The following is a 72,089-nucleotide window of genomic DNA, read 5'->3' as shown; positions in this document are numbered from 1 at the left end:
CCAGAACTAGCAAAAAACAAAACAAAACATGGCACCAGTACTGCACAACACACCAGATCTAGCCAAATACACTAAGATCAAAATACGCAGAATCATGAACTTCAGCATCCCCCTGTCTCATTACTTACTTTCAGCTGGATGATTAAATATACCAATATACTACATAAACCTAGAATATATATGTGTTAAGGTATATATATAGTTCTCAAATAGCTTGCATGTTTTTGCCCTTGATTATCACACGTCTTTTTAACACTTATAAATGACTCTTCCCGTAATTTTAAACAGATCCCTTTAAAATTCTTTGCCTGCCTTTTTTATTAATAATATAATTAAATAATTTGATGTCATCCACGTAGGCCCTGTACAGTACTGTACCTGAGAGTTTAGATAATTTATGGGCAATTTAAAAAGCATTGTCCCTAATATCAAGCCTTAAAAAATTAATTTCTCTCTATTAATCCCCCCCTTTGCCTCTTGTTAATTGAACTTGTATTTACTGTAAAAATATTGCTTTCAAAAGTCTAAATAAATATTTTCTAACAAGCAGCCTTATCATATCCTGTTTTCTATGTGGTCCCTGATGTGTTGATATCACTCATATGAACTGATTCAGGTAGAAGAAAAATAGCAGCAATAAAAACAGAGTAATAAATAGAATGAATGAACTGAACATTTGCATTATTGCAAAAAAAAAATGTTTACACTACCAAAACAACTATTTTTAACTAAAAACTGAAGCTGGAGAAAGAAACCATACATTAGTTGGAATTTTGTCTGGGTTTCTGCAGTTATTTTTAAACAATATGGATCCACTTCTGTTTCAAACAATGATCACCAGATTACATAAAAACATAATTAAAAAGGAAAAAGGTCAGTTTTGCAGCAGCTGTTGCCTCATTTTCATTATGGTGATAGATTATTTCATATCTAGGAGAAGGAAGTTCACATAACAACTCCAGTGCTCATCAAAACATCCATTAGCCAAACATTTTAAGATGCTAGATAAATGAAACTGAACTGTATACAGGTATGGAAACAAATCCTTCTTCCTTGCAATATGCCTTGTGATGTCAACAGCTTCCATGATTTACAGTAATTCACAATAACAGCAGCATGATAACATTAAAAATGCTTCTCTGATGTTGGTGAGAACACACGGTTTGGCAGCAATGCCTGGAAAAATAATTGAGACAATGAACTGAAAATTGCAAGGAAAACAGCTAGAAGCCGAGCTATCATTTTACCTACAGAAGAGTTAGGCATGGTGACTAAAACAAAGTGAGTCAATTAACTTCATAGCCAAGGTCTGAAGCAGCTTCTAAATGCAAAACAATATGATAAACGCTATGACCTATTTGACAAAATATGGGACTTAATTAAAGCAATCAATATGTTGTTAAATACCAAGAATTGTAGAACAGATAATGACAGCATAATCAGAATGAAGATAAATAAATAAGTAAAATGAAGGTAATGAAGATAAAGGCAAAATGAAGATAAATGGATAAATAAAAGTGAAGATCAACACAACTTCACATGCTCCTTTTCCCCCTACTAAAATATAGCAGAGCAGTCAGTATCCACCTCAAGAACTATTCCTTGACACTTATGGAGCCGGGGGGGGGGGAGGGAACTGTTCTATCTGCTAGCTGGTTGGTTGACATCATATTCCAAAGAATATGATGTTAAGAGATTCAGGAGTAATCTATTTTAAGATTACTTAAAATCAGAAGAGGAAACAACAGAATACCACTTACTGTACATCTATTTGTATATACAGTATGCCATTTTCATCATGTATCAATTGCTCTGGAAAACAAGTCGGAAGCTGCTTTTGATCATCAAGTTAACAGACTGCATTACAGCAAAGGCCTTTGATCTAATCCAGCACATTTCATTCTTTCGAATGCAGCATCTGCTTTGTATAATACTTTTCACAATTGCATCCATCTTTTATATTTAGTCACAATTAGATCCTTACACTAAATGGGCAGTTTCAGATATACTTTTTGAGGTAAGAAAGTAGCCATTTATAAGAAAAGGGCATGCTATTTAGGAAGAAATGCCCTTCTTCCCAACTCTAATTTTCTTTATCTGTCTTGACACATTTCTGTATCAAATGATGCTGATGTAATCCAAAACAGTAAAAACAAAACAAAAATAAAAGCTTTCTGCTATCTCGTTTGTCATTTCATAGGAATCAGAACAATATTCAGATGTAAATAGGAAACACTACAAACAGCCTTCCTTGAAACAGTATTTGCAGTGTATTTTCCTTTGCATATTTTCATATTAAATCCTTATAAAAGCACTGGTGTTTCTTCATTCTACCTTATTTCTGCATACTAGTTGCTGCTGAGTTGCAGTAATTTTTTTTCCAGTATGTCCTTGTGGGGAGAGAAAATGTCTAAACTGTAACCCAAAATTAATTAATACCAGCACAAAAGGATTGCAATTTAAAAAACAAAAAAGAGAAGGAGATGAAAATATATATAACAAGCAGAAGCAGCTTGCCTCTATATGGAAGGAATGTTTAATATGCCAGAATACATTTCTTCTTTCAGATTTAAAGCCAACATGTGAAGTGAAGTGAGGGAAGCAAGATCATAAAAGCAGATGGTCCTCTTTATACACACACACACACACACACACACACACACACACACACACACACAAACACATAATACCTTTGCAATTGTTTATTTGTTCATTCATTTTATATGCAGAAATAAATCACTCACAATAAAGTAATTCGAGAATAATAATCCTAATAAATCCACTCTAAATAGCTGGCTAACAGGGCAGCAATCAATAATAAGAACATATAACTAAGGACAAAAAATTAATTAATTTGGAAATAAAAATAGGGTAAGATGGCAACAAGCATGTAACTGTACTTCATTCATTATTGGGAATCTTGAAACAACTACCTGCAGATTATTAATAGATAACTTCTATATTGAGCTTCGGATCAGCATACAGCAATAAGATGATCCCTACTCTGTGGCTACAATCATGCATCATTCATACATGATCAAGGAGGTCTCAATATCATTTTCAGTATTAGTTTAGTTCAAAATGGCCAAATCGCTTTTTTAAAAATCTTCTACAGTATATGTGGACCACAGCGTCATCACCAAAAGATGTTAGGGAATACTACAGAAGCCACGAGTTATCAAATTGTGTGTTGTAGGCACCAAAACATATGTGTATTTCCATTCTAATAACATTCATAGGACTCCCAAATCAGATGAGAGAGGGAGATAAAGAGATAGATTTAAAACATTTTTTCCAATATCCAATATGTTGGAAGATTGCCGAAGCTTATAAAATTTTTGGTGGGACTGTGAAAATCTCATATTGTAAAAATATTATTAGATAACCGAGGCTGTGGATCCCCTTGCCCTAAACTAAGGGTTGAAAATTATAAAAATATTTGACTCAATCTAAGACACTCCCCTGCAGAATTTACCCATCCTATGTATGGAGGTGCTAAATATGGCGGAATAAATATGTCAGAAGGAATAAGCCAACCAAAACTGGGAACCCAGTTTTGAATGTGCACCATGAAAAAAAAAATCTGAGCAAACTGACACAAGATAAGCCATTGACCATTCCCATTCTGGATAATAAGCAACAATTAATACACAGTTTAAATCTGAACAGCTAACAGATGGAATAATTACAGACTGATTGTATGTCAGTATATATGTGTGTATGTGTATATCACTGCTAACAAGAGAATATGACAAAGTTATTTTAGGATGTGGATTCGATTTTGGGGGGAAAAATGGATATTTGCGAGGTTACTGAAAACTGTGTTTCTCAAATGAAAGTGTTAGCAAGCAGTGAATGATTTAGAGTGTGCCTAATTAAAAACAGATACCCATACATAAAGACACAATGAGGGTAAACAAGTGGCAGAGACCAGATTTGTTTCTAATAAATGTGGAGGCAATCACAAAACAATGCAAAGACTTTCCCTACAAGGGCCAAAGTATCAGACATGCAATAAAACAAACTATTTGAGAGAAATGTGTTTTCCTCAGCACAAATTGAGCAGGGAGACAAAGGGAAAATACACTAATGAACATGCAGCTGGAAGATAAAGGCCTAGTAATAGTGAAGGAGACAGCAGCAAACGTCTTGCCTGAGTCTTCCCACAAATGTACAAAGCAGGATTTTACAACAGACTGTTTTGTGACATGGAACCAAACGAGCAAAAATTGAATTTCAAAACAGATCCCAAGGCTGAATACAACATAATCACAGCAGCGGCAGAGACAAAAAGATTAGTGATTGCCTGCTGTTAGTACTGCAAATTAGACTGCTTTCACAAAATAAGCCCATGTTACAAAGCTATGCTGGCATGACTGCATAAGAAAGCTGCTCCTGCAATTCAGCAAGAGAAGAAATTTTATGCAAGTTTAGGTTAAATAGAAGTTTGTAAACACAGGTAACCCAATGGGTTTCCAACTTGTCTGGTAATGCAAGCAGAAGGGACACTGTTCCATACCATTTATTCTTTCCAGTCTTAGCAAATCAGTTTCATGATCTTGTATATTCTATGCAATGTCAGTGAAACTTGCCATTTATGGCATTATGCTCATGCTGTTACCAGTAGACTCCACTGAAAGCATTTGCAAATGCAGTCCCTGTCAGGATAAACTACAAGGATATAATTGGTAAAATTAATTTTGGGTTCCTTAAAGTTAATTTTGTATTCTTTTCAGAGTTGTCAAAAATATTTCACCATTAGTTCAAAAAATGCAAATGCTATGTTTAATCTATGTTTGTATTTTGATTGCAATCAACATATGCCAAGCATTTACCAATGATGAAAAACTCAAACAGCGGGAACCTTAAATCCCCGTTGAGGGGTTGATCATACCAAGAAAGAATGAAATATTATAGCATATGAATTAACTGGAAAGTTTGCAAGCTAACAAGGTGTTTTATAAGATACAAGGTTTCAGCCTTTTAACACTGAAATTAACTACATAGCTTAAGACTCATTTGTAATATTATGTATATCAATTATTTCTCTCTCTTTCTTGCCTTCCTCATTTCTATTAAAAGCAAAACAAAAGAAGTGTAAGCCATGAAAATAATCACTGTTGTGACTAATCGTTGCTGAAAATTTAGACAGCTAATATGGTTCTATAAAATAAAATTGTTTATCTACAGAGCTTCTCTTTTAATTTTTTGAATGGAAATCTCTTCAAAACAAAAGGCAAAAATCTAGTGTTTCAAGAAAGAAAAGGGAATCAGCAAATATATCCCTGGTCAGATTGTTTAGAATTCCGTTCAAATTATTAGTTTTCTTCTCCAGACACAAACAAGATCTCTGATAAATGCATTCAGAATTGAATAACATCATAATTAAAAATGAAAGAAAAATGTAAAATAAAACAGCATGAAAAAGAAGGCATAAAACCTAGAGCCATGGAAGAAACACAATTTAAATAAGAAGAAAACTTTTAGAAACCTGTTTGGAAAAGATTCAAACACCATCAGACATGGATAGAAATATTATGTGATTATAGACACCATCTCTTTTCAGAGTCAATGGGACAATATTCCAGTTGCAAAAGAACAATGAGATATGAGCTTATAGAAGGGCAGTGGAACTGATCTGAGGTGTTTTTCTCGACCACGTTCTACTGTAGATTTATAAATTAATTAAATACTGTATTGCAAATACATACAATGTTTCTCCCAAAGAAACCCAAAGCTAGGAGATTTGATGGTCCAAATATTTCTCACTGCTGCTTGGGAATGTTGAAACTAAATTTTTAAAAAAGTAATTTTTAAAAAAATTTGTTATTAGAAATGGCCATCAATGAACTGGAGTATACCGAAGAATAAATTACTTCATACTCAAGCACAATAGTCAATAAAACTCAAGCCAGAATTCTGTCAACATATTTAAACCATTGTAACATTTGGTCAAAAGTACTAAGATGGGGAAAAATATTTAAAATTGAACCAAACATTGCTGCTAATTTTATTTCTGTCAAGTAGTAATTATATGAAGCAAAGAGGTTTCAAGAAAAAGAATTTTAAACCTTCTTCTTTTTTGGTTTTTACTACCCCTGCAAGCAAAACATGTTCCATTTATTTTTAAATTAAGTGAAAATTAAGCCAGGTGTGCTAGATAAGCTTTCTATACACAGGTCTAAATATTGACAAAGGGAGATGTGTCACTGGAAAAATCACCAGTCTGGCAATTATCACGTTAACATGTTAAATAGAAAAAGATGTGAAGATTCCAAATGTGTCAATACAAATTATTTCATTTCCACCAGTTACCAGCTACACTGTGAAAATATATATATATAAGGGTCCTCAATGGAGGATGAGTAGGAGATCAGAATATCTCAACAGTCTGACCAAAACACCATTGACAAGTGAGAAGAATTGGCATCTCTTTCTAACTAATACATTTAATCACTACTGAGTCCTGGAAACAACAGTGAATGAAGGTGTAATGACAGAGAGTGAGTGTAGAAATGTTTTCTTGTTCCGGGACTCTTAGAGAATAAGTCTGCTCCAGAATAAGAACTTGAGTAACTCTTCAGGTTTTGTAGCTCACATTTGAAGCAGGAAATCACTCTTGAGGCAAAGGAAGAAAAACCCCTCCACTTAGAATAGACTGGTATTGAACAACATTTTCTAGTAACCTACCGTATTTTACGGTGTATAAGACGACTGGGCGTATAAGATGACCCCCCAACTTTTGAGATGATTTTCAAGATTTTTCATCTTATACGCCAGAAAATCAGCGAGCCCGGGAAGGCACACCGGCAGGAGCGGGCGGGAGCCGGGCGGGAGCCGGCAGGACCCGATGCTCTTCCCTCTTGAGGCAGCATCCCCGAGGACTCCTTAGGAGCTGGGGAGCGATGCTGCCTCAAGAGGGAAGAGCGTCGGGCGGGAGCCGGCAGGGCAGTCCTGCGCACGCGCGCGCTCCCCAGCTGCTAAGGAGTGCTCCTTAACAGCTGGGGATCATGTGCGTGCGCAGGACTGCCCTGCCGGCTCCCGCCAGACGCCAGACTGCCCTGCTTCCTCCACAGTGAGAGGGAAGGGCGTGCCTTCCCGGGCTCGCTGATTTTCTGGCGTATAAGACGACTGGGCGTATAAGACGACCCCCCAACTTTTGAGATGATTTTCATGGGTTAAAAAGTCGTCTTATACGCCGGAAAATACGGTAGGTATATTGTAGCTACACATTGTTAACGTAATGGTGGGTGTTTCAAGTACCAAATTTTCTGGATGACAGTGAGGAGGGGGTAAATCTTGTGCCTGACTTTCCACTGCAAATCTATTAATTTTCATAATCATGAAGAAAAACCCCATATACTTGCTAGGCAGTCGGAACAATATGTCTGATGGAATATATAACAGACTCTAGGAAAGAAGAAAAGGACCACTGCAAATGAGAAATCTCAGCCCAAGGATGGGAAGAAGCAAGAGAAATAAATTTAAAGCAACTCTGCCTTAATTACAGAAGATATATCTTGAATAGAATTTGCTTTGATAGGCTTTCTAGGGTCTATTATATTACCTTATTAGCAATAAAGACTTATTTCCTGAAATCCAAATGGTTCTTATTTCCCAAGTTTATCAGTCTTGCTGAGTTTGACTTTAAACTTAAAAGCTTCATTACTCACTTATCAAAGAGAGATTGGATCTTGCATTTGGGCTTAGACATGACCTCTGATCCTTGTGCTACCTTGTCAGCAGAACAAATGACAAAGACTTTATTTAGTATATGACATTGTTACATTAGCCAGGAGACTACAATGCTAATGCAGAGTAGTAGTTTGGCTGCCTGTTTACCAGCTCTGTTAGACACAAGCTTGCACGCTTCCCAAGGTACACCCCAGGAGGGTGAACTAGCTTCACACCAGAAAGAAGGAAGAGCAACTTTTTCCTGCAGCATCGTTCAAGGCCCTCTCCCTCTACCAAAGGGGGCCATAACCAGGAAGGCTCAGTGGTGGCATTAGTCTAACTGTCGCATGAAGTGCCAGCTTGTCTCCATGCCAAAGAGGTACCTATTTATCTACTCACATAGAACATGCTTTTGAACTGTTAGGTGGGTAGAAGCTGAGGCGAGTGAAGGGAGCTCACCCAACCATGCAATAATAGGACTCAAACCACCAGAGAGAGATCAACTCCAGCATCATTAAGCCACTGAGCCATCGCGCCCTGCAAAGACTTTATTGAGATATGGTCATCAAACAGACACACAAATTATGAGGTTGATAATTAACTCAATAGTTGGGCCAGAATTTCCCTCAATCAGAAGTGACCTACTGCTACTCCACAGCCAGTGATCCAAGTAGTTTTCATTTAACAATCGCAATTGGGACCAGCAACTTGGTTGTTAAGCAAAGTGGTCACTAAGTGAAAATCACATCACCACAGCTGTGCTTATAATTTTAGTTTGGTTTTCCTTTGCTTTTTGCTACTTATTTTAGCTGAACTATGTTTTTTTCCCCTCTTTCTCTTTATGGACAATTTGGTATGGGATAAATAAGCAAATGAAAATAAGAGCTGGGAGGCACCACAAAGATCATAAAAGTGAGGACATGTTGCTAAATTTTCTTTTTAGCACCACGCTAACTCTGAACAGCCACTAAGCAAAGCAACTGCTAAGCAAAGACTACCTGTACTCCATTCTTCTAGAAGTTGGGAGGGTTCAGGACCGGGGGGGGGGAAATTCCGTGCAAATTGGACCAAAATAATATTTATTCTTAGTTTTTTTTTAAAGAAGGTGTGGCCTGATGGGCAGTTCCATTCTTTGAAAGCAACAATGCTATATTAGACAGCTATTGAGACTTTATACAGAGCTTCTTTTGATGAATCTGTTAGGAGAGCAATTGCTAAATGGGAGACTTATAAATTGCAGTAAGAAAGACACCAAATATATGAATATACAGCAAATTTTAAGTTATATACCAGGGAAGAGGATGAAAGGATTCTGCCCTAATTAATCAGTTTCAGGAAGGCCTTTTCATGAACCAAAAGATGAAATAGTGAGAGAGGGCATACCACAGTCCTTGGAAGGACTGTTTCAGTACCATATGGTGATCAGTGATAAACTATAAAAGTTGAGGCATGGAATAAATAATCAGGCAAAATAGTTTCTTCGACTATTTCACACACACACACACAAAAACCCAGATGCCTATGCAAACAGAAGCAATGACCAAATAGTTGTCTTTACCAGAGAAACATTGAAGACATATTTTACTGTAGTGTCTTCAGGCATCTAATGGTAGCTTGCCTCACTATGTTTCTTTGCTCAGAGGTGGCTGAAAAGTGTCACATCTATGGAAATTTCAAAGGCTTTGCGAGTATGCCAAAATTGCCCCAAAACTTTTATTCCAGGAAACTTTCAGGCTTCTTCTCAAGAACTTTGCAGAAGGTTTCTCAGATGATTAAGGAGAGATCTGACTATGTGATAGTAGGCAGTTGTATTTTGTTATTCTTGCCAGTGTTTGCACCCTCACAGGCCCAGAAATACAACTCTCAGCTCTATGGGACTTTTGAACTTGGGGGCAGCTGCTAATTTCATTGATGAGGCTATTGTGAAATAATTTGGCTTGCTCATATGCAGCCAATTGGAAAAGCATATGAAAGTGAGATGATTGATTGCAGGCCCTTCCAGTCAGGTCACATCCTGCAACTTATGACCCTCTACAAACAAGAATAAATTAACACAAACAAGTCTTGGCCCTCTATTTGACTGCTCCTTTGCAAGACCCAATGGTTTTCTGAATAGACTTCTGCAGACACATAATATTGATATTCATTAGAAGCAAAGGATATTTCTTTCCATTCTTGATATCATAAACAATACAATTTGCAAATTTTGGACTGTTCTGTTCTTCTCTTTGCCTCATAGCAACCTGAACCTTCTTTCTTGATAAAGAAATATGCAGATTTTGCTGATGCTTTGAGGAAGCAGGAAGCTGTGACCTTGCTAGCCCATTAAATATGTTATTGTACCATTAACATGGTACCTGGTGCTCAGATCCCAGCTACATGGCAATACAGTATATCATGTCTACACAAGAAGAAGCTCTAAAGACATTTCTAGACAACAATCTAAAGAAAGGATTTATTTGCCTTTCTTCCTCTTCTGTATCTCCATGAACATTCTTTTGCAAAAGAAAGAAAATACTGAGTATTCTGTATGATTATAGAGTTATGAACTATTAGTGATTATTATACTGCCTTTTATTCAGACCTGCTGAAGGCACCTATTTTCATTAAACTGGATCAAAGAGGAGTTTAAAATCCCATTCATATAGGGAGGAGATGAGAACGTAACAGCTTCTTTTTTTATTGAAACGTTTTACAATACATTTTTAAATACAAAAAACCCCCCTCCTCCCCCTCCCCTCTCCCCAATCCCTCCCTCCCCTCCCCTCCCCCCTCCCCGACTTCCCAGAGCTGAATACAGGGTATAAAAATACAAACAAGCATAATCTAAAATATGCTAACAACAATAAAACATTAAATTTTGTCGCACTTTAACGCTCCATTGTCAAAATATTAATAAAATAACTAACTAGTTAGACATCATATAGATCCACTACTTATTCAAATACTAAATTAGTCCCATATTTATTCTGAATATATTCAATCCATCTCCTCCATTCCAAAATGTATCTCTGTTGCGATTGGTCTTTCAAATACGCTGAAATCTTTGCCATTTCCGCCAAGTTAGAAACTTTTAAAGTCCACTCTTCTATAGTCGGCAGCTCTTCCTTCTTCCAATATTGCGCTACTAAAAGTCTCACTGCCGTAATTAAATTCAACATCAACTTAGTATCTATAACAGAACGTAACAGCTTCTGATAAACATTATAGGGAGTTTAAATGCATGGTCATTCCTTTTGGCCTTTCTAATTATTCTACTGTTGGAAGTCAGCACCCACCCACGCTCCTAGAGAAGGAAATATTTTGGGGAATATTAAAAAGGCAAAATATTATATTTCCCCAAAGGAATAATGGAGAAGGTCTTAAAAATGCAGAAATGTCTCCCTCCCCCCAGCCAGAAACTCAGCAGAAACCAGGTCTGTAGAAATGCAGATGTGATAATCCTTTCAAAGGCTAGAGCCAGGAAGCTTAGAGCTGATGGGATTAGAAAGACAAGATCCCTAGAATCAACAACCCCACACACAAAAAAATCCATCACAGGACATAGTCATCAGCCACAGTTACAGGGAACCAGGATATAACATTTGGGACATAATAGGATTAACCAACCACCATTAGAATGCCAGAAAGGCACACTGAACCTCAGGTCAAAGTTCATGCCACACGAACAGGAAACTTCTCAAAAGCCCCAGAAGGTATAAAAACCCACCACCCCCAGCAACATGTGGTCAGCTGCTCCAGAGCCTCATGTCTTGTGATTCTGCTCTTCAATAAACTATAACCTTCTTTCTAAAGCAGTCTCCATTTTGTTTATTCCTTGCTTGGACTGGACCCTGATGAAGATTTTTCATTCAACACTACAGTGGACAAATATGTTGTAGTTTATTTGGATTGCATTTTGACTTTTCCAGAAGATTCTTCCCTGCATTCTACTCATGTCAAAAAATTGTTTAAGTTCCTACATGTCTCACTCCACTGCACTGCATGTACCACATCACTTAGTTTGTGTCTGGGTGTTTTGTCCCTGAGGCGGACAAACTTTGGCCTTAATGTATTCCTTGATTTAAAGTGTACAAATATATATTGTACACACCATTCCTCTCCAGTCAGTTACAGCAGAAGAAGCTTCTTGGATGAGAAGTGAAATGTTTTCAAAGGAAAAAGAAGGAAGTCCAGTTGCCTTTTGGAAAATAATAGGGCTTAAAATACAGCACGACACTGGCAAGAATAACAAAATACAACAGCCTACTATCACGTAGTCAGATCTCTCCTTAATCATCTGAGAAACCATTTATTAGGGAATAGTATGGCCCTCATTTTGTAATGTGCCAGTCACAAAAATAAGCAAGGTGATTGGTCTGCTCTGCTGGCAGCTCCTTTCCACATATCACCAGCCAATATTGAAAACATCCATCAAAAAGGCAGTAAAACCAAATGAGGAGAATCTGACTTTGACACTCTGCCTGGACTTCTCTAAGGTCGTTGGTTGTCTGCCCCTTTCCCCATACCCCACCTGGTATCTCCCGAGCTAAAATGATGAAATGTAAAGAAACATATGGAAAGTAACAAGGGCAGAAATTACCTAAGAGTGGAAACAACCTGAGAGTGGAATACACCAGTGTATCCACTATTCTTATTTTGCTTTCATACAGAGAGAGAGAGAGAGAGAGAGAGAGAGAGAGAGAGAGAGAGAGAGAGAGAGAGAGAGAGAGAGAGAGAGAGAGAGAGAGAGAATAAAAAACACAGTGAGATGGAAAGGAAATTCAGATTTCCCCATCCAGTTATATGGCAGGCCAAACCCAGATCAGGCTCTTTCAAGTGCTAGTTTATTTCTCATCTGCAAAAATCCAGATACCTACGAGATGGGAATAAAGAGTTAGCACTAACTTCTTCCTCTACTCCATTTAGAGTAACCCTCGCAACCTAAATCTGGCAGCCATCATTTAATTACTTATATGAATTATTTGCCTTGTTTGTGTCCATAGTATTCAAAAACTATTCACAGATGCATCCAGGATATTGGCTGAAGAGGCTGAGCACCCTGAATATTCACTGGAATATCGTATCCATGGTTATCGCTTAGCTATACAGATGATTTCATGAAATTTCCTTAGCCAGTTATTGAATTCTGTGTTTGCACAATATATTTTCTATGAATGAATCATGCTAATTCTGGAGAGAGAAAAGTTCCCCGGGAATGGGCTCCAGCACGAGTCCAAAAGCTTAGAAGAAGAATAAACCTCTGGTCCGGGTAACCAACTCAGATTGAATTCTGTAACATTATCCGATATTTGGATAATTGTATCATATATTTGTCTTCATTCTCAAATCAAGCTAACAAATGGCTAATGTCCATTAATCTATGTAGATACCCAAAACCAAATATGTAACAAGGATTTAAAACTAACCAGGCTAAGCATCTTCTGCACATGAAACCATTAGATCTTTTTCTGGCTGATTAAGATGCTTGTAAGAACACAGCATTAGTTTTGTGTGAAAACACTTCCATTATATGCCATGGTTAGAAATGCTGGAGGATGGTAGAGATAACCTACCACAAAGGCAATATACACAATACTAACATGGCAAAAATTGTTCAGAGAGGTCAGAATTCAAATGTTTCAGACAGTTTTAGGATGGCAGTTGCAATGTATAAACTAATTTTGTAAGAGAAGAACAGGACAACATAACACTGCTGTTTCCAATTAAGATGCTTTAGTTTAAACTACAAATATTTTAAACAAAGCGTGCAATCGGCCTTAAAGGTACTAATGAAACTCAGGATATTAACCAAACATACAGAATATGATGAAAGATATGGAGACTTTAGGCAACAGTTTTTCCTATGTTTAAATTTTAAGAGCTGTTACTATAGCAACAGCAAGATACAGCATATGGTATGTCTGCTACCTCTGAAATAACAGAACAATTTCTAAAGAATTTACTTTACAATATGGTGTGAACACTTGTACTTTTTACCAATTTTTCAGAGTGTTACGTAAGGTACTTTTGTTCCCTGACATACTTTTCATGTTGAATGCTCTTTTTTCCTTTGCTTTTTTCATGTTAAATAAACATTTTCCCTTTTTGTCTTTCCTAATCTTACAGATGAAAAGTTAGAAAAGAAGTATTTCAGTCCAGAAAAAAAAATCCTACAGAAATTCCTATGGTGGGAGAGAGGGAGGGAAGAAGGATAGAAGCCTCAGAAGTAAGAAGGAACAGAGTTGGCTACACTTTTTATAAAAAAAATCCTTTTATATCAATTTAGGTCAGCTCTCAAACTATTACATTTTCTCTGGGAATACAGATGGGGAGATTGGGATTGGAAGTTTAGCTCCAGCAAATCCTCAACCAATCTCCTTTTTTGAGGTTTGAGATTCTTAACTTTTTAAAGAGTTGGCCTCAAATGCTAGAGGGAAAATGCGAAGAGAATTGTTCTGTAAGGTAAGAGAAAGATATTTTTTTTTCTTGCACTGCATTCTTCCAGACGGTTTCTCAACTATCCAGTTAGGCTTAAATGTGATCTGATGTTACATATTCTGAAAGTCACAGGGCAGCTGCCCAAAATTACAAAACTATACAGATTTCTCTTGTCAGATTCATAATGTATATTATAAATTATTGCATGCTTTTCATCATTATACCCTGTTTTTTTCTGTTTCTGGGACATTATCAGCTGGATGGATAAAAACATTCACCTAAATGGTATCAGGGGACACAGACTTAATTACAGTAAGCATTCTTCCACAGGAAAAGCAAAAAAAAACCTTTGCCAAAAACAGGTCACAACTTAAAAGCTATGGTAAGCATACAGTGAAGGATTCATCTGATTAGCCGAGGAGAAAGCTTAATTCTCTGTAATGTTTTAACTGTTCTTTAATCTGGAATAGCCCTTACCTAAACTAGTCTGAAATATGGAGGAAGTCTCAGGGATGGGAGGAATGTGTTGATGAACTCAAAGCAAGGGGTGATCTAGTGATTTAGAGGCCTTTCAATCCAATCAGCTCCAGAGCAGAAATAAGGTACACCTGCCCATTAAGAAATTTCAGAGCAAGTGATAGCTATAGAATTTCGGATCCTATGGCTTGACCAATCAAAACGCATTAAAAGAAATATACGAAAACAGCATATCCAGGGAAAGTGTCATTATGTTGCAATAAAAATTCAAGACATCATCACTTCTTGTGCAACTGAAGATTTTCCATCTACAGTTATTTAGCAAATGCAACTTTCTTCTGGAGGGTTTGTATACTTATGAAATCAGAGATTCCCACAATATGTGCTTGTCAGCCCTTTGAGGTTATCCAGATCAAGAAACTAATTACACAAGGTTAAAAAGGTAAAGGTAAAGGTTCCCCCACACATGCATGCTAGTCGTTTCCGACTCTAGGGGCCGGTGCTCATCTCCATTTCAAAGCCGAAGAGCCAGCGTTTGTCCGAGGACGTCTCCGTGGTCATGTGGCCGGCATGACTAGATGCCAAAGGCGCACAGAACGCTGTTACCTTCCCACCGTAGTGGTCCCTATTTTTCTACTTGCATTTTTACGTGCTTTCGAACTGCTAGGTTGGCAGAAGCTGGGACGAGTAACAGGCGCTCACTCTGCTACACGGCACTCGGGATTCGACCCGCCAAACTGCCGACCTTCTGATCGACAAGCTCAGCGTCCTAACCCACTGAGCCACCGCGTCCCTTTACACAAGGTTAGAATATGCTTTATTGAGATAGGCTATGTTAACAAAATCTCGCAAATTTGATCTTTTTCTCTTTCTCATTCTTATACTTCAGGAAGTCAGAGAAGAGCCAACCTAAGTCTCTTTTTAATACTTTTTCCTTTCCCAGAGCTTTTGTAGAAGTTTAAGCAGTACTTCTGAATGTTTGCCATAAGATCATCTCTGTGGCTCCCTGCAGTACTGAAGCAGTGGAAGTCCATTCATTTCAGCAAAAAGCTAGATTAAGAACAAAACTTTCTAGCTTGTACAACATAGCAGACAGAGGTTTTCCATCATGATGGAGGCCACTTAGGAGAAGATAAGCAGTTTGCTAAGAGACATAATACCCTTCCTATGTCAACAGTGAAAGCCCAGCAAACATTCTCAGTTCTAAAAAGTACAGAAGACAAGTTCAATGTCTTGGCAATGCTATTTACTAAATCACAGCATCTTTGCACTGTTTGCCAGACAGAAAGAACTTTTGGCCAATTTCCTATACAAAAAATAAAAGAGGGAGGAAACTGGATAATTAAAGTGGCTATAAGAAATAGTGGATGCCACCGTCCTTTCCACCCTGCATGCAAACTTCTGAACTATCTTTACACCGAATAAGATAATACATGACTATATTATATATCTTTTAAGTACTCTTGATGTCTTGCAAGAGAAGAAGGTGGAGATAAAACGTGGAGCTATTGGCTCTGTCTACTATTTAGCAGCCTGTCCTCTGCTCCACTCTGCCCTATTGAAATGTTTCTGAAAGATTTTATCCCACAGAGTTATATTCCATATGTGTGAATATAAAGTAGGCTATGAACTGTATGAAAATTTATGTGTCAATAAATAGGTTAGACATTAAAGTACTATATGATTCTGTTACATATGCTTCAAAGACCAACATTGTGTTGAATGCTTTCCTATATGTCTATGATCCTTTATGAAATGCACGTTTTTTGCATTATTCAGAAAGATCGTAATTATAAATTCTTCAACTCTATTGTTTCCATTCCTTTTACTCTAAGTTAGGATTCTAAACAGTGGTGGAATTCAAATATGTGAACAACCAGTTCTCTGTGTGGATGCCATTCCTGGAAGTCCATTCTGGGCCTGGACAACAAAAAATTAGCTACCGATTCTGCCGAAGTGGTGTGAACTGGCTGAATCCCACCACTGATTCTAAAACATTCTATCACATGAATGTTTTTTAAAATCATTTCCTCCAGTTTAAAATTCTTATAGCTCTGCTTCATTGGAACATGGCAAGGGTGTCAAAGTGGTGGCCCACAGGCCAGATGCTTCATGCACAGGCCACGCCCACCCTAGCTCCGCAAAGGCAAAAAATGTCACAATACATCATAATACAGGGGTGTGAAACTCAATTTCATTGAGGGCCGCATCAGCATTGCGGTTGCCCTCAAGGGGCTGGGTGGGTATGGCCAGGGTGGGCGTGGCCTACTGGGTGGGTGTGGCTAGAGTGCATATGGCCTACTGGGTGGGCATGGCCAGCTCTACATCGTTCGCATCAAGGGTGCCTATGGGGGCCTGGGCAGGAGTGGGACAGATCTGAGGGTCTCTGGCAGAAGGAGGGTCTCTGGGCCAGAGCCAAGGCAGTGGGGGCCGTTCCCTCACTGTTTCCAGGATGGCTTCATGGGCCACATGAAACCACTTCATGGGCCGGATCTGGCCCCCGGGCCTTGTGTTTGACATGTCTGTCATAATATATCACATGACGCAATTGAGTTTGACACCCATGGAATATGGTATAAAAATTTGCTTTTGAACTAGATTTATGCATTTAGGTATATATACTGTATGTATAAATGGAGGAGATGTGAAGCCATATTTCTTTATAAGCTAGTTATTTGATTTAAAGATACTAGGGATGAAGCATTCAAGTGCTCATTTTACTGTCTTTCTTTTCAATATGTCCAACACAATGACCATTTTTTCAATTCACAGATGCCTTTAGAATATAAAGGAGAGAACGTTCAAATTTTAATGGTATCATTCTGCCAAAAATAATTTGCAAGTGCTTATAGGCTATTAGCAAATAGGATTAAAGCCAGAGGGAATAGGATCTGAACCAAAAGTGGGGGCATTATTTTTTCCTATCATCCCTTTTCTCTTTCACCTTCTTTCCTTCCCTCCCATATCTTCTTTAACCAGAGAGATGATAGGAGAGAAATTTATTGTTCTTGTTAAAAAAAAAAGTTTGGACTTACTGCTTGCAAATAACTGTTGAAATTAAGCCAAGAGCTATTTCCTGGCCAACTCTGCCCTTTCATAATGTTGCATCAAACATGTCGTTTTAATAGTTACCCTATGTGGAAAATAAATTTAATTTAATTTAATTTAATAATTTTATTTATATACCGCCCTTCTCCCGAAGGACTCAGGGCGGTGAACAGGGCAGATATATAAAAAATACAAAAATACAAAAGTTAAAAAGAATTAAACATATGCCCAACTAAAAACAGTAAATACATATATTAAAAATGACAATAAAAAACCCAACCCATCCCCCATCAGGCCAGGCCGGCTTGTTCAAATAAGAGTGTCTTCAGATCGCGATGGAAGGAGCGAAGGTCAGGCGCCATCCGGAGCTCAACCAGCAACCGATTCCATAGCTCCGGGGCGCCCACAGAGAAGGGCCTCTCCCTGGGGGCCACCAATCAACATTCTCTGATCGGTGGCACCCTGAGGAGGCCCTCTCTGTGGGAATGCACAGGGCGGAGGGAAGTTGATGGCCTTAGGGAAGGCACAAACCTTCAAGTTTACAGCCCCCTGTCTAAAGCCCAGTCCATGTGGTGGAGTTTCAACTGACCAATACTTGTAATTTCCATTTGCATTTTTAATGGAACTTTTTAAAGATAAAAAAATACTTTATATCCTCTGTTACAATGGAATATTTTCAGTCTTATCTTTCTTACGCAGTTCCATGAAGGTTCAACTATACCTCTAGATCACCAATGATTTGCAGTAAATTAGCTGAGCATTCTGAACTATAAATAATTGAACCATTTTAGCATAGAGGCTGTTGTAATAAGGGATAGATAGATGGGTGCTCAAAAATAATTGTGCACAAGTGGCACTGCTGACAATGAAAATGAAGAGAAACCAAATAATGATAATACCTTTCTGACAGAGTTATTCATGACACATTTATGTTGAGGCTGAATATACAGATCATTACTACAGTAGATAGAATGGAAGTATTAAGTTAATATTTAAGCATGGTTTTAATGGCAAAAAGCTTCTGAACTACTTTTTGGTTTCTGTGAATCTTAAATTACTATTGTATTTAACATGTTAGTATAACTGCCATTAGCCTTGAAGGTTTGGCAGTGTATAAATTCATTAGTCAACAAATAAATAAGATAAACCAGCTATCATCAAAGCCTGTGAAAGGGAAAGTCTTGTTATCTAGAGGGGGCTGTTGATTGTTGACAAATTTGATTGAATGGTTTTAGCTGAGAACTACCAATGGCATTCTCTTTTAAGTAAAGTTTCCAATTCATGGGGAATAACTGTTGCATCCTATTTTGCTTTGGTCAGACCTTACTTGCATATAATAGTCAGTTCTGGGTACTGAAATTAGAACAAAGATATTAGAAGAAAGAAATTAGAACAACTATAAATAAGGACAATGAAGATGATCAGAGGATTAGAAACTGTAACCTAAAAAGAAACCTTGAAATACTTGGTTATGCTTAGCTTTGACTAAAGATGGCTGGGGGGCTGGGAGAGAGTTATTCAAATATATGAAAGGATATCACAGAGAAGAAATGAAAGACACATTCCCTCTAGTTCCAAAATAAGGTGTGCTAATATTGGATTTATGCTACCAGAAGATAGATTCTGATTGATGTTTTAAAAAAGCTCCCAAGATCACAACCAATTACCCAGAAATGATAGAGGTTGTGGCTGTGTTCAATGAAAGACTAAGTATCTATCTGGGCTGCTTTAGTTCAGGTTCCTACACAGAGTTGAAAGTTGACTAAGTGACATATATGGTCCTTGCCAATGCTATGATTACTTTCTTGGCTATCTATAGTTGAATATTCCTAATCCTATTATCTGTATATTTTTCACTTCATTTCCTTCATCTTTAAGTGCTAAGCCTCTGAATAATGATGCAGGATACATATCGTTATGTTATAGAGGTAGACATTCATAATAAACCACAGTAACATCAAAATGCCAAAACCTATATAATAAGTTCATCACACAAATGACACAATTATGTATTTGTGAGATAATATCTGGTGCAAGTACTTAGATTGCATCATTTGCATGATATTTCATTGTTGACCTCTCCCTGAAATATTTTCTGGATAGTATTTTACTTAAAATATCTAGAAGTAGTTACAGCCAATCTTAGTTGACATGCACATTATCTTTCCATGCTTCTTAATCTCATATAATTAAATTCTGAATTTGATACAAAGTCACCAGAAATCAAACCTGACTCAAAGAAGACTTTATCTTTAACTTAATGTATCCATATCAGAAGTAGTTCTCATCAAATCATGAAGAGGACCACTAACCTCATTGAAAGGACAGAATCTGAAAATAGCACGACTGCTCCCAATTTTCACTTCTGGATATCACATACATATTTAGGCATAAATTTCATTACATACATGCAGTGTGCTTATGCCTGAGTAAATCAACCACAGAACTGTAGTATAACAGAATGAATGAAATTTCTTCTAACGCATGTCATTTTAAATGAAATGAAGGGATTTTATTATGCTTAAGCTTGATGTTAGTAATATTGATATTAGTAGTGATACTTTGTAATCATATATATATCTTTGTTTATGTGCAAGCAGCTTTGTAGGTGCTTTATATTGGGAAATTAGTTATATAAAAGCAAATGTTTCATGCTTTAGGTACAGGGGATTGCTTAAATGAAAAGAGCCTGGTGAGGGGAGGGGGAAAAGCTGTTATGGTGGAGCCTGGGTTGTTGTGTATGAGTCACCATCTAGGAATTATTTTTCTGTATCTTTTGGTTCCTAGTACGAAGACCAGATCTCTTTGTTCTGGAAAGGTATAAAAGGTGGAAGACATCTTTCCCGGTTGTTGCCTTCATCTCTCTACCAGCCACGAAGAGAGATGTGGCCACCCAAAACTATTTTGATCAAAATAAAAGTTGTTTGCTTGCTGAAACCTCGGCTCAGGAGTTTCTTTTGGCTCTTTTAAATTCCTGAGTAATGCTGGGGCAATTGTGAGGCTAAATATAAAACCTTACATAAACATACTAGAAATATTAATAACACCACATGCTTGTACATGGATGAACTAATATAATTTTTATTCTGTTTCATTTTTAAAAAATATATTTTCTTTCTCAACCTGTAACATGTCACTTCCTTTCTAGCAAGTTGATCCCAGGAGGTCCTGTAACTGCAATTACCCCATTTAAATATTCCACGTATCTGTCAAGATTCAAAAGTATTCTGTGGTGTCAGTTTAAATATAAATATCTATAATTCTAGTTAATCACCATCACTTTTAGTCAGTTTTGAAAACTCACTTGATGTCTGTTTTGTGCTTGTGGCCACATGCTGTTTAGACTGCAGCACTTGACATTGATTTATTGGTTAAGATGTTACCCAAAGCAGGTCTGGCACACAACAGGGTTCTGATAGAGAAGTGGCTGAGCCTCTCACAGAAGTAAACTTGTCAATAACCACTTTTCCCTAATTGTTCAAGAAGTTGGTCTGCTTTTCATACCAAACTGTAAATGAGTTTAGAGTTGTTACACAAACCCTGTACACTGGGCTCTACTTACAAAACACAAGACCTTCTTTCTAAAGAAATCCCATCTATTTACTGGCGACTCACAGGCTATCGATATTCAATGATTTTTTTTTCTTTCTGAAGCAAGTACAGCCTGTAATGACATCTTATAAACAGCCTGAATGACCATTCAACAGAAAACAAGCATTTTAGAGGTTTCTGAAACCTACAGAAAACCTCATTCTGACCTAAGATGTGTAGAAAGCCAGCATGTTTATCTTTAAACTTAGATGTGTCCATGTGTCGACATGTATTTATCCTACTTCAATAACTCTTGTAGTGCAGACAAAAGTGCAATTATTTTTACAATGCAAGATTCAGGGTGCCAGAACTAATATCCTTATGCCCAGCAGCCAGAACTAGCACCAAAGAAAAGCACTTCAAAGCTTTTAATCTCCATGACAACCTACATCCCATTCTTCAATAAATGCCACTGTACATAAACATATCCTTTATGCATACCTACTATCTATTCATAAATATTACCTGTCAGTAATGTAAATACAATCAAGGCGGGGTGTCAGCCACCTGGGGCACCAGCACAACGTGGCCCAGGCAGGACTTTAGTCTTTCAAACACCAAAGCTTGTCATGGTCTGCAGCAGAGCAGCATCGGCCTATAGCCAAAACAATCCATATGGTATGGCAGCAGAGGCAAATATAATCACAAGCCTCATGTGTACTGACTGGGATAACCTTTGGATGGTAGCAAAGAATTGCAAAACATTTTTTTGCCATCTAATAGCATGGGGTCAGGTTATCTGTGAAATCGTGTTTGTCCAATACCTCAGCCCATCCTACCCAGTCAGGCAGAAAGGGTATGGTGCTAGCCATGTCAGTTAAAGAATTCTGTCTAGTCGGGATCAGGAAGAAGGCCTTTTCTTCACAGTGAAAATGATGGAGTAGATGGGTGATGGACTGGACTTCTTAGGAAAGCTGAAGAAGATTGGGGAGTAGACTCATTATATGCAGTCAAAAGACAACAGTTGGGGGATGCTGTGATTTGTGGGGAAAGCTACTGAACAACAGATGATGCAGAGATGCTCTCAGCCGAGACTTATGACTGTGGGGAGTGAGGTGCAACTGTTTGGAAAGATCCCAGTTATAATTTCAAGAAAAGGTTTCATCATCAAGAATCAGTCAAGGATATTTGAACCTGGACGGATTAGAGATAACGATTGCATTGGGTTTGTGGTATATAAGAAGCCGTCTGTGGACTTTCTGTGAATTAAATACAACAATAGATCATTAACAGAGGGCTTTGAACTTCAGCTTGTTGTTTGGATTACCTGTTAAATGCTTTCTTTTACATTAGATAGATGGTAGGCCAAATTCATTGCTTGATAATGGATTTTCATATTGAGAGAGATGGGCAATTTCCAAATCTGATAAATAAATTTACAAAATCAGTATCTGCAATCTAAATTTGGGGTCACTAATACTGGCCCAACCTGATATCATTAGTGCCATCTTGCACCTAACAGTTGTTCTTGCTGCCATTTCTTCTCTATAGCAGCCTGGCTGTGACAGCACCAGGCCCCAGAATAGGTTTTTACCACTGTTTAAACGGTGCAACAATTATCAAAACTTCTTAAGTTACCGTAATTTCAATATCATTGTCTTTTCTTTTTTCATAATTTATATACTAGCCACTTTCCTGGTTTATTTCCAAGCTCAATTTTTTTTACTTTACATAATTCATTTTTATTTCCATTTATCTTGCTATTAACATAAGACTATTGTCCTTGCAAAAGCTTGATTTGTTGAGAAATACTTATCTTCTCTGAAAATGTCTTTAATTATTCTTCTTTTCTCTTTACTTCATTCAAAATAGCTTGTGTTTTCTTCCGACTCTTCTTTTTAAGTTCACTATTATGTTGTATAAAATAACCTCTGATAAAACTTAACTTGCATCCCAAACCTTTCTTAAATAGTACTTTCACTTGTTATTTTTTTAAAAAAGTTCTTTTATTTTTACAAGCCTTCATTTTCTGTAGTAACATTTCATTTAATCGCCGTTTAAAAGAATTAATTTTCTTTTATAAACCAAACCAAAAAAGGTATTTTGTAATAGTTCTATTTTAGAAGACATAGTACCCAAGTTCTTAAATCTCTATTAAATCTGACACTTTGAGCCTGCTGATATTGCTGCTTTCTTTTTTTACAGATATACTAACAAACAACTCAATACCAACTAAAGTAGGAGTCATCAAACCTGGCAACTTTATGACTTATGGACTTCAACTCCCAGAATTCCCTAGACAGCTGAACTAAAGTAAAAAAGCAAAAGCTTTCAAACTGTAAACAGATATCTATTATTCCACACTGTAAGGAAATCCCATAGTTTTTACCTTTTTTGCTACATAAACATTATTGAAAACATACAGCTGGTTACCCATCAAAATGCAGGCAAATACATTCATTCAATGAATGACCTTCGTTCACAATCTGGTGAGTAGTAAAGTCTGTTTCCTTGTGAAATCGCCTTCTCTTGATCAGAACATATCTTTCTTGGTTCTTAAGCATTAAAAGGTGTTTGCACATTGATATCAAAATACATTTTTAACACATTGCACTGAATTTTCAGCATAACGTTTAACCACTCTGTGCTGCAACCAAACCTGAGTCTCAAGCTGAGTCTGACTTTCAGTGGCAATACAGACACATGCATTGAGTTTCCATGGAATTTGTTTGCCACTGATTTTGTTTTGCTTTGTTTTGTTCTGTTTTCCAACCTACCCTACCGTGGAGGATTTCTCAGTGGTTTCCCATTCACATACTAGTCAGCGATTTAAAATCAGCCAAGGTTAGCTAAATGCTGCCATCTACCTGACTCTGAAGCTAAACAAAAGCTTAAACATAAGCCCTGCATCAAGTATTTTTAAAAAATGACGTGAAAAATCATTTAAAAATAAATGAACATTTTTTTTCATAGAACAGAAGAGGGAAAGTTTTTTTTCCTTATTGAATTAAAACTCTTATTATCCTTTTTTAAATTGACTAATGCTAAAGAGAGGTTGGAATCAATAATAGAACATTCCTAAAAAGAGCATACAAATCTGTTTAAGTAGTCCCACATAATTACCATCAGGCTAATCATTACATTCCAAAATAACAACACAATTAAGTGTAAGGCTTGTGTAGATTACATATTTGTTGTTTGCATGATGATGTCATTATGCCTGTAACATCCTCATGGCTCATATTGACACCTGTAGCCTAAACTGAATCTAGAGATAAATATATTTCTGGGGAGTGCCTTTAGTAGAATATGAACTTTTGTTTGAAAATTGAGTATGCCTGTGTGCGTGTCCATGTACATATATTACTTAACTATGCTTCATTATAAATAAAGCCTGTGAAAGGGAAAGTCTTGTTATCTAGAGGGAGCTGCTGATTGTTGACAAATTTGATTGAACGGTTTTAGCTGAGAACTACCAATGGTATTCTCTTTTAAGTAAAGTTTCCAACTCATGGGGAATAACTGTTGCATCCTATTTTGCTTTGGTCAGACCTTACTTGCATATAATAGTCAGTTCTGGGTACTGAAATTAGAACAAAGAAATTAGAAGAAAGAAATTAGAACAACTATAAATAAGGACAATGAAGATGATCAGAGGATTAGAAACTGTAACCTAAAAAGAAAGCTTGAAATACTTGGTTATGCTTAGCTTTGACTAAAGATGGCTGGGGGGCTGGGAGAGAGTTATTCAAATATCTGAAAGGATATCACAGAGAAGAAATGAAAGACACATTCCCTCTAGTTCCAAAATAAGGTGTGCTAATATTGGATTTATGCTACCAGAAGATAGATTCTGATTGATGTTTTAAAAAAGTTCCCAAGATCACAACCAATTACCCAGAAATGATAGAGGTTGTGGCTGTGTTCAATGAAAGACTAAGTATCTATCTGGGCTGCTTTAGTGGATGTTTCTCTTTTTTTCATAGAACAGAAAAGGGAAAGTTTTTTTTCCCCTTATTGAATTAAAACTCTTATTATCCTTTTTTTTAATTGACTAATGCTAAAGAGAGGTTGGAATCAGTAATAGAACATTCCTAAAAAGAGCATACAAATCTGTTTAAGTAGTCCCACATAATTACCATCAGGCTAATCATTCCATTCCAAAATAACAACACAATTAAGTGTAAGGCTTGTGTAGATTACATATTTGTTGTTTGCATGATGATGTCATGCCTGTGACATCCTCATGGCTCATATTGAACACCTGTAGCCTACACTGAATCTAGAGATAAATATATTTCTGGGGAGTGCCTTTAGTAGAATATGAACTTTTGTTTGAAAATTGAGTATGCATGTGTGCGTGTCCATGTACATATATTACTTAACTATGCTTCATTATGAAAATAGTCTCTGAATCAAAGAGCAGGTTTGCAGAAACTCACTGCTGACATTTACAGGACCTTCAATTAACTAATCAAGTCAAGTCTTGCCTTCTTTTTTGGCCATATTATATTGCTGTGAAAAAAAAATTACATACTTTGCTGTTCAGAAATGGGCTTATTCTTTTTCCTGCAAAGTGCCTAAGGAGAACAAAAAGTTTTAGATATGAGGTGAAGGTAATACTTTAAGCTATGGTTTCTTGCCATATGTAATTATTTTCAATGTAGCAAAATCATAGTAAGAATAGATTTATTGTCATATTTTTTCACCAGTGGGAGTGAAGAATGATTTAAGTTACAGGTACTGATTATGTAATTGCATTAATATAGGGCACACAGCCTACTCTGTCTTGTGAGTCATCTAGACTGACATGAACTCCCCACATACTTTGGGCTTCACAAAAGGAGAAAGGTGCTTTCTTGGGGAGCCTTTACATAAAAGCGAACATGTCATTGCCGTATGACACCATTATGGAAATGAATGGCTAAAATAAACCATGGCAAACACATCATTTTCTGAAAGTAAACTTGGGAACAGATCTTCATATCACATTATTCATCCTTTACTGTCCTTTGAGTAAACATATACAAATTACTAGCTCACTAGTTTGTTTTTATTGGTTTGCTTTCTAATCTTCTGAACAATCACTAGTCTGCAAGCTGCCATGGAAATAGAACTCTGGAAAGAGTACAGAGAAGAGTAACAAAAATGATTAGGGGGCTGGAGACTAAAACATATGAACAAATTGAGTATGTCTTGTCCAGTAAAAAGAAGGACTAAGGATGGCATAATAACAGTGTTCCAATATCTAAGGAGCTGCTAAAAAGAAGAAAGGTCGATTTATTTTCCAAAGCACCAGAAGGCAAGACAAGAAACAATGGATGGAAAACAAGGAGAGAAGAAACCTAGAGCTAAGGAGAAACTTCCTTACATGAGAACAATCAATCACTGGAACAGCTTACCTTCAAAAGTTGTGGGTGCTCCATCACTGAGGCTTTTAAGAAGAGATTGGACAGCCACGTGTCTGAAATGGTATAGGGTTTCCTGCTTGAGCAGGGGATTAGACTAGAAGACCTCCAAGGTCCCTTCCAACTCTGATGTTAAACGCCCCTTTTGGGTGTTTATTCGCTCTATGGTCCATGAAATAATGTATCTATTTTAATTTACATTTTTTGAAATTACATCATGGCCCATCGTGACTTTTTAATCTTTTTTGTTTAGCAATATATCCATTCCTAAAGAATTGAGGGCTGATTAACTTTCTACTAAGTCCTAATAAACCCATTATCTTGTAAATATTTTCACTTGTGAATTTAAAAAAATAGTTTATCAGCCAGCATTCTATAAATAGATCCATTTACTCTAAAGCTTTATTTTTCTTGGCAAAATAACCATTTTCACTGCGAAATAATCCCCAAAGTCAATTTCCTTTGCAAGTTCACCCACAAGAGGTAAAATCACTAAGTAGTTTATCCATTCTTATACCATAAATAGAACATGTATTTATAGTCAGATGTGGCAGTAAGAAATGTTAGTGAACAGATTAGACATTTAGGTTGTGTCCTAGACACACCTGGGAATAAGCCTCATAGTACAAGTTTAAATATAGGAAAACAAATTATGTTATACAGTTTTCAGTTTAAAGACTGTTTCCAATATACTTTAAATTAGGTAAAACAGTCAAAAGGCTCTAGTAAACATAGCACTATCTTAATATATAGTAGTCTAGAGAATAAAAACAGTGGTCCTAGTACCAGATACTGAATTGCTAGATTTGTTTTTTGAAAGAATGACTATTTTCAACATCTAATAATAACAATAATAATAAAGGAAGGAAAGGACCTTGGAGGTCATCTAGTCCAACCCCCTGGTCAGGCAGGAAACCCTATACCATTTCAGAGAAATGGCTGTCCAGATTCTTCTTAAAAACTTCCAGTGTTGGAACATTCACACCTTCTGGAGGCAGGTTGTTGTACTGATTAATTGTTCTAACTGTCAGGAAATTTCTCCTTAGTTCTAGGTTGCTTCTCTCTTTGGTTAGTTTCCATCTGTTGTTTTGTGTCCTGCCTTCAGGTGCTTTGGAGAATAGCTGGACTCCCTCTTCTTTGTGGCACCCCTCACCCTTCTCTTCATTAATCTACACATACGCAATTCCAGCAACCATTCCCTATATGTTTTAGCCTCCAGTCCCCTGATCATCTTTGTTGCTCTTCTCTGTACTCTTTCTAGAGCAGGGGTATCAAACTGCCGGCCTACAGGCTGGACACGTAATGAGGAAACTGTGCCCACTCCATTGCCGGCAATGGGGAAAAAGCTCTGATACATCGCATGACGTCACGTGATGTCGCGAGTTTGACATGTCTGTTCTAGAGTATCAACATCTTTTTTACATCGTGGTGACCAAAACTGGATGCAGTATTCCAAGTGTAGCCTTACCAAGGCATTGTAAAGTAGTATTAACACATGATCTTGATTCTATCCCTCTGTTAATGCAGCCTAGCACTGTGTTGGCTTTTTTTGCAGCTGCAGCACACTGCTGGTTCATATTTAAATGATTGTCCACTAGGACTCCAAAATCCCTCTCACAGTTGCTACTATTGAGCAAGGTACCACCTATACTATACATGTGCATTTGGTTTTTCTTGCCTAAATGTAGCACCTTTTTTCACCATTGAATTTCATTTTGTTAGATAGCGCCCAATGTTCAAGTCTGTCAAGATCCTTCTGTATATCTTAAGCCTATCTAGACAAAAGACATTACACGTTCTAAAGACTTCATTCATTCAAGCAAACATCTAGGGAGATTCTCAGTCATCCAGGTCATGATCAGACATTTAGCTATGCACTTTGGGATGGAACACCCTCAGATGTTGCAGGAGTATGAAAGGAGTATTGCAGAATACAGGATTCAGGGTGACCCTCAAGGCACAGATAAACCTCCAAGTGGCCTCAACTACTCTCAGAAAGAGGGCTAATGACCACATGACTGCAAGAAATATAAATCCTTCCATTCTCCACCATTTAGTCAGAACTGAAGAAGCTTCTTGGATGAGAAGCGTAATGTCTTATAGCAAAATAAGAGTCCAGATGCCTTTTGAAAGAAACATTCATTGAAAGGGACATTCATTCAAACAATTACGAAGTATTCTTAGTGGAAGTAGTAGAAAACAGTATATCTTTCAAGATCAATTGCATATAGAAGTCAAAGTTGCCATATTCAGTTGGACTTATTTCCATGTAAATATGCAAAGGATTATACATATATATTCATACACTGGCATTAAAAGTGTTTGGAAAAACTAGCTGAAGCTCCAAGTACTGTATATCTACTGATATAGCCTGAAATAAAATGGAAGATAAATCAGAAAATAAAAATATAAAAACTGCAAAAACTGCTTTCTGAGTGAATGTTTTATATTTGTCTATTAAGTCTTATTCTGTGGTTTTCAGCCATTTCTCTAACCTATCAAAATAACTTTATATTTTATTTCTATTCCACAGAAAATTATTCCATTCAATATTATGTTATCTGCAAATTGGATAAGAATTTTTCCCATTTTTTTAGCCAAGCTATGGCTAAAAATGCTGAGTGGAGAGCCCAGGGCAGAACCTTGATGGCTTAACTGTGGTACAGTTCAGGGGACGCAGTCGCTCAGTGGGTTAGGACGCTGAGCTTGTCAATCAGAAGGTCGGCAGTTTGGCGGGTCGAATCCCGAGTGCCGCATAACAGAGTGAGCGCCTGTTACTCGTCCCAACTTCTGCCAACCTAGCAGTTCGAAAGCACGTAAAAATGCAAGTAGAAAAATAGGGACCACTCCGGTGGGAAGGTAACAGCATTCCGTGCGCCTTTGGCATCTAGTCATGCCGGCCACATGACCATGGAGACGTCCTCGGACAAGCGCTGGCTCTTCGGCTTTGAAATGGAGATGAGCACCGGCCCCTAGAGTCGGAAACGACTAGCACGCATGTGCGGGGGAACCTTTACCTTTACCTTACAGTTCAGACCTAACCAAATGCTTTGCTGAAATCAAAATATATTAGATCAGAAGCATTCAATAAGCTATCAAGGACTTGATTGAAAAGAAAAAGCAGTGGAAAATCCATTTTTGACAAATCATTTCTGAATTCTTTTAATTTCAATTTATTTAATAATTAATTATTTTAACCTTTCATAATCTGCTCCAGAATTTTCTTGGGTATTGATGTTAGTGTAATGGGGTTTTAGTTACTGGATTCTTCTTCCTACTTTTGAAAACAAGATCATTTGCCCTTGACTAGTCAACTAGCACTTATTATTGTTCAGGATACATTTAGTTAGGACCATTAAATTCTGTTAATTCACTAGGTTGCAGCTCATCTGTCTTTGAATTCAGAGTAAATGGATATTTTCTGATCTTATTAGTCTTAAACTTGAGTTCTTTTTCATCATACTATTCTGTACTCTATTGTAGAAGACTAACACAAAATAAGAGCTGAGTAATTTCACCTTTTCTTCATTACCTGTTGGCATTTTTGCATTTTTGCTAAGCATATTTATTCCTTTGAACCTCATTTTAAAAAGCCATTTTTATTCTTTCAGTCACAACACAATGTTGGAAAGAAATTATGTAAAGGAGTTCAGACCTCTATCCCCCAACAGGCTACCTCCCTGAAATTAGAACAAAATGGGACCATATCGAGTGTGGTAGAAGAAACTAGCAAAAGAAATATTTATTCCATAAAATTTGCAGTTGATCCCATAGATGGGACAGGTGGGCACTGGCTTAGAATACTACAGAAATTTCATATGAAGGCTGAGCTATGCCTTGGTGGTTCAGGTGGTGGATAAAGATCCTATATGGAGCAAATGAAAGTTAAAATGAAGCTGCCTAAGAGATTTTGTTTAAATAAAATATATGTAAAAGTATTAAATATGCCTTACATATGGTAGAGAGGATTAAATCTACAGCCTAATACAAAAATAAATTCCATTCATTAATTTCTGGTTAAATGGGTTACCTTCTAAATGAAGGAAGGCATCACATGATCTGTTTGCTCTCTCTGAAATATGTTTGCCATCTCTGAAATAAGGACATGTGGAACAGCATTTCCCTGGAGATCTGATGGCTCTGACCCAGTTGATATTTTGCAAGGCATTAATAATCTGGATGTTCCCACACTCATTTAGGCCAGGTTGTTACAGGAATCCCAACAACTGATTTTGTTAGTTACTGTTTTAGTGACATGATTATTTTGACCCCATATATTTGATATTATAAATATTATAGATTTTTGTATTTTGTTCCATAAATCATATTATTTTTGTTATGACCTTATAATCTGCCTGAAATCACTTCAGTGAGATGGGTGGCTCTATAATTTACATAGATAAATAAATCTATAACTGAATGAATGTATGCATGCAACAAAACTCAGTAGTTGTTTTATCCAATACATTTTATTACTATTTATGGAAGTAGTTTCTTAAGGCAACTCAAGTTACCTTGAGTTGGATAGAGACTTGAGTCTTGCTCAATATTTCCAGATGCAGTTTGCCATTAGAATCAGAGGTTTAAAGGAGAATATTAAGGAAGATCTAAAGCAGCTGGTTTCTGAGGCTCTTGAAGTGGTATTGAATCAGCCAGCATCCGAAATAAAAGGAGGCATGGATAAAGTGTTTCGTGTGAATTCATGGATTGCTAGACAGAGAAAGTTGCCTAGAGATGTGGTGGTTTATTTTGCAAAAAGGGAAATTAGAGATGAAGTTATACAAGCTGCCTATGATACTAAAGTCGTGATTGCTGATCAAGAAGTTCTGGTTCTAAAAGAAATTCCTCCAAAGATTTTAAGGAGAAGGAAGGATTTTACATTTCTTGTGCAAGAGCTCAAGCAACGAGATATAAGGTTCAGATGGGAGATCCCAGCTGGGTTGATGGTGATGCATGAAGGTAAAAGGTACCGTCTGGTTACTGTGATGCAAGCGCGTGATTTTTACAATAATGTTTTAAAAGCAACCCCATTAACACTTCTGGAAGCTGCAAAGGGATCTGGAGAAGGAGAACATCAAGAGGCTGAAGATGGACAGACAGAGGAGAATGGTGCTGGAGGAGATCAAGTTATAACACCTTTGGATGATCCCAGAGAACAGAGGGTGACGCGTGCTGCTTTAAAACGATCAAAAAAGATAAAAGAACAAGAACAGCAGAAGTCTATGGAACTTTCACAACGTACTTACAGCCAAGTAGTGGGAGGTGGGAAAAGAGTTGGGTGAGGAATGTAAAATTTAAACAAGTTTGAAATCTAAGAGAGAATTTTTACAAAATGTTTTATAGATGGTATTTAGATTTTAAAAAGCTAAGTATGTATCTGAATCATTAGCCTAAATGTTGGAGGTGCGGTGATGAAGACGTAATATATTTTCATATATGGTGGACTTGTAAAAAGGTTAAGGCTTTTTGGATAAAAGTCTGGTGGAACATACTAAGTTGATGTTGAATTTAATTACGGCAGCAAGACTTTTGATAGGTTAGTACTGGAAAGAGGAACTGCCGACCATAGAAGAGTGGGCTTTAGAGGTTTCCGACTTGGTTGAAATGGCGAAGATTTCGGCCTATTTGCAAGATTACTTGCAGGAACGCTATATTATGGAAGGGAGAGAATGGTTTGAGTTTATCCAGAATAAGTATAGGGTTAAGAAGTTTTATATTTGAATAAGGCTTCTTTCTTTGTTTCTTTTTCTATATTAGTTTTTTTTATATATATTTAATATTACTAAGGTTTGTTTTATCCTATATAAGCTAGAGAGTGATAGATTTTAGAGTTTATGGTTGTTAGTATATGGTTGTTTATGATTGTTTTTTTATATATATACCTTGTATTTAGCTCTGGGAAGTCGGGGGGGGAGGGGGGAGGGGGGGAGGAAGGGGGGGAGGGAGAAGGGTGGGGGAGGGGGGATTTTATAAGGGAAAAATTGTATGTTAAAACTTTTCAATAAAAAAAAAAGTTAATCATCACCATCAGCACACATATTACATTTTTCTGTTTCACCTTACAGTTAATACCAGCTAGATGAGTAAGCTAAAAAGTGAGTGCAAGAAAATATATATATCTTTTACCAGGATTTTCACTTGGTTCAGTTGATTCAAATTTCATCAAGTTCGTGAACTTACATTCAGATGGATGCTGGGAATATGAACCAAGGAAAAGGAAATGAAAAACAAGCTACGTTTCAAAGGTGAAGGAATGTGACATGATGATGTTACATCCATATAAGCACATTACATTGTGGGCCAGATTAGAGCCAAAGAATGGAAACCTGAAGGGAACACCTGAGCTCTCCATGGGAAACACAGTGTAGGAGAAAATATCATTTCCAGCTACACCACTGCTCCTGTAGTTACTTATTATCCGGGTATTTTCAATTGCTGTTTTGGGGGGGAGATGGGGGGGTATTAGAGACCCTGCTGCTAAGAACATTTGAATTTAAAAAGCATCCAGCACAGCCAGAGTTTATTTCTGTATCAAAACATTCAAATAAGAATGGAAAACTATAATAGAAAAAATGTCAAAGCTTCTATAGTAAAGAAAACCAAAATGATACACCTAAGAAATGCTCGGTTGGGAATTAGGAACTATGGAGGTTAACTGCCACAATTTGTAAGCTGAGATAAACTTATATATAACTTCCATGTGACTCAAGGTGACTTAACAGTCATAAAATTTCAAACAAGAACAAAAGCAATAACATCTGTAGAGCAAGTCCATAAAATAACTAAAAATAAGTTCAAATAGTATTAGAATGTAATACAAACCTACCATACTCTGCCCATCAGAGCAATGTGAGCAAACAGTTAAACACTAAAAGGCTCTGTTAAACAAGTCAGTTTTCAGTGATTTCCTAAAAAGCAGAAAATTAGGGGTAGATCTGACTTCTGATGGAAAGAGTATTCCAAGAGATAGGTCATTATTGGAGTATTTTCAAACAGCCACACACATTCCTTTTGAAGGGGGAAACTGAGGCCCATTCTAGATAGAGTGTATTTGGGCACACACATTCAGTATGAAGAAGGCATTGCTTGAAGAACCTGATAGAGAAGCTAAAGCTAACATTTTGAATTGTACTTAGGAATTTAGTGGTCACCTTCAACTAGCAGACAAGACTGAAATCAATTAGTTAAGCTCAAAAGAATGCAATAAATTTTGCTACCTGGCATTTATTGAAGAAAAATTAAGAAACTGTAACAACAGAATTTCAGGGTCACCATGCTCCATGATCTAAACTTTTTTTATAGAATCAATAGTCAAACTCATTTCCACGTTTTTCTTTTTCTTTTTCCCACCTCTACATGATCAATCCATATTTTGGGCAGAAAGTCTAGTTTCCAATTATGAACACTTTTTCCAATGGACAGATTAGCTATCGCTTTGTTTTTGTAAGAACAAACTTTCATATTACAGGTCCTCGACTTACCACCATTCATTTAGTGACCATTCAAAGTTACAACGGCACTGAAAAATGTGACTTAAAACCATTTTTCATAGCTGCAACTTTTGCAGTATCCCCATGATCAAGTGATCAAAATTCAGATATTTATGATCTTTGCTGTGTCATGTGATCCCCTTTTGCGACCTTCTGACAAGCAAAGTCAATGGGGGAAGCCAGATTCACTTAACAGCCAGTTGACTAACTTATCAACTGCGATAATTCAGTTAACAACTGTGGCAAGAAAGGTTGTAAAATGGGGGAAATTCATTTAACAAATGTCTCACTTGGGGATAATGCAGCCCTATATAAAGCCAACACAGGAACCAGCAGCAAGTCAGATGGATTTTGGACAAACCATGCTTATACCTTGCAGGAATTGTTTTATTATTATTTTTTCTTCCCATCCAATCCCCTACAGACTCCTGGCACCAGTTAGGGACCATTATCACACCTCCAGCTTGGCCCAGGGTAGAGATATAGAACAATTTTTGTTAACATATTGACAATATCTCATCTCAAACCTTTGGGGAAAAAATGGCTTCATATTGATTTTGGGCAGCGGTTTGATTACTTTTCCTAAAGTACTAGTGTTTGGAACTGCCTGCTCAAGAAGATGGAACTAGTACAAAATTGTCACATTACCCACATCCAGGTCCCAGTGTAAGTTGTCCATCAGAGAAACCAATGTGATTTCTGCCCCATACTCAGGCGTAGGACTCCTGCTAAAAGAGATCCAAGCAGTGGTGGGATTCAACCAGTTCGCACCAGTTCGGCAGAACCAGTAGCTAATTTTTTCTTGCCCAGGCCCAGAATGGACTTCAGGAAGCGGCATCACACAGAGAACCAGTTGTTCACATATTTGAATCCCACCACTGGGTCCAAGTAATATATTTCATCTAGGATACTCTGCAACTCATAGGCTACTTTCCCAAAAGAAAAGGCTCAAGACTAGGCACAAATTGTCTAATCTGGTTACATTGAGAGATGATTTATTCAGCATTGCTTTCTTAAGTGCAGTTAAAGACAGCCCTCATGTGGCAAAACTCATTCTAGAGAGGTTTTTAATTACTTCTCTGTAATCCACAGACTCAAACAGAACCCAGATGAAAACACCAAACATTACAGTTCAGTATTTGTAAAGCCTAAACAAAGATGTTTCATTTACTAAATGCTACGCATTCATTCCAGCAGATTAGGGTCTTTAACATTATTGTGTAACTATTGTTAATTGTGTTTTTGTGGTTGTTTTAACGGCTATGCTGCCTGCATTTAGGATATTTGCAGAACTACTTTATTCATCTATCCCTGGTTCAATTAAGCCATTGTTTTTTTGTTAGAAAAGAAACTACGGGATCAAAAATAACACTTCTTTCCAATACACATTGTTCTTGACTTACAATGGCATTGGATCCAATATAAGTTGTACTTTTAGCTGCTCCCAATAGTTGTATTATAAATGAAACACAACTTGGAAATAAAGATAACCAGAGTTGTAGGAAGAAACACTTCGTTCTTATCACGTTTTCTGAGTTCACATATAAACTTGGTTCAAACAATTCACTAAATCAGGCATGTCAAACTCGCGACGTCACATGACATCGCATGACGTATCGGAACTTTTTCCCCATTGCTGGCAATGGGGTGGGCACAGTTTCGTTGTGACGCGTCCGGCCCACGGACTGGCAGTTTGACACCCCTGCACTAAATGATTATTAGTAGCAATTTGTCTGCTTTTAATTCAGCATAGTATATGAATCCAAGCCACTATAGTTTGCAAACCATGTTTTATGTCAATGAATTGTGTAAACTAAGCTAATTAGCATTTATTCAGTAAAGCATGCTTCAGCAAACTGCTATAGTTCATTTGGGTATTGATAGCTAGCTAGATTGTAATACATTCATCCAAATATATACAGGAAATCCTTGACATACGACCATAATGGAACCTGCCCATTACAGTCATAATTCAAGTGGATCACATAATTCAAGTAGACCCAATTTTTCTATCTTTTTTCTGGCTGTTATTAAGCAAAAGTGGCAGTCATGACTACCCTGGTCATTAAGTAAACCTATTGTAAAAGGAGACAAAGCCATAGTAAACTTGCAAAATGCTATAAATGTGGTCATGTTGCCAAGCACCAAAAGTGTAGTTATGTGATCACAGTTGTTTTGGCATGCAATGCCCTATACCGGCATCCTAAGGAGAGAAGTTAAAACAGTTTATGTCAAAAGATTTCAGAGGTCTGTAGATATTTTCTCAGTCTTCTTTATGGTTCGTGCAATATACAGGTACTCAATGGAAGGCAGGCTGGTTGCAGTTATTTGTTCTGCAGTCCTAACTATCCATTGAAGTTTGAACCTGTACTGTTTGGTTGCTGTGCCAAACCAGTCATTGAGGTGCAGATAACATACTCAATAATTCCTCTATAGAACTGTATCAGTAGCTCCTTGGGCAATCTGATCTTTCTGAGTTGACACAGGAAGAACATTTAAATAATGGTTCTAATGTTAGGTGTCCATTTCAAGTCCTGGGAGATTTATATAACCCCAAAACTTGAAGGTCTCTACTTTTGATATTGTATTATATAATATTGTAATAGGTGGTAAGAGAGCTATCATCTCTACAGTTTAAAGAGTGTTCAGCTCCAGATTGTTATGACTGCAACCAGTTGGTCTACCTCTCGTCTACATGCAGACCTATCGTCTCAAATGAGACCAATGACTGTTGTATCATCTGCAAACTTCAATACTTTTAAGAGAGGGATCCTTCGAAATGCAGTTGTTGATATGGAGAGAGCACACAGCCCTAAAGGGCTCTGTACTAATTTAATGAGTATTCAATGTGTGATTTTACCTAGCTTCACCTGCTGCTTCCTATCTATTAGAAAGCTTATAATCTACCAGCAAGTGAGGTCAGATACAGCTAGCTGAGTCAGTTTAGAGAGAAGGATTTCTGGAAGAAATAGTGTTGAAAGCCCAGCTACAAGTCTACAAGAAGGACCTTTGCATAAATCTTTGGGTGTTCAAGATTTACTGTTTTTAGTGGGCATATATTTAATCCTTTTTTAATTTTTGTAACTTTGTATTTTTATTCTTGCCCTGTTCACCGCCCTGAGTCCTTCGGGAGAAGGGCGGTATATAAATATTATTAAATAAATAAATAAATAAATATTGTGAGATGTAGTTCAGTACCATATTGACAGCATCATTTGCTAATATATTTGCATGGTAGGCAGTGAATCTGTTATGGCTTTCAGGTGGGGCAGCACCTTCTATGCCCTTACATATTTTGTGCTGCTCCATTTATATTGTAATATATCATACAATTAATTTTGTATGAGACACAATGCAAAAAAGAAAGAATGGGAACAGGCATGATGCCATTCTTTTCCATCCCAGTTGTGCATAGCCTGTTTATCAGTCAACCTGCATTGACTAATTGACTTCCAAGTATAATTCAATGTGCTGATTATCACTTATATTATCACCCATAAATCTCTTCATGGCAGATGAAGAGTGACAGTTTACTTGCATAACCACCTATTTCCAACTGAAAGTACCCATCTCACGAGATCCTACAGACTGGGCACGCTCCAGGTCCCTTCCATAAAACAATGTCTTCTGTTGGTGTCAGCCCTATAGAGTAGATCAGACTTAAGAAAGTGTCACATAGTTTTAAAACCACTTGTATTACATTAGCTATAGTTATTGATTCTTGCAAGTCTGAATGTGCTTGCCTCTTCCCTCACTTTGAGACTTTTCTCAAATTAGTTCCTTAGAATGGACCTAAGCCTAGTTTGTCTGATAAATGTATCCCCACTGTCTTTCAATGGGATACAGTTACACAGAGACACTCCTTCCTGCAATGGTTTATAATATCCATTAAATTTAGCTAACTTGACTTTGGGCCAATCATTCTCTGTCAGCCCTCCTCAGTTGCTGGTGTGGGGAAAATAGGACAAAAGTGTGCTGGATATGTTCGCCATTTTGAGCTATTTGTAAAAATAATAAAAGGCAGGATAGAAATATTTTTTTTGTAAAACTGACATAAAGATTCAGGATTATAATGGAAAGCTGCAATTCTTTGCTATTTAAAATAAGCCTCACTAAAATCAATGGGTTTTTACGAGTGGCTGGGTAGAAAGGATCTCGCTATATAAGCCCTTACAAATCTATTCACCTCTTCCAATAAACATGGGCTGGTTCCATACAAGACTATTCCCCTTCTTTTTAAGAAGAGACTGGCCAGCCATTTGCCTGAAATGGTATAGGGTTTCCTGCCTGAGCAGGGGGTTAGACTAGATGACCTCCAAGGTCCCTTCCAACTTTATATTATTATTATTATTATTATTATTATTATTATTATTATTATTATTATTATTATTATTATTATTATTATTATTATTATTATTATTATTATTATTATGTAAACGTGTTGAGGGTTGCTTATTCAAGGGTCCCGGAGCAATGAAGATTTGAATCACGGATGGTTTTTGCCAACTTCACAATACTGTAAACCAGGGGTCTTCAAACTTGGCCCTTTTGTGACTTGCGGACTTCAACTCCCAGAATTCCTCAGCCAGGCATGCTGGCTGAGGAATTCTGGAAGTTGAAGTCCGCAAGTCATAAAAGGGCCAAGTTTGAAGACCCCTGCTGCAAACCGTTCCTTTGTGCAAGCAATGCTGAAACTCCGGCAGGAGCAACTGGTTTTCCGGCTGACATATTCACATCGCTGAAAAAATTCCACCCCCCTCCCCGAAAACTTGATGGGGGAAAAAAAAAAAGAGACGACAAATTAGCCCAGCCTCTTCCCCGCCCCGACGCGGTTAGCCAATAGCAGCCAAATGTCCAATCAAAAGATTCCACACCTCCAGCCCCTCCCTCCGATCTAAGAATTCTATCCAGACCCGCGCAGTAGAAAGTCGGCTCAATGGATGCGGCAGCTTCCGACGGAGAAAGGGGGCGGGGCTCTTTTCGCTCCTGCCTCTTTTTGTGACGCAAGCGAATGTCGGAGTTTGAATAGCGCGGCGGTTATTTTCCGAGTGGCCGTGGGCGTCTTACGCATCTTGGAGGTGAGGCTTCCAGATCGGGCTCTTCGCTGGGCCCGAGACGGGCGGCTCGGGTGATGGAGTACTAGGGCAAGGAGGGGGAAGGTGTTTTTCTCCGGAGGGATTTTATTTTATTTTATTTGTACGGCCCCCGGCTTGGGTGGAGCTGCTTGTGCGCGACTCTTTTGCGCTTTTCCTGGTTATGTTACATTAGGGCAGCGTTTTCCAACCTTAGGAACTTGAAGATGCGTGGACTTCAACTCCCAGAATTCCCCAGCCAGCTATGCTGGCTGGGGAATTCTGGGAGTTGAAGTCCACGCATCTTCAAGTTCCTAAGGTTGGAAAACGCTGCATTAGGGAGCTGCTCTGTAGGGAATAATAAGCCCGTCCAACTCGGCGAGATATACTCGCGGAAAGGTGAAGACTCGGATAAAACAACAGCAGTGCAAAATGAGAAATGGAGAAGAAAGGGCTGCGGTTTGTTGAGACTCAGTCGGCTTAAGAGAAGAAGAATTCCCGGACCGAGGCTTTACTATTTTGTTGCAGCGAAGCCAAAGAGTGAGGTTTTATGAGTAAGCGAGATTCACCCCACCCCCTTTGCCTCTTTGGACACTTGTATAGCCGCGAGTTCGTGTTGGTGCGTTCATATCGATCCTTGTTGCTGTTGTTAGCTGCGAAGTTGTGTCCGACCCATCGCGACCCCATGGACAACGTTCCTCCAGGCCTTCCTGTCCTCTACCATCTTCTGGAGTCCATCTAGGCTCACGCGTACTGCTTCAGTGACTCCATCCAGCCACCTCATTCTCTGTCGTCCCCTTCTTCTCTTGCCCTCAATCTTTCCCAGCATTAGGCTCTTCTCCAGTGAGTCCTTCCTTCTCATTAGGTGGCCAAAGTATTTGAGTTTCAGCTTCAGGATCTGGCCTTCTAAGGAACAGTCAGATATGGATCCTACTCCCAAGTAAATTGGGTGACAATTGCAGAAACAGGGTGTATTTCTTTCCATTCTTACTCGTAAGGAAGACATGTTAATTTTATTTGTGAAAAGATATGCACGAGGGCAAGGCTTTAAAGATTATAGTCAGATTAATAATTTTGTATTTTATGTATTTTATTTATTTATTTTAATCCCATTTATATCCCGCCCTTCTCCGAAGACTCAGGGCGGCTTACAATTTAAGCACAAACCAATGTGCTTAGCAATAGCCTCCATTAATAGTTTTTTAGACTTTGTTAAGGTAATTGTTTGTAATTTTCACTTAATTTCTCTTTTGCCGCGGTATTTCTTTCTCTGTTTTTTTAGCAGCCTATTTAAAACTTAGCAAATTATCTGCATTACTGGGAAATTTTGTTACAATTTTGTTATAAGATCCTAAGATTATCTGGTAGGCTTGGACTGTGTTCCAGCTTTGGAGTGAGGTGTTTATTTTAGTTTTTAACTGGTTTAATGGTTGAATTATATGATTGTTTAGCTTGTATTTTAATTGTTTATTGGACCAAACTCACCTGCAAGTGAGGGGGACAGCTATGCAAATAAATACCTTGAAAGAGTCACTAAAATCCAAAACAATTGACAGCTTTGAATATTAAGGTAGATAATAGGTGAGAATGAAAAGGCTGAAATTATAGGTAGATAGCAATGCTTTTGGTCAATACAAAAACTGGACTGGAAGTAGTGATGCAAATATTTGGTTCTTAGCAAAGCAAAGAGGTTGGCATCCAGCATGAATAACTTTCTATGTGTTGGCTGGTGGTTAAGCAAATTGTGGACTCCTATAGTAGCCTGTCGACTCCGGAAAATTGATACTCCTTGATACCTTTAATCTCTAGGTAACTAAAGGGAGAGAGGAGGTTGGCTTATTTCAATTTTGAGCATCAGCTGTTGTCTCCTATAATACTGAGCCAGTTAAACTAAACATTCATGCCTAAAGATTGCTTTGATCTTAAAGGGTGCTCGTAAACTGAAGTTGATTTAAAAAAAAAACAGCAGTAACAGTACTGCTGGACCATGTGTGTCTTCTGTAACTTAAAATATCAGAAATAGTTGCCAGTTGTGTCCTAGGAATTAGTCCTATTGCTTTTATATATTGATGCTTGTGAGGGGGGGAATGCCCCTATTCTCTTTGCAGCTTCCGGTACTGCCTATCCTATCTACCTGCTTATTAATTTCCCAGTATCTTTCCTCTCTCCACACAGCTTTTGCTAATATTCAAATGCAGCATATCTTTTAGCTTGTCCACCTCCCCCCAGATCTTTCCAGTGCTTTCTCTGCTTCCTAATAGCCAGGGTGTCCTTTTCCTATACCAGGGGTAGGCAACCTCAGCTCTTTTATGACTCATGGACTTCAACTCCCAGAATTCCTGAGTCAGCATAGTTGACTCAGGAATTCTGGGAGTTGAAGTCCATGAGTCATAAAAGAGCCGAGTTTGCCTACCCCTGTCCTATACCAACCAGGGTCTTTATCTCTCCCACCACTTCCCCACAGAGCAAAACAGTCCCTTTTTGTTTTATGCATGGAGCAAAACTCCCTTGTTTTGTTCCATGCATGGACCAAAATAGCTAAATGTTTGGTTCAGGCATAGAAGCTGGAAAACCTGTTCCACGGTTAGGACAATTTCTTGCACTAAGTATATAAAATGTACCTAGTTTAAATATTAAAAACTATAAACTATTTTACCTGAAGTGCTGTTGAGCTTTTCATGCATTTGTCTGAATGTTGAAGGAATCTTGATAATAAGCTCACTTGGAGATACCAGGAAGAGGCTTTCCCCTCCCATTTGATTGTCTGTTAAAATAGTTCTTTGGATTTCTTGAAAGAATTTCAAGATAAGATTCCTGCAATGATTACCATTTGTATTGTAGGGTTTTTTTATAGCAGCCTTGAATGTGCTTGTCAAAGACATGGTCTTCTGTTATGAAAATGATGAACAGTTAACCTACAGTAACTTAGAGTTGGAAACTTAAATTAAATATTAAAGTTATTATAAAATAAGTCATTTCACACTTTCTACCCCTAATTCTTTCCCCTTTCTTGAGAGGTCAGAGTAATTGCAAAAGACTTATTTTAAGCAGGTTGCCATTTTAGGAGGAATGACAAATGGATTGACTCCTGGGGTTTTGAGAGCTGATAGCGTTGGCTATGTGATGGTTCTGTCAAAAAGGTATTTTGCCTGTGAACTTCTGGGCATCTAATCTTACTCTATAGGAAACAGGTTGCTTTTTAATAGGTTGTCTGATCTAGCTGGGCTGCTCCAGTATTTTGCATATTTGATTTCTACCCAGGTATTAAAAGCAAATGGACCCTGCCACAAGTAAAAATACAATCCTATGCAGAAAAAAGCCATTCTGGGAAAAGGTTAATCTTCTCATACCATTCTTTATACATAGAAAGGAGATGACATTTCAACCGTTTCATAACATTTTTCAATCTCAAGAATATAAATGTTACTATAAAGCAGCAGAAAGTTTTGTCTAATATAACTCTGTTCCTACAGTGGTCAACACTTATCTAAGGGTAACACATATGCAGCCCATAAACACACTGATATTCTGCTATTTATGTTCCTTAGTATTTGATATCTGGCACATTCTTTAGTTTACATCATAGAAATAATATGTCATCCCCATGATTTTGAATTTTTATAGTTGATGGATAGCACAACTACTTGGTCTAACACATTACATGGTGTAGTAGTAATTCTATTAGGAATGGAGAAAAATTATTTTCTGTATATTATGAATAACCATAGGTATTAATTTGTTTTGCCTACTTTTCCTACACTATAGTAAGATAGTAATTACTCTTTTTGGTCAATTAAAGGTATAATTATTTTCTGGAAATTGCTCCAGGTTCTTTCATTTTGATTGCTTTTGTCAGAAAAAAGGGCATCAGCTTTCTTTTTTTCAGCTCTACAACAGCCTTTTTGGATATGCAGTTATTAGTGCATAGTATGCCAGTTATAGGTTTTGCCCCATAAAACTACACAAAATATTAATCTAGTTTTTCTCCTAAAAATCTTTGAGTTTGCGTTTTTTTATAGCAATCATATACAGGAATGTTGAAAATATTGTATATGGTATCTATTATACCATCAAAACCATGTGCTTGACACTGAAGACTCCCATCAGCCTGAGACTGGATTTTCATGTGATAATCAAGACTGAACTTGGTTTTAATTCAATATTTTATCTGAACATAACTATTGTGATCTACAAATCATGTTTTGTGGTTTACCTTTCCCGTCTATTCACCAAAATGTGCTTAAACAAATTTTATGTTTAAATAGAAGACAATATACAGTATGTAACTCAGGGTTGAACTGTGGAATCATTGGTGCTCTCTGAGCTTGGTTATTTGCCTGGCAACATTTCATTATCTGAGTAGGTAACATCCATTTTTCTTGATAGCAGAAGTTCTGTTACTGCTTTTAGTCACAGCTAAAACACACTATTGAGAGCCAGATTAGAAAACAGAACAACAGGAATTTCTAGTTCTGCCTTAGACATGAAGCCAGCTTGGTGACCTTGGGCCACTCGCTTTCTATCAGCTGTAGGAAAGTGGCAATGGCAAACCACTTCTAAAAAAAACCTTGCCAAGAAAACATCAGGAACTTGTACAGGCATTCCCTAAGAACTGGACACAATTGAACAGAAAAATACCACCTCAAAGCCAGAACTCTGAATCTAAATTATTAATTGTTAGGAAATATCCAGTCTAAGTGGGACCCAATTCTGAATGAGCAAGTTGAGCATCAGGATGAAATATTTTGGTAATTTCTAAGTTCAAAAATTAGATATTTTCTAACTTGCAGAACATAATACTGTATATTCTGGATAATTTGTTCTTGGACACTGCTGTTCATCTCCCCAAAGCTTTTTGCTGAAAGATAAAAAGGTAACATTAGCCTGTCAGAAGCTACAATGTGAACTTAAGACCCTTTCTTATCTAAATGCAAAGCACATACTGTGAACTGAGATGGCATTTGTGCAAGCTGCTGTTGCTTCTTAATGAAATGGAAAACTTGCATCTAAAATTCTGCCGCATCTTGTATGTTACAAATAGTTTATTTAAAACTAACATGGAAATGTTTTGTTCGTGGCATTGTACACTTGATTTTTAAAGCCATTTATGTTCACTATCTTAGATTGTCTTTTTGATTTTTATGATTATAATATAGTTTTATTTTCTTGATACTGTTACAACTGCAATGAACAGATGTTGAACTGCTTTATTTGATGCTACAATGTTTCATTTAGAATGTTGTAATTAAAGCATGAATTGAGAAGATAGGTGTCAAATAATAAAAGCTATTTAATATACAAAATAAAAAAGGAAATCCACCTTTCAAAATTGCCTTATTTATTAAATCTGGAAATATTCATTTTTCTTAGCCAAATTCCAACTGCCATTCACCTGGGTTCCAAGAATTTAATGGAAGTAAAATACTATCTTAACTTCATTTTAGTAAATTATCTCGCGGCGATGAGGACAGCGAAGTCTAATTACTTCGCTGCCCTCATCGCGTCTGCAGATAATCGCCCGGCCACCCTGTCAGCTCAGCTAATCTCAATGTACACATGTTGTACTTTGACAATAAAGGTTTATTATTTAGGGTGACTCGCTCCCTCCTTAATCAGGAGGTGAGGGAGGAGCCCTTGCAGGGGCGGGCTGAGGAGTTTAGCTATCATGTGACGGACAAAATCGCTCAGATTCGAGCCGGTTTGGATTCTGACTGGGCAGAGACTGACGGAGAGGAATCGAGCGGTCTAGAGAATGTTACCTGGAGTGAATTCGATCCTGTGACCCCAGATGAGGTGGACAGGATCATGAGGAGACTGAGTTCCGCCACGTGTTTATTGGATCCGTGCCCCTCCTGGCTGGTATATGCAGCCTGGGAGGAGACACGAGGCTGGTTCCAGGCAGTAATAACTGCTTCTTTGAGGGAGGGTACCTTCCCTGCCACCTTGAAGGAGGCGGTGGTGAGGCCCCTCCTCAAGAAGCCTGCCCTGGACCCAGGTATTTTGAACAACTATCATCCGGTCTCCAACCTTCGCTTTCTTGCGAAGGTGATTGAGAGCGTGGTGATTGAGAGCGTGGTGGCACTTCAGCTCCCTCTGTTCCTGGAGGAAACTGATTATCTGGACCCGTACCAATCGGGTTTCAGGCCCGGGTACAGCACGGAGACGGCATTGGTTGTGCTGGTGAATGATTTCTGCCAGACTCGGGATAGGGGTTGTTCCTCTGTCCTAGTCCTATTAGACCTCTCAGCGGCTTTTGAAACCATCGACCATGGTATCCTACTGCAGTGTCTCAGGGGGTTGGGAGTGGGGGGCACTGTTTTACAGTGGTTCTCCTCCTACCTCCTGGGCCGCTCGCAGTTGGTGTTGACGGGAGGGCAGAGGTCCGCCCCAAGGCCTCTCGTTTGTTGAGTTCCTCAGGGGTCAGTCCTCTCTCCCCTCTTGTTCAACATCTATATGAAGCCGCTGGGTGAGCTCATTTGTGGTTTCGGGGTGGGGTATCATCAGTATGCTGATGATACTCAGCTTTTTCTTTCCACCCCGAACCAACCCAGTGATGCCCTCGACATGATGTCCCGTTGCCTGCAGGCGGTCCGAGTTTGGATGGGGAGAAACAGGCTTCGTCTTAATCCTGCCAAGACTAAGTGGCTGTGCATACCGGCATCTCAGATTAACCAATCTTTTCCATCGTTAACTATGGGGGTGAGGTATTACCCCCGTTGATAGGGCCCGCAACTTGGGCGTCCTCCTGGATTCATGGCTCAGTTTGGAAGATCATATAGGAGCCGTGGTCAGGGGGGCTTTTTCCCAGGTTCGCCTGGTGTGCCAGTTACGGCCCTATCTGGACCGAGATGCCCTACGCACAGTCACCCATGCGCTCGTGACCTCCCGGCTAGACTACTGCAATGCTCTCTACATGGGGCTGCCCCTGAGGACCACTCAGAGGCTTCAGCTGGTGCAGAATGCAGCTGCATGAGTTGTGATGGGAGTCTCCCGATACTCCCATGTAACACCTCTTCTCCGCGAGCTGCATTGGCTTCCAGTTGCCCTCCGGGTGAGATTCAAGGTGCTGGTGATGACCTATAAAGCCCTAAATGGCATGGGCCCGGATTATCTGAGGGAACACCTACTGCCAGCGTCAATTTCCCATCATCCTGTGTGCTCCCACAGGGAGGGCCTCTTCAGGGTACCACCGCTCAAGGATTGCCGATGGGCAATCCCCAGGGGGAGGGCGTTCTCTGTGGGCGCGCCTGCCCTATGGAATCAACTGCCAACGGAACTCCGGACTGCCCCTGACCTTTGTTCATTTCACCGGGACCTAAAAACCTGGCTCTTTGAGCTATCTGGTCTGGACTGAGGGGTTTTAATGTTTTTAAATTGTGATTTTAATTTTTGGGAGCTAGACTTAATTTAATTTTATTTTAATTTTATATTGTATTGTTTTTAAATTTTGCCTTGTAAACCGCCCTAAGTCCTTCGGGAGTAGGGCGGTATATAAACCGAATTAATAAATAAATAAATAAATAAATTTGATGCCGTTATTTCCTGATGATTATTTAATTGAAAAGTATGTCAGCTGCAATTATTTGTTTCATTTGCAAAATTTTAAGTTGTTTTTTTTTCAAAAATGATATTTGTTTAGTCACATTGTAACACAAATGTGGTTAATCTTTGTGGAACACTTTTTTCCATGTAAAATCCATTGATTGAGCTCAGGTAAATTGAACTTGCATTATATGTGCAAAAGATTCCAGAGATGCTTTGTAAAGCACATTAGCATGAACAAAGCAATAACTTGCTTTGTAAGGCTTCCTTGTTAATCTGTAATCTGTAACTATGGGCACCTTTTGAAACAAGCACATGAGGCTTGCAAAGGATATGGTCACTTCACTTTGACAAATTTTTGCTCTTATTAAAACGCTATTTTGCCTGTCTCTGTCATTACAGCCCTAATACAGAAATCACATTTACCAGTGGGTAGTTCAGTTTTCCACATCTCTGCACATAGAAATGTGGAAGATCATAGTGTAACGTATCTTACAAATTTCTTCTTTGAGAGAAGTGATTAAAGTTAATTAAGAGTGTAATTTCTACACTCCATGATATCCCCAAATGAGTTAAAATTCTACATTCCTTCATTATCTGTCCAGGAAATTTTATCTGTACAGATGATATCATTGTTCAAGTACTTGGAACTTGTGGACCCTGAATACCAGTGGAACTCATTGGGAAAGGAATCTCTGTTTAGAAGCATCAGGAGAAGTAAGGTTATTTGTAATCATCCAGCAAAGAAGAGTTAAATACCTGAATTGCCCAGACATGTATTATTTAATGTTCTATTTATTTGTTATTGGAATGAATTTCTTTTTTTTTTCTAATCTGAAACTGACCAAGCACATTTCACTGGAGAATTCCTTAGTTCTTCAGACAGGGTTATCAAAACCTTTTTCCCACCAATAAAATAATGAAATATATTTAATGTAATAAATACATCAAGTTGGTCTTATACATATAAGAGCAGCTGCAGTTCAATGAAATGAAACCAGCAAATGTATTTGTTTATATTTCAATTTATATGACTGCCCATCTCAAATATGTGACTCTGGATGATTGATTGAATATATTCCATCACGTTGTTGTTGACTCTTAGCGACCATATAGGTAGATTTTCTCCAGGAATGGTGAATCATATTACATCCATGTGATTTTTTTTAGTAAAAATATAAGAATAGTTTGCCATTGCCTACTCTCATATTATGACGCCTTTGCCATTGCTGCTAAAGTGATAATGTGAATCCACCATCTTCCTATTTTGTGATTGCTTAGCACAGGTGCCTGTTTGCTTTTGCTGGATAGCTGGAATGACAACAATTTTAATTGTGTATGGACTTCTAAAATTTCCAACCAGCTTGGTAACTGCTAAGAATTATAAGAATTGATGCCCAAACATCTGAAGAATTTGGAAGGCTGACATAGAATCAGATTGTTTTGAGTATTATTTTTGATTCATAGGGGAACTAACATTTCACTTTGTAATATTTTTACTAACAATAAAGAATATGCTTTTCAGATAAAATAACTCTCATTGTGTTTTTTCTAATCTATAGAATGCATATGAAGGAAGATTGGTGATCAGACTCAGTCAAGGCGGAGAACACAAGACCCCTATAATTTACACAAGCTTCTAGAAAACAGCTTTAAGTTCTGTGAGTACTTTGAAATGTGATATTCAGTTATTGTTGCGCTGAAGATTTGTCTTGGAGATCATACCCCCTCATGAATGAACAAAGAAGAAGTGTCTGTGTGTGTGTGTGTGTATTTAAAATTTGTTCCTCCTTGCTCATTCATTAACTTATTGTATAGAATTAGACCGACTAATTAGCTTTCCAAAACCTATTTTCTTTGAAAGACTTACAAACTAAATACAAATTGCATGATCATCAATAGTGCCTTAGTACTGTATTCAAATAATCATGGGAAAACCAATGGTTTGTTACTTCTCTCAAACATTAAATTCTTCTTAAGTTTTTTTTTTACTATTGGAATCCTGGTAACAGGCCACTTATTTTGAAAGTGTAGGGGAGATGTAATTTTTTTTTTCTTATTCTGTCTTAATATTTCTAGAAAAAGTGCTCTGGGAATTGGGGGGGGGGTAAAACCTCAAATGTGGGACTAGAAATAGTTTAAAATGCTGAGATAGGGCTTTTGCCTGCTTCTGTAGGCACCTCTGTATTCCTATTTTCAAGAAGAATACAGATTCCATCCGATTTACAGTTTTCACCAAGATAAGAACCTTACATGTGTTCCATATACAAATATTGAAACTGTTGCATGTACATTATATTTCCTAACCCAACAGAAGTTGTTTTATTTTCTCACGTTAAAAGTATTTGAGTTGGTAAAAAAATTATTACTGCAAATTCATTTATTTTATTTTCAGTTGACAAGAATAAATTGTTTTGTCTCCACTTGTTAGATTTGCCTTTAAATCTCTATCTCCAAACACATAATATAAAGGTAGCATAAATTAACAGCTCTAGGAGGAAAACTCCAAGCAGAATAGTATTGATTTAACATAATTTCGTAAATTTTCCTTTGTTCACTAAATTATTTTCCAGTTCTTTGAGTCTTTTTAAAAATGTAGTTTGGATTTGACCCTTAGCATTATATTCCAATAGGGTTTGCTACTCTGTCTAACACAGTATTGACTTATCAGATCCCTGACTTGAGTACTTGGAGGACAATTGTAATGCCTCAGAGCAATACCTTTGTGACCTAATTGTGCCAGAGTAGTAGCCTTTATGATCTATTGTCTCATCTGCCTCCTTGCTTGTTCATTTGATATAAAACATTTAACTCCCCTCTACTCCCCTCCCCTACCCCTCCTTCCCTTTCTTGTTTGCTCTGTCTTTTTCTTCTTTTGCTCCTCATCATCTTTCTTAACTGGATGAAGACTGAATGCAGGACTGTCCACAAATTTGCAGAGAAAAGAACAGCAAAGAATACCTTATATTTTTTTCCAGGTAATTTTGTGTAGTCAAAAAGAGACTGTATTTGTATTTTTGACTTTTGGTTTGTGCTAAATTGTACTGTTGCTATAAATCAAATAGTTAGAAATAATGAAAAAGTTCTACAAGTTAATAAACAAAGCTGCATTCATGTTACAATTGAATTTATATAAAATGAACAGTTCTTTATTTTTCTTATCATATGGCTTATTTTTCATTAAAACTGTAGAGGATTAGATAATTCACAAACTAAAAATTTAATATCATATAGCAACTGATTTTTCTCTTGTATGACTTAGTTGAATGGAGAACTCTAGAATGAGTAAGAACATTATTGGATGCCTCCAGAATCTATGTAAGTGTTTCTCACTATTTATGTTTGATTTAATTAATTTAATTGATTTAATTAATTCTAGCCTGGTGCCTTCAGTTAATGAGTCTGCAATAGCTATTCTGGTTGGGATTTATGGAAATTGTATGGTTCCCAGATTGCAGAACACTAAACTATTTCTGGCCTTTCCTGTACTTAGTAACCTTGGTGATGAAAGAACTGATAATTTAAACATGTGCTTTGGGGTGTTTTTACAATCAAGCACAGTAGTTATTACTAATAATCATTGCATTTTTAATAACTATACAAACACTACAATGTTAATGTTTTGAATTCTAATTGGATTAATAAAGTTTAATGCTAAGTTCTCCAGATCAATAACTATGTCTTGTACTTGCTCAAAGACATGGTCATGGTAGTTCTCCAAACTGCATTTTCTTGAGAAGGCTGTTAAGACAGTGGTAGACTTGGCGCTCTCAGGGTTTCTCAAGGAAATAAATTATTTAGATGTGATTCAGTTGGGTTTCAGGTCAGGTTACAGCAGTAGGATAGCATTAATCATTTTTATGGCAAGTTCATGATGGTATGTTGTATATGTCCTAGCCCTCCTTGGTTCCTTTAGTGGCTTTCAGTACTGTAGATATGACATTCTACTAGATCAGCTGGGAGAATTGGGAGGGGATACGCAGACATGGTTTTTGTGGTTGTTTTCCTTTCTCTTAGCTGAATTTCAGTCTGTATTATGGAGGGGGAGGTTGACAACTAGCCCTAGGCCAGGGGTAGGCAACCTCGGCTCTTTTATGACTCATGGACTTCAACTCCCAAAATTCCTAAGTCATAAAAGAGCCGAGGTTGCCTACCCCTGCCCTAGGCCCTCTACCTACTCCTATTTACATCTATATGAAGCCATTGCATAGGATAAAGTATCAGAATGTTGATGATACTCAGTTATGGATTCCTGCCCAAGTGATGTTTGAAAAATCTAGATGGGGAAGAAGAGGTTTTGTCTCAATTCTAGCAAGACTAAATGGCAGTGGGTTCAAGAGCTCCCTTCAGCTGGACATCTTCTATTGTTTGTATGGAATAGCATGCCCACAGACAGAGTTGATGTACAGCCTGAGAATCCTGCTAGAGCCACAGATCTCTTTGAAGCAGCTGTGCCCAGGAGGCTCCTTGCACAAAACAATTTTGTACACTAGTTACATCCATTTCTAGATCTGGAGGCCCTGTTCACAGTCATTGATGCCTTAGCCATTTCCTGATAGATTATTGCAGTCTGCTCTGCATGGGGCTGTTCTTGAATTCATTTGGTAGCAGTGGAGAACATCCACATAATACCACTGCTACATGAGCTGCACTGGCTTCTGGTAAGTTTCTAAGTTTAGTTCAAGTTGCTGGTTGTCACTTGATATAGAACCAAGTACTCAAGAGCTTATCCGTCTCCAGTGGTTTCCACCCATTGTGGCAGATCTGTATGGTGGGCATGTTCCACATATCTTCTGTGAAACAGTATTATGGGAAACATGCCTTCCTGAAGGCTTTTCCATTAGCCAATGAACCAAGTTACTTCTAGAGCCTAATGTGTGCATCTTGTTATACTGTCAGAATACTTGAGATTCCTTACAGAGAATCTGTGAGGAGTCTCAACTATCTTAAATAGATTGGTGTTTACTCTATTTTTTATTTCATTATTTATGTTTTGTTGGCTAACTGGTGTTAGTTGGTTAAGATATAAATTTGCAGCCATATAAATTTGCTAAATAAATAACTTTCCAAGTGACCTTGGTTATATATAAATGCAGTCAGAAGTAATTTCTGGGGTTGTAATTACTATAATTTACTTGTCTTAATAGTTCAGAGAAATTTATAAAATATACAAAACTATTGCATGATGTTCTGGTTACCTTGTTATATGCCCAATAACCAGTAGAACTACTTAATGCCCACACAACATTCTTTTTATCTTTTAGCCTGTGAATTCTGTCAACGGACTGATGACTGTCCTGAAAAATATGGGGAAAAAAGGACCTATGAGGACTATAATCTCACTGTTCATTATTACTGTGTGGTAAGTACTTCTTGCTACACCTGAAGAACTTTGGGAGTCTATTGGAAAGTTAGATAATCTACAGGCTGCTCTTATGGTATCTGTGTTATAATATATGTCTATTTCACAAAATCAAATAAATAGATTTTATTAGCGAGCTCAATTTCCTTTCAAATTACTAACTAAAAGGAGTACAGGTAGGTGCATAAACCTAGCTGATATAAGATCCTGTTCCTTCTTTCAATCTAGGAAATTCAAGAGAAATGTGAATCTTGAAATATTCTCAAACTTTATGCATAATCTTTCTGACAATAGAGAATTCTTTTTAACGCCATTAAAACATGGAACATCTGTCTTTTCTGTTGAGAAATGTCACCCTTCACATTAGGCACTGCTGTCCTCTCTGAATTCAGTTTAAGGTTATTATTCATATTCAGCCAATTACTGGCCATACACTAATATTAGGCAATCCACATTGTTACCTGAATACATGTTATTCCTGGCTGAAGACACATCCATAGACAAGAAAAGGTGTCTTAAAGAAGCGGTCAGGGAGTGACACAGAAAGCTGAGCCTCAACAGCAAAGGGTGATGTCAGCATGGGAACAAAGGGGTACAACCCCATTGCAGGAATAATGCCAAAGCTCCATGTGCAGATGTGTCGTGTGAAAGTCAAAAAGGATGCAGGTTTATTCTGAATTCATTGAGAGTCAGAAGCATGCAAAGATTCTCAGCAATATATACTATGCTGAAGCAGAAAAAAATAAGCTTATTTTTAGCATGAAAAATTGCCAAAGATCTTTTATTTGTTTATATGCCACCCATCTCCCTGATGGGGTAACTGGGCAGCTTACAGAACATAAAAAGATAAATAGAAAGCAATTAAAAATTTAAAAGTATGCAACTAGAAAGTGGCAAAAGATCTGGACATCATTTTGTACAATAAAGTTGCAATGCTAGCTTTACACTCGATAGTGAACCTTTTTGAAAACAATGGGAATTGTCAGCAAATCATGTCTGTGTTTCCTTAGAAGCAGGTTTTGCCATAAATGAATTATGGGAACTATCTGAATTTGTTCTTAGTTGGCTGGAAAATATGGACCAATTGCAAAAAGGTATACTGGTAGTCTTTGCTTACTGACCACTCAGTAACCATTTGAATAATTGTGTTAAAGAAGGATATTTACAAGCAGTCCTCAAAGATACAGTTCTCACAGTGTCCCCATGGTCACATGATCATGGTTCAGGCAGTTGGTATCTGGTGCACATTTACAACAGTCACAGCATCCCATGGTCACATAATTGCCATTTGTGACCTTCACAGTCGATTTCTGACATGCAAAGTAAATGGGAAAGCCAAGCAGAAGTTGCAATCATGTGACTTTGCACTGAAGTACTTGTGACATTTTGTTAACAACCACAGCCAAAACTGCTATATTAAGTCAGGTACAGTTACATGACTTTTCAGTTTACAGCTGGTGCTTAGTGACTGTTGTGGCTCCCAATTGCAGTCGGTAAGTAAGGACTACCTGTGCTGAATAAATGGCAACACCTATTGCCATATTGTGATGACAAACATTGCAAACATCATTCAATAATTTGCTGAAAAATCACACCTAATTATAATGCAGCTAAACCTCAGTAATGATTAAATTATATGCTTTCTTATGGTGAAAAGTTAATGCAGATATGTCTGGAATGTCACTTGATTTAATTCATCATTAAATTATAGTTAATGTCAAGTGGGATTTGGCAGAGAGGTGAAGATGAAGAAGGCTTTTATGGTTTTTTACCTGAAGATATCCAAAAAGAAATTAATCGAGCTGCAAGACTGGTAAGAGATTTTGAATAATGAATCTGTTCCAAGGAGTTATAAATATTCATAAATTTAAATATATCCTAAACTTACATTAGCAGTAACAGATGTAATTAAGCTATTTTGGTTGAAAAAGAAAAAAGTAAGATTTTGTTCTCAACTATGCAATTGGAACTGTGTTACTTTTAAACCAGCTGAATTAATCAGGTCTTTGCCTTAGATATGTCCAAAGCAGGTTTATAGTTTCTTGCAAAATGAGCTTTTCATACAAAGGTTCAGAACAGCCTTTCTTAACTGTGTTTCCATGAAGCCGTAGGGACTTTATGAGAGAGTGTGATAATTTTTTTTAATATTGCATGCCACAAAATACAATAGGAATGTTTAGTCCTGTGACTCCATTATCAACCTCTGCTTTGTTATTGTTATGAAGATGGTGAAATGTAGGTTAGAGGAGAATTTTATTTTGAAATGTTTATAGTTTTTGTGATTTTCGTGTAGACGTTTTTTGAGCCCTGAATATTATTTCAAGAGTTCCTCAAGGATAAAAAAAAATTGAGAAAGGCTGGTTTGGAATAAGATTTAAATGGTGGTCTATTGCTCTTTTTTCCTGTGTGTATCCTTGTTGTAATACACAGAGCTGCCATACTTTTGGGAACGCATTTGAAGAGGGAGCAACAAATTGAGATGAAATTAGGTTCTGTCCTCTAAACAGACTAGCAACCATTAAGTACTTTATTTAACTTCAGTATTGTGGCTACGTTTCATAAATCTATTGACTAAAATAGGTGTCTAGACGAGCAGCAACAATAGTGTTCTGCATGTTTACCAGGTCTACTTGTTTTGGGATTGCTTTCACCTACCTAACTACAAGTTACCAAATTGTGATGCGATGGGTGTTTGTTTATCAGCTGGTTTGTCTGAGAGGGAATATCAGACTTAAGCTTAATGTAAAAGAGAAGATACTTTTTATTTTATGGGATCACATTCTTGAAAACAAAATGTTAGACGGTTATATTCCAGACTGGCTATGCAATAGAGTTTATAGGATTTGTGTCTGTAGGTGATGAAATGAAAGAAAAGAACCGTATGGTTTATTTGAAAAGGTTAATGCTTGCAATCTATAGGAGTTGATAATAATATTTTATTAAATAATTTAATAATTTATATTAAGATTAGAATTTATGCAGGTATATTACATTTATGAATTTAATAATTTATTAAAAATTGTCTGCATCAAATATTAACAAAAATATCTGGGTGCAATTTGACTGTCAGTGATTTTTTTTACCAGTGTTTTTTCTTGTATAAAGTTTGATGTAAAATACTGTTTATCAGTTCATTACAGATTAGATTCATAAGTATTTTGGTGAAGTCTTCTTAGTTTACAATTATTTAATATGGTATTTTTTTTAGAAATGTACTGTCTGTAAGAAAAAAGGTGCTTCAATTGGTTGTGTAGCATCCAGATGCAAACAAAGCTACCACTTTCCTTGTGGAATAGAGAGAGGATGCCTTTTCCAATTTAGAGAAACTTTTCCGTAAGTTTATTTTGCTTCATTATTTCAAAACTATTTCAAAAGTACTGGAAATACGTTTTCTAAAATTGCAAGGTTCCACTTAATAATACCAGATTAATTTCAGTTAATATGAGAGCACATTGGTCCATACAGCTATATCTGAGAACATCTTTTTCTAAAGTGCATGATTTATCTGAGTAACAATTCTGGTTGTTTTTTTAAGTGATGTGATTTATGCAATTTTATCTCTGATTTAAGGTCATTTTGTTGGAAACATCGACCCACTCAAAAACGTCTTGCTAATTGTAAAGGATCATCACAATGTACAATATGTTTGGAGCTGGTTGAACAAGCACCTACATACAACATTTTGACAAGTCCATGCTGTAAAAATGCTTGGTTTCATAGGGAATGCTTACAGGTATGTCTGGATTGAGGTAGCAGAAATTCTTTTTCACTACTAAAAACAAAATCTGTAAATTGTTATTGTTAAAAAGTAGGTCTGTATTCAGAGTAGGTTGGAAGTGAAATGGAAATCAGTGTATGACATGTTCTAGGCAATTCTTATAAGTTTGATCTACAAGGTTGCAATGAAAAGTAATGCCTCCACCTCCATAACTTTAGTTCATATGAGGATATTTTAATAAATGAAATAGGGAAATAATCTTTAAAATGAGCTCTTTTGTTACCTACATTTACTTATCCACATAATCATCACCATTCAATATATCCTTATGCCAAGGATGGACAAGCTTCTGAAAGCTGTCACAAAAGAACTCCATACTTTGTCTCTTCAACCAGGTCCTGGCAGTCCTTTCCATTTCTTCATTTGACTCAAACAGATGCCCATAAAGGTATTCCTTCAATTTGGGGAAAAGATGGAAGTCGCATGATGCCAAGTCTGGACTTTATGGCCAATGGGGTAAGGTAGTAAGATCCAGTTTCACAATTGCCTCTTGGGTGGCTCATAAGCTACGAGGCCTACCACTGACATGGTACAACAAAAATTTCTTCTTGTACTTCCAAATTCTGCTTACATTTATATTTCAAAAGTTTGAGTATTGCAGTGAAGTACTTTGAGCTCATAGTGGTGCCAAATTAAAAGTAATCTGTGTCCCAAAAAACAGTAGTCATGTATTTTCCTGCCAAACTGGGATTTTGATTTTTTTTTACAGGTGTAGCGTTGTGATAATATTTCATGAACTAATGCTTCATTTCTGGATCATCAGGATAAGTCCATGTTTCATTGGCTGTCCTGATGCTATGAAAAAAATAATCATCACCTTCCTTCTCTTAGCATGACAACAATTGCTGGCAAATTTCAACTCTTGAACGTCGCCCATCATCTGCAATCCATCTTGCCCAACCTTCTGCTACTATATTGAAATACATTGGTAATGTGACTCACGTGTTCCTGCTAAGCTGAATGATAAGCTTGACAGCAGTGTCCCTTTGAATAATCTGCCAGTTGTCTTTAATCAATTCAACAGCATTTCTCATGTGTTGTCATAATTGTCCATTTCATTCTGACCACACAAAGTAGATCTTCCCTGTTCACCATTTTCTTTTGATCCAACAGCACACAGTAATTTCAGTGCAGTCATTGCCATTAAAAAAACCATATTCTACAATAAAAGTCCTAAGAGAGACTACTTCAGTCAAAAATTAAACATGGAGTGTTGCTTAAAACTCACTGATGAATACTTGCAGGCTTTCATTTCAAAGAATGAACAATATCAATGTAACCTTTTGTCACAGTGATCTTCTATCAACTGAAGTGAAAGGGCAGACGTTAAAGAACATCTTGGAGGTTTTAGTGCATTAGTATTGTCATCTGTTGGTGACTGTGAAGGCATTACTTTTCATTCAACCCTTGTAGTTAGTATTTATAAAATATAAAGGAAATAGGAAAAAAAATGTCTCACGCTTTTATACCTGCATCATTTATTTGTTCTTACAGATATTATGCTTTAATCTTTAAAGGCATTTAGTTTTTGTGTGAAGTAAATAACTTTTATTGATCATTCTTTATTTTTCTCTTGGATTCAGTGTCAAGCTCTCAGTGCAGGGGTATATTTCTTTAGATGTCCTGTATGTAATAATAAAGAAAAATTTCAGAATGAAATGTTAAGAATGGGCATCCATATTCCAGAAAAGTAAGTCATTTAAATTATTATATATTATTTTCTTTTTTTTTTAATGAAACGTTTTACAGTACATTTTTGAATACAAAACCCCTCCCCCTCCCCTCCCCCATCCCCGACTTCCCAGAGCTAAATACAGGGTATAAAAATACAAACAAACATAATCTAAAATATGCAAACAACAATAAGATATTAAATTCTATCGCATATTATTTTCTTAATTGTATATTTATATTATATTTTATGCTGTATTTTGCTGTTGTTTCTTGTTTAACAAGAAAAGCGAAACTGTAGAATTAAAGTATTCTAATAAATGTTTGAATGATTCAGAGATGCCTCCTGGGAACTGGAAGAGAACGCCTATCAAGAACTTCTTCAGCAATACCAACATTGTGATATTAAAAGATGTCTTTGCAAAAATGGGAGAGACTACAATGAATCTGATAGGTAGTAATTTATGCTGTCTTTGTCACCATTCATGTATAATTTCTTCGTAGTTTTTCAAATATAGCAAACACAAAATTGCAATTAAAAAAATCAAATGATTTATAATTGAGTAAGCCAAAGAAATCCTGGACCATTTACTGTAATTGCTGATAGGGATTTGTTTTCTATTTATAATGATTACTATTACTACCGGTACTACTACGATGACGACTATTATTATTATTTAGAGTTTTATCCCACTTTTATTACTGTATAAGTAACTCAAGGGAGGGAACATATATAATACTTATTCCTCCTTCTATTTTCCCCACAATAACAACCTTGAGAGGTGGGTTGGAATGAGAAAAAGTGACCGGCCCAAGGTCACCCAGCTGCCTTTTGTTCCTAAGAAGGGACGAGAATTCACATTCCCCTGGTTTCTAGACCAGCATCTTAATCACTGCACCAAATTTATTGTATTTGGCAAAGTCACTGTTTATTTGAAATGTTGAATAATTCTATTTTTATTATAATAGTTATGAAAAAGTTAGGTTTTAAAGGAAATATAAGTATATACCTATCTGCAATCAGATAAAGATTAAAGATCTCATCTATATGCTACCCTTTGGAGTTAATGGGATGTCACTTCCCAGTGAAGCTAATCAAATGGTGAAAATTTGGCTTTTTCAGAAAGCTTTTAAGGATGACAGCATAGATTATCTGTAGGAATGAGTTGCCCATAGATTAGATTCTAAAGGGCTTGTGACTATTTGTTGCTGTAGCTTTTTCTGTGACAGTTCTTCTTGTTTGTAATGTATGTCAGCCTGTTTCTTAGCAGTTATTCAATAACAGTGCATTGTAGAACAAAATGTAGTTGAACAGTTGTATTAAGTATCAATAAATTCATTTCCTGATAGAAAGGCAGTCTAGAATGCTTTAAAATGCTATTAGTCTTTCACTCTTGCATTTTGTTCCATTCTAATAAATGTGTGGTCTAATTCCTTTTCAGAAAGAATGATATTGCCTATGTAGCTTTGTTGAATTAAAATTATTGTTAGAATTTATAATACATTTTTGCTTTTTTTTTAGCAAATGGGAAATAAAACGCTGTCAGTGTTGTGGTTCTAGTGGAACTCATTTGGCATGTTCTTCACTAACAAGCTGGGAGCAAAACTGGGAATGCATGGATTGTAGGACCATCCTTGCCAAATCAAATGGTAAGAACCTACTGCTCGTAAAGCTTGAATTAACTGAAAGCTGTTAATAATTTATGGGGAAAAACACATTTGATTACTTTGTTATACAGGAAGTGCTCAGAAATGGCGAAAGCGTTCTTTGAGTATTCCAGAAAAAGCAAATGGAGACAGTCTGATGGAAGATCCATCACCCAAATGCCCTAGACAGTCTCCAGGATCCCACCTTGGCATCCATATCAGGCATGTGATTTCCATCTTCTCACAAGCATGTGAAACTGTTTAGAGGGTCAGTTTGGTGTAGTAATTAAGGTGTGGAACTAAGAACTCGGAGATCACAATGTTCTAGTCCGCTTCTAGGCATAGCAGCCAGCTGCATGACTTTGGGGTCTCCGCTCATTCTTGCCTCACAGGTTGGATGTGGGTAAAATAGATGGAATCATGTCACCTTAAAGTGTACAAAAAATAAATAGGATATAAGAACAATAATAAATTACCTATAGGCTGCACTTATGCTACCCAAAATTGAACATGATATAAATAAGCTGAAATGTGCCACAATGAGTCCAGGCTCATACACTGTCTTTGTTTTTTCATTTCCCTACATAACCATAACAACTTGATGATTTTATTTTCTTAATTTATACGGTTATGTCACTCACCTGACAATCTGTAGTAAATATTTGAAACAAATCCTTAAAAAATGTTAATTTCAAACCATATTTCAAGAAAGAATAGATTAGCCACAGCTTTGAGTTGAACTGTAGGTTGTACTGCATCAAAAGCTTCCAAACATTTGTGCTCAATCTATTTCTTGTGTGTCAGTATTTTGCTAAATTATAACTAATCAGAATGTATGTTTTAAGGTAAACATACATGGTGAATTCCATGCATCGCTTAGAAATTGCTTAAAGCAGGTTTTTAACCATCAAAAAAGTTGCTCTCTTAGAAGCTTATGTGCTTGTTGTTTGTCAGGAATCCATAAATGTTTATGTCACGTTAACAACCCTTTCTATGAAACCAGCATAGTTCTTTTAAGGTCATTTTTTAAAAATATAACCTTTGATGAATTATATAATATAGATAAAACTATTTAGATTATGAAGAATTGCATTCAAAGTAATTTTGGGGTTAAATATGCTTGAATGTGTACTTTTTCAGTTTTTGATTTGTAAAAAAAATCTGTAACGAGTAAAAATTAAGTTATTCTTGAGGATGTTCTTTTTCCCTTCAGGTCCCCAAAGATGGTATGTTCCAATGGTTTTACTCAGTGTTCACAATTAGATCTTCCCTCGTCTAATAACAGATTTTTACCCCCATCTGCCTTCATCAGTCCTTCAGTAAGGAATTTGTCTCTAAGAAAAATGTAAGTTAATAAAGAGTTGCATTTAATGATTAAGTTTTTTAAAAAAACTAACTTTTCTTTAGATCATATTGCAAATTGCTTTGAATTCTTTTATCCCAAAAGATTCCTTCCAATCATAGATCAACCAAGCTGATAAATAAAAATTTCTTCAATATTTTAAGAGACGGCATTCTCCAACCATACCTCAGAATTGGGCCATGGAAAACTGAGTGGGTATATGGAAGCACTTATTGAATACCACCCTCTCCTGCAACACTTTCCCATTATTTTTCATAGGACTGATTTGGCTCTACTAGTTTGCTTTTTAAAAATAGTTTGCCTTCTAATACAGGGAACTGTAAAGTAATAATAAATATAATTTTAGCTTTTAGGATCCTGCCCGTTGTTTCAAAATTAGTGATATAAACTTTGAATCTAAATGGATTTATGCAGATAGACAGAATCTTCCATTATGAGACAGGATTACAATCCAATGATCTCAGATGTAGAAGGGGAGTATTTCACTCCCATAAATATTTGGAAGTGACTACACTATTTCAGGAAGATTATGCTACATTCCACATTTTCAAGAGTTATAAAGAGCTATACTTCTGTTGATAGAAATATTACTTAATCAGAATTCCATTCAGGACTTTCTGCTATCTCAATAGAAATGTGATTTTAGATGCTTCTTTAATAAGTCTTTTCTCTAAACTGGTCTCAAATTAGGGTGCAGAATAATTCTTTTCCTTCCCTATTTACAATTAGTCCATTATTATAACTATTAAATAATTTTATACAAATTCGTCCTGATACTTGCTTGCCATCAGAATTATTGCTGAAGTTCCTAAATAGATGCTTTGCTATCATATAGGCAGCTTGCAATGCACAAAAGAGAAGTCTCCAATATTCTGAGGGAATTAAGATTACAGATTAATACCAAACCAACAAGACTGAATATCAACAGACAAAATATCTGGGGTAGTGCTCTAAAAGGATTTCAGAAGCGGAACTTCAATCCTGCTAATACTATTGAAGTAAAGTATATAAACTGCAGGAATGGAATGGAGATGGGTCTCTTTTGTTCATCAAAGGAAGATTTTTTTCAATTACTGATGCTTCATCTTCAGAATTCATCATTATTTGAAGGGGGCTACTCAAAGAATTTGTCCTTTGATTCTCAAGGTAAGCTTGACATAAATATTTGAAATATACACCAGCAGAGGATGTAGCTTTGATTGCTAGCTATGTTTAGACATAAATAATTGTGGCAGAAGTAGGAGTCTTTATTCTAATATTAACTTTTTCAGATGTTTGGGCTAAGTACAGAACAAATAGTATTTATTGTAAGTTTTGTCTCAAGTTCAGGGTAAATAGTGTCCTGTTTTACAATGTTTTAGTTACTCTCAATACTCTGGAATTGGTGTGGCTCATTTTAAAAATTCTTTCAAATTGTGAAGGCTTGATTAGTATGTTATCTCACAATGCATCACTTTTGCCTTTCATTAACTGGAAAAAGCTAATGAATGGTGAAGAGTTCATAGTGTATGTCAGGCATGTCAAACTCGCAACGTCACGTGACGTATCACAATTTTTTCCCCATTGCTGGCAATGGGGTGGGCACAGTTTCAGTATGATGCATCCGGCCTGCGGGCCAGGAGTTTGACATGCCTGCTGTATGTTGATAGACTTTTCTTCACCATTCATCAGGACAGCTTACTCCAGCCAGTAAGAATTAAAATGAGGCTTAGTGGTACATTGTGAGATAATATATAACCAAGTCAACAGGAGAAAGGCTTTTCCCAGCCTTTCTACCCTTCAGAAACATTGCATTCACTAGTTTTCTATCCAGAAAGCTAGCAAACGTAGCATTTCTGAATGGTTGAAAGAGGCTTTCTACACCATTCAGAACAATTGCAAGAAGAGGACCAGCGTTCATAATGTTTCTGAAGGCGAGAAAGGCTGGAATGATCCTTTCTACTGTTCAAAAATGTGATGCTTGCTAGGTTTCTGGCTAGAAAGCTAGTGGACACAATGTTTCTGAATAGTAGGAAGGCTGGAAAGAAGCTCATTTTTTTCCCAGTGGGAGGAGGGGAGAAATCCAGTGCTTGGCTGGAGGAAAGTTTGCATCCTGAAGATCATTGTTTATCCAGCCCCCACAGGAGTTCCCCTTCTTGGACGAAGGGGAGAAGAAATCCTTCCGCAGGTGGCAGCAGCTTGTAATCTTCCCTGCAGGCTTCCCCATTGACTTTCTGGGGAAGCCAGCAAAGAAAATTGCAAATAGTAATCAATTGTGCATGAACACAGGATGCTTGACAACCAGTCATAATTGTAAATAGGTTGCCAAGCACCCAAAATACGATTACATGACTGGGGTGTGTGTGTGTGTGTGTGTGTGGCAGTTATAACTTCAAGGAGAGGATGTAATTTTTTTTTTTCTGAGTGTCTTGTAACTTCAAACAGTCATTAAGCAACCAAGACTACTTGCATTTGTAGTTCAGTTTCCTCTATTGACCTCAGCTTATGCTAAGACAACATTTTTCTCTCGGTAGTTGCCAGGCTTTAAAGCACTTTTCTTATAATGGTTTTGGGGGATGCAGTAATAGAAAGAATTAAAGAAGTTAGAGCTCAAACAGAACTTGTTTTTCTCTCCCATAAAACTAGTTTTATTGAATGGGTTTTATTGAATGAAATGTAGTGATGGGATATATAAGGATTCAGAACAGAATGTCTAACTATCAACAGGGAATAATAGTCACCTGTGTAAAAGAAGAAGCAAAGGGCATACATTAAAAGGAATCATCATAACGATCCTAAATCATAAATAAATGAAATTTCAGAAATGACTTGATTCTATTCTTGCTGATTCCATTCTTAGATTCTAAACTGAATATCCAAGTTCACAAACAAATCATATCTTATATTTATTTCTCAGAAGAGATGAAAGAGCCATTTTTTGGCCTTATAAACTTCTAATTGTAACTAATGATGTAGAAAAAAGAATACTAGGTTTTGGTCTAAATGTCCATGGAGATTCACAATCATCCAAGTCATGGTTGTCCCAAACGTGCTTTTCAAAAGGCAACCAGACTTTCTTGTTTTTTTCTTTGAAAACGTTTTGCTTCTCACCCAAGAAGCTTCTTCAGTTCTGACTGAATCATGGGGAATGGAATGGATTTTGGTCTAACTTTTTTCTCATATTAAAAGTTTCTATCAGTCATATTCAGTAAGTGTAATATACCATTTTTACTTGCAGCTCTTAAAGATAATCTATACTTCGAAGCAGGGAAAATGATTGCAGTTTCTCTGGTTCATGGAGGCTCATCTCCTAGCTTCTTTTCCAAAACCTTGTTTCACTGTCTCGCCTATGGCACAGAAAATGTGAAGCCAACAATAGAAGATGTTGCTGATGTAAACATTTTGCAGGCAATAGAGAAGGTGAGCAATTGCTTTGTAAGACAGTAGGATATATAATTGTCTAGTAAATAGGAGGAGAGAGAGTCCTCATGATTGTGTGTTGTGGTGTGTTGAAGGATGTTTTTGACTGAGGTGGCACATACCTAAGTGGACGTTGGACTTGTAGCTCTGCTTGGGTTATTTTTGGACTTGTTCAGACTGAAGGAGCAGATTTCAGGATGAACCACACTGCAGAATTAGTCTTGCCTACCGAGCTGAGATGCACCTGTCAATCTGGCAGCAGTTTTTTCAACAAGACAGTGTTTTTTTCACACCAGCTCAGTCTGCTTCTCAGGGACCTGTTCAGGCTGCACTGGAGGATGGGCTGCTGCTCTGGCCATACCTGTAATACCAACTGCGCTTGTGAACAGTGGTTGTGGGCATGGCGCTCCTTTCTGCACCATTTGTTTATCACTGATGGATGCTAAGGCTTTGGAGGTATGAGGGTAGCAGAGGGGTGTTACAGTACAGTGGAAGACTATTGTCTACCCCCTCTGCTATGGAGATCATTTTGCCTATTCTAGTAACCCAAAGGAGGAAGAAAGCAATTGTAGATCATGTCATGGCTTCTATATGATGGCTAAGTGCCTTGATTGCTAGCCTATTGGTTTTCCACTGAGGAGTGAGGACTGATTTTCCCTCTGGGTGAGAGCCAATTGGTGAGAACAGCAGGACCAGGATCCCCTGTGAGTGCTAGCGGTGGAATAGCAGGTGGTTACTGGGAATCATTATGACACTGAGAATTAGTGAAGTTAAAGTTCCTCAGGGTACCTGGCTTCTCCTCCCAGAAACTGGTTTAGAAGACAGTGGGAGATCTCTGGCCATGGGAATTGGGGGACCTCCATTTGGGGATAGGGCTGCCATTGGGGAGATGGGATGGAGCAGAGTATTACGGGGGTGACCGACCTGGAGAGATATGGTGGGAGGAAGGGAACAGGTTGTTCCCAGGGAATGTGTTAGCCTGAATGGTTCATTAATGTTGCAAATATGCTTGGTTTTCTTCTGCAGATAAAATCTGCCACAACACTGGGCAGCTTAGAGTCAGCAATAACTGATTGCTCTGACTATCTTGCTTCTATTGGATGTTTGAAATCTGTAACAGCACTATGTGACAAGAATATATTGGTGAATGAGATTCTGAATCACCACGTCATCAAAAGAACTCTCTTACCATTTGAAAGGTTTGCATGCTCTGGAAATCATTCCTATCATTTTTTAAATTTTAACTAATTAACAGTTAGAATTCCGACCTGTTTTGCAAGAAAATATTATGTGATGTCCTGTAGGTATACATTAAAACATGTTTGCTCATTATGTCTTATTTTCACTGAATTATTTTTTTTCTCTAATCAAGTAGTATTGAAAAATTAATGAATAATTTTGGTAAAGTGTAGGTTAAAAAAAAACCTGTTACTCAACACTTGGAAATCCTTTGAGGATTGTTTCAACAATCATACATTATTCAAGGTTATGAAGCTTTCTAATATATTTCAAGAGATTTTAGTATATTTGGAACATATGGGTGGAAGGATACAGAATACAAGTTATGAGTAAGAATGTATGGGCTTGCTTTTCTAATTGAAGCAATCACAGGAATCATTTTAGTAAACATAATTGTAAATCCTCTTGCTAATAGAGATTAGTTAGGAGGTTTTTGCTTTAAAATAACAGGAATCTGATGTAAAAATAAATTTGGTAGCATCCGCAAGGGTTTTTTGTTTTTTTTAAAAAGCACTAAAGACTCATAGCACTTTTTTTCTTTGCATCTCTCTTTCTATTTCCCCAAAAGTTTTAGACAAGGTTTGAAAACACTTGGTGTTTTGGAAAAAATACAAATGAATCCCAATGCATTCTGTAGCATACTATGTCACAAACCGGAGAAACTTTCAGCAAAACTTCTTGGTGATCTCTTTACAATTCACTGTTTATCAGGACCAGACAAGGCCAGATGCCTTGATTTCTGGATGGGTTACTTACAGGAGACAGAAGGTAAGAAAATGGGATATTGCCTACCTCTAGAATTTTGAACTTTTGAAATATATTTATACCTGTAAAATAAGAAACATCAGATTGCACTGTTGGTGGAGAAAGGCTTGTTTTGCACTTTTATTTTACATTATATTTGCAATTAGTATTTCTTGCAGCCAAAATATTATTCCATTTCATCTATAACTTCTTAACTAATGTGATATTTTGATTAACTACAATGGCTTTTTCAAAATAATCTTCATATTTCTTGATGTAGGTGGTGAGTCATCTGTAACTCTAGAGGATATCTTAGTATTTGCAACTGGCATCCGCAATATTCCACCCATTGGCTTTGATCCTGACCCTTCAGTTAAGTTTCTGCATATAAAATATCCCATTGGAAATAGAGATTTTAACTGCTTAGAGCTTCCAATAACAAAATCTTATGAGAATTTTAAAAAAAATCTGGATATTGCCATCCGACGTGCCCTATTACAGTCAGAAGTACTTTAGTCACTACAATGGATACTGAAAATTCAATGATGAAGCACACAGGAAGCTTGCTATTTGCCTACTGGAAAACAGACATATTCATCCTCACAGGTTTAAAACTTGATCATGGAAATGCATAGTTTCAGTCTTTACATTTTGAACAGTGTTTCAAAATGATGAGCAAACAAAACTTTTAAATCAATTTTCCATTATATTTGTTCTGGATTTTGTTTTTGCAAAGTAACTGGTTCTTAGTGATTGTAGTGTACCTTCCATTTTATATCATAAATGTTACACATCAAAACTTCTGCAAATGCATTCAAGAACCCTTTCCAATTTTCAGTATATCTACTTTTATACGTATATTGCATTTTTGTATAAAGATTTGAGGTGTGGGTATATTTATGTGGATCCCTGAGGCAGGAGATGTTAATTTCACACACACACACACACACACACACACACACACACACACACACACACTCTAAAGTATTCTAGCTATTAATTATAAACACGAAAAAAGAAATTAAAGATTACCTCATGTTATCTTTTCTTAAATATTTGTAATGCTCTGAACATTTGTGGAATTATGCCCAAATAACTGTTTCCGTTCTGTAATCATTCTAATTTTTTTTAAAAAATATAGTTTTGAATATGAAAGGATTTTTAAAAACATCATTGTAGGAATTCTGTATTCAGAACAGCTATAATTGGCATCAGATGTGTTTGTTAACTAAGTTTCATTAAGTTCCAGCCCTTATGGCCAGAGGGATTGTAGCATTATTTTGGCTATAGCAGACACGTCAAACTCGTGATGTTGCGTGACATATCGGGATGTTTTGCCATTGCCAGCAATGAGGTAGGCACGGCTTCTGCATGACACGTCCAGCCCATGGGACGGTAGTTTCACACCCCTTGGCTATAGTGAGAGAGGTCTAAACTTTAGTCTCTTTTACACTAAAACAGCTATTTCAAACTTAGAATAGGATATTTCATACTGAAACTATCTTCTACAAGACTATGCATACTGTAGCAAATGTACATAGATGTTTTAAGAATTATCCTCACATTTATGCAAATTGAAGTAAATATTGGTTTAAATTAGATATTTAGAAGAAGGCTGAAATGAGTTAGCTTTATAAATGTCTCAGAAATACCAAAGTTAGAAATGCCATTCCCTATTCAATCCTTAACTAGAAAGATTATGCATTTGATTTCATTTTTCTAAAATATATCTATTATGTTGGATGCATTATGCACCGTATAGAGTATTAAATCTTATGAAATAGGTGATGGAATCATTTGTGCATCCACATAACACTTTCACACACATGTATGGAAACACCAACCTCTTTAAAGGCTTTAATCCAAAGTGATATGACATTGCATTTACTAGGAGGAGAAAAAAGCAAATTCCTGTTTTCCCCTGGGCCACATTTCCCTGTTGGTTTTGTTGGGTTGTGCTGTCCTGAAAGATTAATCACAGTAATTCATCACTTAAAAGTAATTTCTGTCATCACTTATTAAATTGCACAATAGAAACCTCTGGAGCTTATCTATGCTGTTCTAAATTGTTTGAATTTCAATTATTGAAAATTAATTGTGGATAAAAGTATACAGTATACACTATTCTGAAATGTTCAGAAAAATATATAACAGACCATAGTGATAGCTGCTTCATTAGTGGAGTTTCATACTTAACCAGCATGTATATTAGTAGTTTGCAATAAATAAACAAAGCTTGCAGTAGGTACAGGATATTTATTTGAATCACTTAAATTCATCTGTAGACGAAGCGCTCAAGGCAGGTTGGAGTTAATATTTCAGCAGAGTGGATGGAATGCTTCTACTCCCACAGTTTCTAACCACAAATTTCAATTTTTTTATATTAAAAAATAAAAAATGTACTTGAAAGGGAACATTTATTTCCTGGCTTTCATACATCTAGTTGTACTGTTGTTCAGTCCTCTTCTTTAAACAAGCAGTTTGGTCTGGGACCTTGTTTTTGATGTGATTCACATTTGATGCAAGTTCTTTCCTCAGTGTGAATTAGTTGAATTCTGGCTACCCAACCAGACAAAGCTTGTGGATCAATGACAGAAAGTATATTCCAGAAGTCCTCAATTTATGACAATAATTGGGACTGGAATTTCCATTGCTAAGCAATACAGCTGTAAAGCACAACTACATTGCTTAGCAAAGGCAATTCCTGAAGTCCTGATTGTTATGAACTGAATGAATCCCACAATTGTTGGATGAAGCGACTTCCTGGCACCTTCCCACAACCAAAGGGAAAAGTGCAAGTCCCAAGCTGGCAGGCAGATAAGTAGCTGCTGCCAGGTAGGAAAGAGTCCACGAGAGGTGCTGCGCAGGTGAGGGAGTTGTGTGGGAGGGATGCAATGACTTATTCCAACAATTTGTAACCTTCCCTGCAGCTTCCCCATTGACTTGAGCATATGATTGCAGGGTGCTTGGCAACCCACTAAGTGCAAACTGGTTGCCAAGTGCTCAGATTGTAAGCATGTTACTGCAGGATTGCTGGGATGGCCAAAGCTCCAAATCATCATTATTGAAAACTACTGTATGAACAGTTGCTGAACAAATGGCAGCTAACTGAGGATTGCCTGGATATGGTATTTTGTAATTTTTGTTTTTTTAAAAATCAGTTGTTATGCATACTTTTGAATATTCCACAAGTACTATGCTTATGTAAATACCTTGGAGATAATTTTTTTAATATACTTTTTTCCTTCCATTCAATCTTGTTGGATTTTTAGAGACTATTTGGACAAATTCTTACAGGGGTTTTGTGTGTGTGTGTGTTTGTTTTTGGCCGGAAGATTTTCAGTATTTTCAATTGCCTATTTCCTAGGGCTGAGAAAAAGTGACTGATCCACCATTACGCAGCTGGCTTTATGCCCAAGGCAGGACTAAAACTCGTAGTCTTATATATGACGTTGCCTAGAAGATGTTTCATGTTTATATGGTTGTTTTATATTTTCATTTGAAAAGTGAGATTTTTATTTTAGCATTTTGGCAATTGACAGATTTAGTTTAAATATCTTACTTATCTTTATTGATTTCCACTGAGGTTTTGACTGTATTTTGGAAATTAATCAGAATATTGCTTTAAAGGAAGATATGTCTGAGAAATATCTTATAAATGTACAAAATTGGCAGTTTGCTCCCGGTCGTGCTTTTTCTACACAAGGACTGTATTTCAGCTAATTTCTGATTAGTTCTAGTGGAAACAAGGTTGTAATATAAATCACAACTATTAACAATGCTAAAATATAGGTATAGTGGTAAAAAAGCCATTTTTGTTCCAAAAGTTCATAATGGGTAAGGACAACTAGAATTAGCTACTAAATGTTCCATCTCAGCAAAGTTTATTATTGCTCCAGTCACAAATTATTTTACAGTGAAATTGGTGCAATATCATCCTATTGTTTTATGACACTCATAGTCTATAAATATTGAGATATCCATTGTTGCCCAGAGTTGATAGTGGATGTTTTTCTTATTATCTATTCTTTGTCTTTTGCCATGTGATTCTATCATCTAGCACACGGGTATCAAACTTGTGACGTCACATGACGTGTCATGACCTATCGTGACTTTTTTCCCATTGCCAGCAATGGGGTAGGCACAGTTTCAGCGTGATGCATCCAGCCCATGGGCCGGCAGTTTAACACCCCTGATCTAGCAAAATGTTATAGCAGTTTATGGGGATGGACAGTAAGGAAATATAATATATCATCTTAATCATCTCTCAATGTAATTTATATGTACAGAGTGAATATCTCACATTCTTCCAATTATGATTATAGTACTTGAATTTGAAATTTGATAGACTGTATAATACTCTTATCTACTGATTATAACAGATAAGTACAAAGCATGAAGCACTGTATATTAACAGGATTTATATATATATATATGTCAGCACAGGACAACAATATTCCTTTTGAGCTCAGGTACTTGAAATAAGATTCATAAATTCACTATTTCTTCTTACACAAATATCTATTGAGAAAAATTCATGTGAAAAAGCAAACACGTACTATTGAAAGATGAAACTTGACATTAAGAAAACGGAATATAAATCTTGTCTGTACAGTTACAAATTTGTAAATTATATTTTGTGTAAAATTATTATTTCCAGAAGTCTTTTGTAACTTTCAATGTCAGTTGTACTTTGCTCTTAACTTACTTGTAGCGATATATGGGACAACTATCTTGTAAAGTGCAATAAATCAAGGATTTCTAGTTAAAAGTATTTCATGTATAATCCTTAAGCACAGTTGGTACTTAATTTTTTTGAGAATAATTATTGTGGGTCTAATGACAAAAGTAAATGTGAGATAAACCTATAAAGGTCAGATGAATCAATGGATATCACAATTTGATCCAATGTTACTTATTTAGTTTTCATGTCCAAATAAAAACTTCAGTGTTATTTATAGTTTCTTTGGAATACATGAAAATAATTATATATAATTCTCGCCTCAAAGATAGTGCAAAGGCTGTTTAAAGTTGCTGTCTCATCAAAAAGAATTTACTTTGAAAGTGAAAACTTTAACCATACTAACAACTTTCAAAGTGAATTTGTACTATTGCAATACGTTACGTTCTGAAAAGTTCAAGTGAAACCTAAGTCCTAATAATTTCAGATACCCTAAAGCAAGGCTTTTCAGCCGGTGGTACGTGTACCACCTGTGGTACTTTGCCACAAGGCAGGTGGTACACAACTGCTAGCCCAGTGTAGCAAGGGAGGGGAATGAGCCGAAGCAACCCAAGCCTGAGGGAGAGGCAGTTGCAGCTGTAGGACTGTCTGGGCTTGGCAGAGGCCCCAGGAGCCAACAGGTCTCCAGCTGATTGGCGCTTCTGGAAGAAGCACAGAGCTGGAGGTGAACTGAAGAAAAAGGGGGAGCAGAGGAGAGGCTATAAAAGGAGGTTGTTTGGGCAGGAAAGGGGGGGGGACAAAAAGAGGAGAGGTCAGCCGGAAGGGAGGAAACAGGGACAGAGAAGCAGCAGCTGTTGCTGGAAGAAAAAGTCCCCTGGTTCGTTTTCTCCAGCCAGGAGAATGCAAACAGCGCTGATGAAATGAAAAGCTGGCATGTTGGAAAGGAGGTGGGTTTCTTTCGTTCTGGATCAGCTGGCAGCTTGATTGGGTTACCATAAAGATTTTTGTACAGTTTTTACAGCGTTTTGTAATTCAGAGGCTCCTTTGTGTGCTTTGGTTATTGAAATATTTTAGACTGTATTTTAGGCTAGCAATGAGTGCAAGTGTTGATTTCTGCAGTTTTAATCCCTTTAAACAAATATAATTAGTTTCACCCCCTTATCTTGAGTCTGTTTTCCTTTAAGGTAAATTTAAGGTTTAATTTTAAAGCTAAAGCTTTTCGCAATTGCCAGAGCCTTTCAGTCTTGCATTGCAACATTGTGACACATGACACCCCTGAGGCAGCTTAGAGGGGAAAAAAGCCAGGGTTTATGTTTTTATTTTGTGAGCCTCTTTTGCTTTGCCCTTTTCCTGTGCCTTTAAGGATACAGGGAAGGGATTGGGGGGGGGGGGTTGTTGAATTCTTATTACACTGTGGAAGGAGAGCTAACAAGGGCCGACCAGCTAGCTCAGGAGTCTACAAACTTAGCAACTTTAAGACCTGTGGACTTCAACTCCCAGAATTCCTCATCCAGCCATGATGGCTGAGGAATTCTGGGAGTTG

General features: G+C 37.1%; 1 protein-coding gene across 1 annotated transcript; it reads left to right on the top strand.

Moving 5' to 3' along the window:
- Positions 1-39,067: 39,067 nt before the first annotated feature.
- On the top strand, positions 39,068-71,164 carry G2E3 (G2/M-phase specific E3 ubiquitin protein ligase). The gene is given in 18 exon segments (XM_083350367.1): positions 39,068-39,126; positions 48,225-48,323; positions 49,925-49,980; positions 51,927-52,024; positions 53,736-53,837; positions 55,233-55,357; positions 55,595-55,757; positions 57,386-57,492; positions 57,811-57,927; positions 58,996-59,123; positions 59,213-59,342; positions 60,334-60,465; positions 61,319-61,629; positions 63,701-63,882; positions 64,909-65,081; positions 65,690-65,889; positions 66,146-66,366; positions 66,369-71,164. Coding segments are annotated over 16 exon segments (2,373 nt in total). The 5' UTR covers positions 39,068-39,126; positions 48,225-48,323; positions 49,925-49,928; the 3' UTR covers positions 66,501-71,164.
- The last annotated feature ends 925 nt before the right edge of the window (positions 71,165-72,089 follow it).

Source organism: Vipera ursinii (assembly GCF_947247035.1).
Source record: "Vipera ursinii genome assembly, chromosome: 1".
NCBI lineage: Eukaryota > Metazoa > Chordata > Lepidosauria > Squamata > Viperidae > Vipera > Vipera ursinii.
Note: the sequence above shows the minus strand (reverse complement) of the source record. Positions and strands in the feature narration are given on the sequence as shown.